General features: G+C 41.2%; 2 protein-coding genes and 2 long non-coding RNA genes across 8 annotated transcripts; 2 read left to right on the plus strand and 2 right to left on the minus strand.

The window, feature by feature from the left end:
- Window positions 1–22,260: 22,260 nt before the first annotated feature.
- nicn1 (nicolin 1) lies at window positions 22,261–28,103 on the minus strand. The gene is made up of 7 exons (XM_044122291.1): window positions 27,946–28,103; window positions 27,228–27,376; window positions 26,515–26,694; window positions 23,308–23,421; window positions 23,140–23,208; window positions 22,934–23,038; window positions 22,261–22,667 (listed from the first exon to the last, which is right to left on the minus strand). Exons 2-7 carry the CDS (start codon window positions 27,372–27,374, stop codon window positions 22,626–22,628), a joined length of 657 nt encoding a protein of 218 aa, XP_043978226.1. The 5' UTR covers window positions 27,375–27,376; window positions 27,946–28,103; the 3' UTR covers window positions 22,261–22,625.
- Window positions 23,445–26,508, plus strand: LOC122834139 (E3 ubiquitin-protein ligase TRIM35-like). The gene has a single exon (XM_044122290.1). The coding sequence runs from the start codon at window positions 23,974–23,976 to the stop codon at window positions 25,330–25,332; it is 1,359 nt and encodes a 452-aa protein (XP_043978225.1). The 5' UTR covers window positions 23,445–23,973; the 3' UTR covers window positions 25,333–26,508.
- Window positions 28,104–28,366: 263 nt separating the features above from the next.
- Window positions 28,367–34,938, minus strand: LOC122834141. 5 transcript variants are annotated; one of them, XR_006371140.1, is made up of 5 exons: window positions 34,268–34,938; window positions 32,814–32,983; window positions 32,549–32,612; window positions 31,291–31,399; window positions 28,367–28,604 (listed from the first exon to the last, which is right to left on the minus strand). It is a non-coding gene; the product is annotated as an uncharacterized LOC122834141 (long non-coding RNA). The 5 variants fall into 5 exon arrangements; XR_006371142.1 differs by lacking the exon at window positions 28,367–28,604 and adding an exon at window positions 28,775–28,812; XR_006371141.1 differs by lacking the exons at window positions 28,367–28,604; window positions 31,291–31,399 and adding an exon at window positions 31,432–31,592 and having other exon boundaries at window positions 34,268–34,935.
- Window positions 34,939–62,628: 27,690 nt separating this feature from the next.
- LOC122834195 lies at window positions 62,629–64,863 on the plus strand. Its single transcript, XR_006371150.1, has 3 exons — window positions 62,629–62,667; window positions 64,438–64,509; window positions 64,824–64,863. It is a non-coding gene; the product is annotated as an uncharacterized LOC122834195 (long non-coding RNA).
- Window positions 64,864–72,089: the final 7,226 nt, after the last annotated feature.

The raw sequence follows: 72,089 nt of genomic DNA on the forward strand, positions 1-72,089 counted from the left end.
TCCTGCTGTAAACAACGCAAGGAGGCTAAGCTATCGGAGCTAAGCTAACGGAGCTAAGCTAACAGAGCTAACAAAAAGGAGATGAATGTCCTGTGTATCAGCGGTGAGACGTCCTGATGTCACGTTCTCCAACATCCCAAGTTATCTACCAGTTTGCTCCAGACTTGTTCATTCTGCTGAGTGTTTAAATTCACTTTGTTGGTGTTGGTCATAATGTTTTGCTATGATTTTGTCCAGGTGTTACGTTGAGTTCATTTCAGTGGTTGAACTTTGTTCAGGTCAGATTTATTTTTATGTAGTTTAGTCTGAGTTTTGTCAGCAGACATCGAGGTTATTCCATTATTGTGAATTAACTATTTTACTAATGTTATCAAATTTACAGTATTAATATTAAATATTAATTAAAGAGGCGATGCAGCGAAACCACGATGGAGCAACAAGTTACAGAGACTGTTGTCATGACAACACAGTGGAGGCTGGAGAAGAGGAGGAAACCCCAGGAGAAGAGCTCAGCAAGGCTGCAGAGGAACAGGAACCATTTGGGTTGAAATAAATGTGTTCAGTTGGAAGTGATTAGCTGTTTTCTCTCATTTAATCATTTAATGTGCTAAAAATTCATCAAACTTTTGATTCAAGATCTTCAAGTTGCTGTAAATAGGTGATGAAATGAATCACATTTCAAGTAAAAATTTGATATTTAAAATATTTCAGGTAATAAACATACCTGTAATGAAAGATTATGTTTTTAAATAAACATTTTATGCGATTAAAGTATGTGATTAACAAAAACTTCACTGCTGTCGGTAACAAAACGCCAGAATAAAGTTTGTTTTGGTCTGTGGCCTGTAAAGCGTGATACGCAGTGGCTCCAAAGCTCCAACAGGTTTACTGTCTTTTATTTTCTCTGTTTGAGATGTCACACAGAAACGGCAGAGCACTCCGCAGTCTTAATTCTCCATCTGCATGTCACCTCGTTAGTGATCCTCATGGCTCTGAATATCACCCACAATACAGAAACCACAATAAAATCATTGAAAATTACAGTGACTGCATAGTGGATTTGGTTTACATTAAAGGAACAACCAGTGAGTTTCCTTTTCAAAGAAAGTAAAGCAATTAATTAAAATGCTGACATTTTATTTACTGGATGCCATTTTTATATTTTAGTTTCTACAAACTTGCATCTTGGAACGATGCAAAAACATAAATGAACCGTATCTTTATATAAAACTGTTAATATAAAACTGTGTCTTATATTAACCATTTGCTACAAGAGGTTTAGTAAAACCTGCATTTCACACAATGGGCATCGAGGTAAAGTCTGTCTGGTGTAAAACGGGCTCCTGCAAGGAGGAGCCATAATGTTGGGAATTCCAGCCACACTTTCTCACAAACTAAACATTTCTAAACCGCAACAAAAACGATACGATAGCAGAACTAGCGTAACCTGGATTAAACATATTTTAACAATATGCAAAACCGAAAACCAAAAACATATTTTATAAAAGGCATAATTAATATTTCTTTATCACATCGTAGAGACACGTTAGCTGTTAGCGATCCTCGTGGCTCTGAGGATTACCCATAATACCCCGCTCTTTCTAGGGTGAATGCAATACACCGTTTTACCAGCAGATGGTGCATTTTAGCAGGATTTAACCTGAACCATTTTAACTGTTACATTAGCTTGCTCTACATTTAAACAAAATCTCATTTCGGCTCACATCAACCATATGACAAGAAACGGTCAAATAACAGACATTTCTCTTCAAACACAGATATAAATATATAACTTATACAAAGTGAGTTAACCCAGAAAAACGTTTTAGCACGTCTTACCTCCTACTAGCCCAACGCAGCATTTAGCCTCCACCTGCAGGCATCAGGCTGCGTGACCACGCTGCGTCAGGTGCGTTCAAGTGCAATAGAAAATACTCACTTCAAACAGGTCCTAATAAAAAATAACTAACTTACGAAACAAATAATGACCTGCTACATACTGCATTCATTTTAATCTGGACTTTATGTTGCTTTTAAACTATAATAAATGAAACATTGACCAACATATTAGATTTACTACCTGCCTGTTTGTAAATAGATTTATGAACTGTCCTATTGGTCCGTGACTCTGGCTGGTTTAGGGCCGGTCGGAACCATCTGGACCACTCAGCTCTTACTGCTAGCGTCGCCGGTCGGCATCCAGCTGTCACTGCGTCGTTAAGTGAAGTAAAGCGGTTTGTGGAGACGTTTGGGTGTGGAAGAGAAGCAGAGAGGAAACCGACATCCTACGTGAAACCGACCGGAAGCTGCGGCGCTCATCAGGAATGCCGTGTGAGGCGTGACGTCAGCGGCTGTCACGGCGGGAAACGCCTCAGCAGGAGGAAGACCAGAAGAAAACAAACAGTGTAAATAAAACACACACCATGAATAATTCAGCATCTGTAGAAATAAAAAGATGTTTGTGTTTGAGGTCGTAGCGGCTGGTGGGTCGGATCTCCAGGTGTTCCAGGTTACCTGGAGTCCCTGATGGTCGATGGAGGTATGGGCAGCCATTTTCACAGCTTTCTGCCTCACCAACAGAGAGAAATCCGTTTTTAAAACCAAAATAAAAACCTACGAAGCTGTTTGTGTTGAAGAACAGATCCTGTTACAGCTCATGATTAAATACTTCATATATCTGACAGAAACCGTGCATTATTCAGGAGGCCACACACACACACACACACACACACACACACACCCACCCACACACACACACACACACACGCACACACCCACCCACACACACACGCACACACCCACCCACACACACACACACCCACACACACACACACACTGCGTGTCCCTGGAGACCTCTCCTGCTCCTGCTGCGTATCTCTGCTGGTTTTCTCTAATCTTGTTCATCCGCAGCGACAGGGTCAGATATCCGTTATCTCTGGGTCCAAACGGACCCAAACGGACCTGCCTGGGCTCTGAGAGGCAACAGAAACGCGGAGGGGACGGGGCGGGATGCTGCAAATTAGATAGTGGCAGGTATTATCCATTTCCGAGACGTATGGAGGTCCAAGGACAGCGCCAGCAGGGTAAACAATGCTTACAGGAGGCGGCCGGATAAACAAAGGCAGCAAATAAAGAGCGGTGATGACGGTGGACAGAGTGAGGGATGGCGGCGGCTGCAGGCCTCGGGTGGAGCCGCGTTAATGATGGAGCTGCTTTATGAAACAATGCAGGTCCTGGCGCCAGCTCCCTGGATTCATCTGGGACTCCTGTTGGAGCTTCTGCTTTCATTTCTGCTTTTTCTGACTCTGCTGCTCCACGAAACAGAAAAAAAAACTAGTTTTATTTTTAATTTTTACTCCAGATAAACTCCTAGTTTTGTTAGCGTTTCATGTTTCTGAATGGGGTTGCTTCCTGTATGTGTTAACAGAAACTCGTGGTAAAAAACTGCTGTCATCGTGTTTTAGATTGAAAGTGTCGTTAAAATTTTAGATCTGCTTTTCTAACGGGACGGATGTTCAGTTTGGGCCGGTCGGAACCATCTGGATTTTACTGAACATCCTTCTCATTCATGTGAATGTCGGTTAGACAGAAACATCTCCCTGTGTTCGACCAGAACCAGAACCGGCTGTGCAGGACGGACACGGCTAACACGTTAGCGCCTGAGCTAAGTGGCAGCAAGTAGATGTGAAATAAGAGACATCAGAGATTTTAGATGTTGAATTTTCAAAATAAAACTGAAACTGATTTCTGTCTACTTTCTTTAGATTTATTCTGACCTCTAATTGTTTTAATTCTCATGAATTTGCTGCTAATGTTGTTTGTTCGCTTAAACATGTTGAAAATGAGAGAAAATGTCTGAAAAGAGACAAACTGTCAGAAAGGTAAAATCTGGACACGTGGAGGAGGAAATGCCTTCGGATCAATGAAGCTGGTAATTTGGTCCATGATGTCCTTTGTTCAGTAAAGTGAGGCGTTGAGCCGCGCGGTCATCATTAACCTCTCCTCAAACCGCCGTTTCAGCTGCCAGAGTGGATCTGCAGAGACTGGAGCTCATGAGGGTCTCTGTGAGTCTTTAATCAGACCATTGATCCCTCGCCTCTCTGGCGCTAATGGATATTGAAAAAGACATTGATGGGCTCTAAATGAAAGTGGTTGTCTCCGTAAAGTGGCATTTCAAACTTCCGCTGCAGCCGGGCTGGATGTGGGACTTTCACCCTCAGGGATTTCAGCAGTTTCTTCTTCTCGACTCGTATTGTTCAACTGCTTCCTGCAGGCTGAAGCTCCGTTCTCACCGGATGTGAGCTCATGGTTTTTGTGTTTGGTATGATGAAGACTTTGGATCTTTACTCAGAAATGTGACTTTTCCTGAAACTGTGATCAGAGTCAAACTGCGCTGAGAGTGAACCTTAATGTTAGCATTAGCTGGCAGTATGAATCCTTGGACTGTTGTAATCTGAGTTGGGATTAAATCAGGTTTTCATCGTGGTCTCTGTGGGGATTAACATCTGGACTTCATAACATCCGGACTTCATAACATCCGGACTTCATAACATCTGGACTTGATGACATCCGGACTTCATAACATCTGGACTTCATGACATCCGGACTTCATAACATCTGGACTTCATAACATCTGGACTTCATAACATCTGGGCTTCATAACATCTGGGCTTCATAACATCTGGACTTCATAACATCTGGACTTCATAACATCTGGAGTTCATAACATCTGGGCTTCATAACATCTGGGCTTCATAACATCTGGACTTCATAACATCTGGGCTTCATAACATCTGGACTTCATAACATCTGGACTTCATAACATCTGGGCTTCATAACATCCGGACTTCATAACATCTGGACTTCAATCAGCTGAACGAGGCGTGAAACTCCAGGCAGTTTCTCAACCTCTGGACGATCTGCAGGATTCACTTTTCTGGAACATTTTTAACATTTTTACCAAAACATCATTCAGTTCAACCAGGTTTTCTCCTCATCATCAGGAATCTGTTTGTCCCACCATGAGGAAATATTTCTTCTATAGTTATCAATAATTAGCCGAACGTCAGTTCAGATTGGTTTTCATCTTTTATTCTTCATGAAAAAACATCATTTTCATCAGTTTCTTGTTCAGTTTTAATTAACCTGAAGCAGAACAACTTTAATATTTCTCCTTCTGATCTCATTATATAAGCTGCTACTTTAATATCCAGAGTCGGTGAAACTTTTCCTCCGACTCGCCTGATTAGACAGAAGCAGAACAAAATGTACTTCTGGAACAAACTTAATGGATTTCTGTCTCTCTGTTCTTCTCTGAATATTTGATTTAATAATTATGTTTACTTTGCACCCACTGATTTAAACAAGCTGCTAATCTGATCAATCAAATGTCAGCAGTGAGGAGAGGAGCGTTGGTTCAGAGGACTGAAGTCCGAGTCTAAAGCAGCTCAGCTGCTTCACTGCAGGACAGGCTGAGAACCAAAAGACTTTTAGGACAGAAGGAAACGTCAGCCAGTCTGAAGACGGAACCATGAAACCGGAACAAAGGAACCAGGGAGAGAAAACCGGTTGGACTGATCAGCAGGATGGTCATCAGCTGGAGGAACCAAAGACACCAGAATAAAAACCAGCAGGACTGATGAGATCCAAAACAAAACGCTACAAAGAAACATAGAGAGAAAGAAAAACCTTAACAAAAATATAAAGACAGAACCAGAACCAGAACAGAACCAGAAGCTTCAGGAATATTTAAAACTGAATAATTAGATATGAAAAGCAAAGAGGGAAAAATCTAAAAATAAAAGTTAATGACAGATAGAATGAACCACTTGGAGTCCATTTAGGATGTGAAACATGGAGAAGCAACATTCAGCTTCTATGCACCATAAATCTGGAATAAACTTTCAGAAAACTACAAAACATCCGAAACGCCGAGTTCATTTAACTAAAAACAAGCTGTTGATTCACAACTAATGGATGAATTCTGGTCTGACAATTAGTTTTCTTAAAAACTTCAGAAATATCCAAACTAAATACTGAATAATTCTGACTTGTGTCTCTGGTTCCTCTGTTCTGCTTCATCCACAGGACAGTGAAGGAACGTTCTGCTGTTCCTCTGCTGAGCCTCCAAGTCAAACAGACTGACTGCAGGAGGGAAACAAAAGCAGCTGCACCATTTCTAATTCCTCCTCCAACATCCTCATTTCAGTTTGTGCTGAAAATCAGCGAGAAGAGCGCCGAGCCGATCGATCAACGAGCCGATCGATCAACGAGCCGCTCCATCGATCGATCCATCGTCGATCGATCCATCGCCGAGCCGATCGATCCATCGCCGAGCCGATCGATCCATCGCCGATCGATCCATCGCCGAGCCGATCGATCCATCGTCGATCGATCCATCGCTGAGCCGATCGATCCATCGTCGATCGATCCATCGCCGAGCCGATCGATCCATAGTCGATCGATCCATCGCTGAGCCGATCGATCCATCGCCGAGCCGATCGATCCATCGTCGATCGATCCATCGCTGAGCCGATCGATCCATCGTCGATCGATCGATCCATCGTCGATCGATCCATCGTCGATCGATCGATCCATCGTCGATCGATCCATCGCCTGGCTGCAGAGTCGAGTCGTGTCGATGGGGCAGATTTACAGGATCAACGTTCGTCAGGCTGTGATGGAGGAGGAATCGGAAAACTGCAGGAAATATGGCAGCTGGACTCCTGGAAACACGGAGAGACGAGGGCTTTCACACAGGAAGTTACTGAGCGTCAATCAGCCAATCAGCAGGCCTGATGCAGGACCTGACCTGACCTGACCTTTGACCTGGCTGATTGAGTGTCTGGAGGTTTTTGGAGTTTATTCTGAAGATGTCAGAAACATTTTCCTTCCAAAACGTTTTCTTCATGTGTTTTTATCTCATTTTAATATAAAAACCTGAAGTTACTAAATGTGGAAAACTGCAAACAGCATCATGTGACTTTATGAACAACTCTCTGAAGAAAGTGGAAAAGTCTCCAAAGACTTCCAGATCCAACCTCATGTGCAGATCCTGGAAATAAAGTAAAGAAGCTGCAGGAAAAGAGTTTAATTTTTATAAAAGTAACAACTATAAATTGTATCTAAATGAGTCGAAAACAGATTGGAGGAACTAAAACCTCCAGAGGGTTTAGATTCTGGTTAAAACAAGAAAGTTTCTTATCTATAATAATAACTTTTATTTAACCAGGTTTTCACATTGAAGGCTGAAAAAACAGAAAATCCAAGAAAACGTTTAAAACAGGCGAGTTTGACTTTATATCAGGAAACGGGTTTCTGTGTTTCCACACAACAAGATTTTCTTGTTTTCAGTAAAACATCCATAAAAATCAAAACTTCTCTGAAAAAACAAGTGGAGCTGCACAAACAGGAAACTGATGTTGACATGAATCTGTGGTTTTCAGCTGGTTCTGGTTGATGGTTTCAGTTTGTTCAGTCAAAACATCTAATTTGGCTTTAGAGAAGAGAAAACTGGATTACAGACATCAGCAAAATACAGACATTTGATTTCAGTGAATAATATCGGTTACATAGTTCGCAGATTAATTTACCTTTTTTTTGTTTTTAGTGAAATAATTTGAACCTTTTTTCTGAATATTAAGGGATTCATTTCTGAAAACAAACTGCTGGATGTTGCTGCTGCTTTTACTGAGATATTTGCATCAGAACGCGACAGAAACACTGAATTTCAGTGAGGGAGGAGGAAACGCTCCGTCTGGTCCCTGCAGGGAAACGGGCCGGACCCGTTTGGGTGCAGAACCTCGGGTTGGACACCTGCAACGCTTCGTCTCACAGATTCAGATAAATTTAATTTATTCACCCAGAAAACATCCGACTGAATAAATAGTTAAACAAATCAGTTTAGAATTTACTGATGATCCGTTTCACGTGTTTGGAAGAATCGCAGCAGAGACGCCTTTCTGAAACTCTACCGGGTCCAGGTTCTACTGGGTCCAGATTCTACCCGGGTCCAGATTCTACCCAGGTCCAGGTTCTACTGGGTCCAGGTTCTACCGGGTCCAGGTTCTACTGGGTCCAGGTTCTACTGGGTCCAGATTCTACCCGGGTCCTGGTCGGGTTTTGATAGGAATACACAAAGTTTCTCTGCAGGAAATGAAACGTCTCCTTCAGATTTCTTCTTTGTGGTTTTTACAGGAAGCAGCTCGCCTTCCTAATCTCCACTGATTGTCCAAATGAGGGCCGAGTCCGTCAGAACCATGCAGTGGTTCTGATGGACTCGGCCTGCTGTTCTGCTGTGAATAATTACAGCTCAGATCTGTTTTCCACCTGGAGTCTCAGACACAGAGAAGCTCTTTGAGATTCCACCGTCGTTGCTGCAGGGAAGGTTGAACCAAGTTTAAGGTTTTCAAACGAGTCCAGAACCTGAAGCTCCTGGTGTTCATTTAAATTTTCAGCTGATTTCCTTCACCCCATCCTGCAGGAACCTGCTGCGCCACCCACAGAGCAGACGTCGTTTAAACTCTTCCTGAAAGTGTTTTCTGATTTCCTTTAATAAGAGTCACTTCCTGTGGAGCTAGCCTAGCTGTCCGCTAATAAGGAGGACTGTAAGCTGTAGCTTTGCTGCAGAAGATCCTTCCCGGACTGGATGAGGACAGACAGACTCCAGACGGACTCCAGACGGTCTCCAGACAGACTCCAGACGGACCCTCTTTCTGGACCACGGGACAAAGTGCTGCCCGGTGTTATGCCCAGAGACTCATGCCCCGTCGTGGGAACATTTTAATTTGTGAGCCTGCCAATATCTGCATCCTACAAATATTATCCTATTGAGGTGAAGCTCATTCCAGTAGCTCAGAGAGCAGCACGGATTATGTAGACAACCTTACATCTTTCTTAACTCTCAACTTGGCTGAGTTGGCAGGAGGAGGCATATTTTGGCACAGCAAGTTATTATCTTTCCAATATCTGCATGCCTTTATTTTTCAGCTCCAAATGTGTCAGATGTGAAAGTCAGTCTGGTAGCTCAGAGGAGCCATTATGTAGAAAACCTCATAAAACACACGGTCATCCAGGATCTTCTCACTGCAGGCATTTGGAGGCCCTGATGACCTTCCTCACCCGTCAGTGGTCTATCTGACCTTTGGCATTCGTTATGTCACTACAACGGGTCCGACAGCAACAAGTGGGACCAACAGCTGACAGACTGATGAATGAGATCTGCTGAAGAGCCACATTAGAGCAAAGCAGATTCTTTATGAATAATCAGCATTACTTTGATATCTGGCTCTGAGTGTCTGGACTGCTGAGTGGGTTGGACATCCACAGGCCTGAAGGTCGGCTGTGTCACATGGTTCACTCTGGACATGCAGGTTCATTGTACAGTCGGTGAAGTGCTGTGGGTTTTAGTTTGCCTGAAAACCAAAACCTGCTATTGAATTATTTCATGAATCGTTATTTTGCCTAATCAAAGGCGAGTTACTTTACATGCTGTAGTGTCTGATGCTGATTGACCCAAAAGAATTAGAGCTTAAATTAAATCGAAAACCAAGAACCCAGAGCTACAGAAACAAACTGCTGCAATGCATTGTGGGTGATGTATTCACTCACCCTTGGTGTTTACTTCTTGGCTTCCTGATGCTTCCTCTGCAGTATGAAGCTGGATGATTGTGATGTTCAGGAACCAGAAGCAGATTCCTCTCCTCTTTCATTCCCAACTCAGGAGATTTTTATGGTTTTGGTTTCCTGCAGATTATATTTAGATCTTTGGATATCTGCTGACCCGTTTGTTCCAGCTGTGGGAACCAGTCGGTGCCGGTAAAAACCCGACTCCTCCAGGATGAAAAGACATCAGCAGAGAGCGGAGAAGCAACGGCTGCAGCTCAACAATCAGGGTCAGAGTCGCTGTAAAGGTTTTACAGGCAAAGACATCAGGAGCTTTGAGGTTCTGAACAGAACAAAACATTTAACCTTTCCTACATCAGATTCAACTGTTAAAAACTTTAAAATAATCCCAGATTAACCAGGAGGACGTCCTGCAGCCGGCAGTTTTTCCAGGCTGATTTTACTTTCAGTTTCTCTCCAACCTTTAGGAGCCCAAACTTCACGACTTCAAAGCCTCTTGGATCTGCAGGCCGTTTGAAACAAGCAGGAGGAAACAAGTCCAAGAAGTTCTTGCATCAGCGGCGTGAGAGCGACGCAGGAGGAAATGATGCAGGAAGAGAGGAGAGGAAATCCAGTTGGCACCAGGTCATCCTGACCCAGAGCCGCCAGGTCGGGTTCTGGTTCTGAACGGTCTGGAAAGCTCCTGGACTGTCAGTTTTCTCAAATTCAAACTTTTGAAACAGAAAAGTCAAATGATAAACGATTTATATTATTAGTAAAAGTCAGTAAGAAATGAAGCAGAGTTCTGAAAATTTTTAATTCATTTAGGACGTTTTAATAAAATCTGATACTGATAAGAAAAGTTTGATGATCAGAAACATTTTTATTAGACTGTTTTGTCTCACAAATAACATTTTTCAACAGGCATCAACACAGCCACCTACAATTTAGAAACATCTGCGTGCGCATCGGTTTCAACCAGTTCAATTAGCCACCAGTTGATCTATAACACCGTCAGGAAGATCGTTTGGATTTCTGTCATAATATATATTTCTGTTCTGTAAGGTAAAAATGGTAAAAAGGGCAAAGAAGACAGAGAAATCCCCACTTCATGCAGTGAAGCTAACTAGCATGTTGCTCAGATTTTTCACTGGGAGGAGGAATTATTATGCAGCTGACTGAATCAATTATAAGTTTAAGTGTTTTAAAAGCTACAGGGGGAAGACACCGTTATGAATATCTTGCTAAACATTTCCCTTCACTGACCAAATGCAGGAGAAACGGAGGATAATAGCATTCTGTAGCTAAGCTAACAGATAATCACACAGTTAAACATCACTGACTAAAACGGCCAGACTTACTGATACATTCAGCTTCAACGGCAAACCACCGGACAGAGGAGGGATGATGCTGGGATGCTGAACACACATTACCCCCATCAAAAACCAAAAAGAAAAAACAACAAAAAGGCAGTAAGCTAGCCATGTTTTTCAAAATATAAGGTCGTCTGAGGGACGTTAATTTCGTCCAATCAGGAGTGGCGCTTCAGAAACGCCTGCCTTTGGAAACGTGAACGTTTGTCTTCAGACGACTATTCACTTGATTTATGGTTGACCAGAAAGACTAAATCTGTCACAAATATTAATGTAATATATCAGACAGACTGTGGCATGTCAACATTTATAAAACATAAGAATTCTTCTTCTTCTTCTTCTTTTCTATTATGGCGGGTCGCAATCAACTTTAAGGTGCATACCGCCACCTACTGTACACGAGTGTGTAGCAACAGTATTCTACATCAGTCATATTCTATTTTTTAATTTTGTGTTTTGAAGAAAAATAAATAACGCTTTTCTTATCATACAAATATCCATTATATTTCCATCATTTCCCAATATTCCTTTCAAACTCCATTCTTGATCTGTCTTTCCAACTATTCTTCTCAATTTCTCCCTTTCACGTTCATATGTTTTACAGTTCAGTAGTATATGTTCTACATTTTCTTTCTCTCCACATTTTTCGCATTTATCATTATTTTTCTTCCCTATTAAATATAAAGTATCATTTAAACATGTGTGCCCTACTCTCAATCTAATCATTATTATTTCTTCCCTTCTATTTCTCTCCTTAACATTTCTACTAAATATTGACTTCTGTATTTTATATAATTTCCTTCCTTTCTTATCTTCATTCCATCTTTTTTGCCATATTTCCATTTCTTTATTCTTAATAATTGATTTCCTTCCCTTTGCCAATAGGTATTTTAATCGTTATTGCCTGATCTAAAGCCCTTTTTGCTCATTTATCTGCCCTTTCATTGCCTTTTACACCTTGATGTGCTGGTACCCAACAGAACCAAACATCAATGCCACCTCTGTATAATCTAAATAAGCTATGTTGAATTTCTAGTACTAGATCTTTCCTATTGTTTCCTTCTCCTTGAATACTTTCTATGACTGCTCTGGAATCTGTGCAAATTACTACTCTGTCTGGACGCACCTCCTCTACCCACTGCAAACTGATGATAACTGCCACCATTTCTGCCGTGAATACAGATAGTTGATCAGATAATCTTTTAGATATGTCAATTTTAAACTCAGATATATAAATTCCTATTCCACACATCCTTTTGAATTCTTAGAACCATCTGAATATATTTTAGCATAATTATAATATGAGTTTCTTAAGTATATATCGGTTTTTACCCCTATATCTTTTAAATTCCAATCGTTTTTCATTTTAAGAAGTTTTATGTCTACATTTACTGCCGGAAATATCCATGAAGGGCTAACGTTAATTGGATTAAATTGAGCTATTTCTTTATCTTCTAATTCATATATTTTAATCAATTTGTTTATGATCCATCCAAATCCATTACTATGGAACTTTGAGTATTCCCAACAATATTTTAATATTGTTGAATTTACATTTTCATCTGTTTTACTTTTTATTTTCATCCAGTATGTCAGAGCTAATTTTATTCTTCTTATTTCTAGTGGAATCTCTCCAGTCTCTACTAGAAGGGCATTAATAGGTGTCGCTTTCACTGCTCCTGTACATATAATGTAAAGCCCTATTCTGTAAAGTATCTATTTTTTGTAATGTTGTTTTAGCTGCTACTCCATATATAAAACTACCGTAGTCTATTGTTGATCTCATGAGAGCCCTATATATGTTTAATAATGACTGTCTATCTGCACCCCAGTTATTTCCAGCCACAGCCTTAAGTAGATTTATCACTTTCTTACATTTAGTTTCCAGATTCTTTGTATGCGTTTTCCATGTATATGATTGATCCAACCATATTCCCAGATATTTAAATTCTGCTACCCTTTCCAATGGTTGTTCATATAATGTTATTGTACCTATGTCTATGTTTTTCTTATTTGTAAAAATCATATAACAAGATTTACTTGTTGTTAATTTAAAACCCCATTCAAAGGACCATTTTTCTACTTTATTAATCGCTTTCTTAATTTTACCTATAACAAATCTTGTATTCTTTCCTCTCATCCATAAAACTCCATCATCAGCATATAATGCAGATTTTATACATTCTTCTGTTTCAGAAAAGATATCATTTATCATAATATTAAATAGTATTGGGCTAATTGCACTACCTTGTGGAATTCCATTTTCAATATTCAATTCTTTTGAGTAATCATTTCCAATCTTAACTTTTATTTTTCTATCCTTCAAAAAATTTGCTATCCAATTAAACATTTTCCTCCTATTCCCATCTGCTTCATTTTATAAGTAATCCTTCTCCATAATGAATCATAAGCTTTTTCTATGTCCAAAAATACTACAATCATAATTTCTTTCATTTTTTAAAGCTTTCTCTATATCATTACTAATTCTAGTTATTGCGTCCATTGTTGATCTTCCTTTCCTAAATCCGCACTGATTTTCATTGATTAATTTCTTATGATCAAGAATAAATTCTAGTCTATTAATCACTATTTTCTCCATCCATTTACTTAAGTGTGAAGTTAATGCTATTGGTCTGTAATTATTTGGATTTGCAGGATCTTTCCCTGGTTTGTTAAACGGCAGGATTATTGCTCTCTTCCATCTATTTGGTATTAAACCTTCTTTCCATATTTTATTAAACAGTTTTAATATTAAAAACATAAGAATTAAACCAGAATATTGACAATATAGAGACAGCAATGGGCATGCGCCAACGGTGACACAGCGCCCCCAGAGGTGAGCACAGGAATCGTCCTAAAATCCCAGCTCTGTTTCTCTGGCAGTCACTTTGATCAAATAAACGGCCATTAAACTGCGCAGAATGTCGCACAGTCCAAGCTGCTCATGAGAAGCCTCCCTGTTGGCTTTTAGACTTTTATTTATGACATTATTTGAGTCGTTCTGCAGATTTGTGCTGCCAGAAGAGGGAAATCTGCGCCCGGCGTGTTGGCGTTTCCCCATCCTCGGTGGGATCTGAGTGATCCTGCAGCATCAAACACTCAGACATGCCGTCCTGCCTGTAGCCCCAGCAGCAGTGACTGATTACATCTCTTTCCCTGGAGGTTTGGATCACTTTGCTGCTCCTCACAGCAGCAAACATGGAGCTTCTCATCTCCTTCCCTTCATGCTGCTGCATTTTAATGCGCTGGAAGTGTGAGGCGCTGCGCTCTGACCTCAGAATCTCTAAGCAGGGAATTGATGGATTATGCATCTGAAGTACTCCAACCAGATCTGACCACATGCAGATCTGAAGCACTTCTCCTCTGACCGTCCGACCTTCACTGATATGCATCTAAAGTGGCTGCAGACGAGCCTGCAGCTCCATGCCAGGCTCCATTTTGCTTCCTTAAATCACAGCTGCTCCGCCAGTCAAAGTCCTCTTTCAAGTCAGACATGAACGTGTTGTTCATGTGCAGCAGGCGTTACATCACAGAGCAGAGGGTCAGAGTTCATCCTGGAACAGATTCATTACCGGTTTGGTGATGCTGCTGAGGATCTGGACGACTTTACAGCAAATAACCTGCATTATTTACAATTTACAGCTGAATAAACCTTAGTTAGCTAATAGAAAAGGTTTGAACTGATGCAAACCTGAACTCTAACCCAGCTGGAGTTGGTGGAAACGCCGCCGCCTCTCCTGACCTCTGAGCCGTTACCGCCTGTCCTACCGCCTGCTGGCAGACGAACGTCACAGAGACGTCTCACAAATAAAACTTACTCTGAACAGTTTCTAACCCATTTGTCTGTTGGAGCCGTTGTCAGTAACATGGTTCTCTCTTTCTCTGACTGTTTAAGTAAAACGTCCCTTTTAAACTCAACATATTTCGTTTGGTGAGTTCAGAGCTCTGTCACTGCTGGAAGCCTAGAGGATAACTTTCATCAGGAGTTTAAATCTGATAAACAAATAAACTCTGTGGTGAAATCGTGACGACGTTGGTGTCCATCAGAGACTCCAGAACATGGCTGTCTGTCTTTAAGCCAACAGACTTGAGCAGATCACACAAGTTTTATCTCCTTTAAACTGGGTTTTTCTCCATTTTAGAGTAAATTTTAAAGTGTTGTTTATATTTGAGGCTCTTAAAGGGCCAGTCTTATGTGTTTTCCAGCCACAAGTAACTATGTTACCTTATAAAAATTATATATATATATACATCAAATATGACTTAAAATAATGTAACTTCCTGATTGAAATTGGGCCTCTGTCTCTTTAAGAAGCTCCTGCTTTCTGAAGCTCCGCCTCCAGGAAGTCGTTCCAACATGGCTCCTCTATTAACCCTTTAACGTTTTTACCAGCGTTGCTCTGAGCAGCAGCTCCTTTAATGAGCTCAGCAGTTCCACCAGGTGTTGCTAATTGTTGCTGGCTAGTCTGAAGGAGCTGGGTGGCGTTTTGCACAACTGAATGGTTGCTATGGAGATTAAAGGATTTCTGAAACATGCATGCCTGTGATGTGGTTTTTATGGTGAAGCTTCGGTCACTTTAGTTGTTAAGCTCAATCAATGAGTCAGGAGAACTTCCTGCTTTCTGTCCAATCAGAGAGCAGAGTGGACAGACGTTGACTCTGCTGGTCGTCTGCCTGCAGCTGGACTTTAATCCACTTTGTGACCCACCGGTACCAGACCGCTGAAGAGCTCCAGCTCCTGTGGGACGCTCAGAGGCTGCAGCCGCTCAGACATCAACCCCCCCCCGTTCTCCAACAACAACTTAGTCAATTAGGAGCTCAATCTGCTGCTGATCCCAGAGGACAGCAGAGAAAACACAGTCAATCAAGTGAATGATCACGCCTCTGAAGAGGAGTGAAGCAGAGCAGTGGAGGCAGACATCAGGAGGCCCCTGGGGGCCGCGGCGTTACAGACGAGTCCCAGCCAGAGACGGCGGCTCCCTGCTGACCGACGCTGAGCCGCAGCGGCTGCAGGATGGAAAAGCCCTGCCGACTTTTAATCACGCTTTAATTTGCTTGGTGAAGATGAATCAGATTAAACATTATTGAAAAGAGATTTTAATCCCAATCTGCTCCGGATCAGGACCAGGCAGGGCGGAGCCTCCGAGGAGTTCAAAGGATCTCCGCTTTGAAAGCCAGGAAATCTCTGAACTAATTAAAAACCATCCAGGCCGATACGGATGTCAGAGTTTTATCGTGACATCACGCGGTTCCATCTTCAGAACATTAAAAGTGACAACGATTGTTTATTCCATCTTTCTGTAAGGAACTGTCTGGACGGTATCAGGCCTCTGCTCTGCATCCAGAACCAGAACCAAACATGGAGAAGCATTCAGCATCTATGCAGCATAAATCTGGAACAAACTTCCAGAAAACAGTAAAGCAGCCGAAACCCTGAGTTCCTCTAAAGCCAGCTGACCCTCATACATCATAAATGAAACATTAACATGTTTAATAACAATAACTTTCATGGCATCAAAACGTTTCCTCAGATTTTGACTGGTTTCTTTTTTGATTTTGTGTTTTTCTGATGTAAAACTTTGATCTGCCTCAGTAACTACATCCACAAACACAAACCCTGCTCCAACATTCAAGTTCATCTGCAGCACAAAGATCATAAAGAAGTGTGATTTATATCTGCAGACAGTAACCGTATTTTCAAATTTATTGGTATTTATTGATGTTTTCCTCAAATAAACATAAACATTAGGAAAACTGTCAGTCCCACCAGGTTTGGGTTGTTTTAATCATCATCAATTGGAATTTATTGTGTGACAACAATAAATCAAAATTCTTAATTAAATTTATCACGATAAACGATACGATAAATGCTCACAACGGTTTTCAGTGCCGGTTACTTCATGACGTTGTTTTTACAAAATTTAATCCCAATCCCAAACATTTTAATCCTGGTAATCAGAGGATTCATCTCAGTTAATTGTTCCAATGAGTTTTAAAAGTTTCTAATGAAACCCAGCAGAACGTTCACTCCTCCTGACCAGCAGGGGGCGACAGCAGACACTCACTGACTTTACAGCAACCGCTCCTACTGAGCATGCATGGAGCGACAGCGGAGAGGAAAAACTGCCCTTTAACATGCAGAACCAGAACCAGAACCAGTACCAGTACCAGTACCAGTACCAGAACCAGAACCAGAACCAGAACCAGTACCAGTACCAGAACCAGAACCAGAACCAGTACCAGTACCAGTACCAGAACCAGTACCAGTACCAGTACCAGAACCAGTACCAGTACCAGTACCAGAACCAGAACCAGAACCAGAACCAGTACCAGAACCAGTACCAGAACCAGTACCAAACCCTGGTTCAGAACTTTCCATGTTAGCGAGAAGCAAAACGTCAGCAGGAGAGATTTGATGATGGCAGCTTCATGTCAACCAATCAGAAGGTCAGAATAATTCTGGAGCGGTTCTGATGGAGTCAGAACCAGATGTTTAAACTCTGCAGCGGTTTGTTCTTTTCACTGCTGCAATTGAATCCGCCTGACAGCCGGGAGGAGTCCTCCACACTTTTAAGAGTCTTTCTCACACACACACACCCACACACACACACACACACCCACACACACACACACACACAGCCTGACCACCGTGTCTCAGAATCTGGATTGTAATCCAGATATTTCCTCAGCTGGATTACGTACCGTCGGGCCTCTCAGCTCTTCATCACCACATCGTATTAAAACTGGAAGCTGCAGCTTTTATGGAGCATCAGAAGGAGAACGTTAAAAATATCCAGGTTAAATTCACAACAATCAGAATCTGAAGTCGCATTAATCCAAGTTTTGGTGTTGAGTTTACAGGCAGCCAATCAGAAACGGCCAAACTAAACAATCAGCAGCGATAAAAATTTGATTAAATTCAGATTTTTTCCATCAGATAAACATCAGACTGGAAAATCTCATTTCTGAGGAAATCTGATTTTATTTTCATAGTTTCAGACACAAACTGAAGAGCCTGGAGGAATAAAAGTTGAAAAATCAAACCGTTTATTCATGTTCACATTAAATCTGCACACATCTCAGCTGTCGCTCGTAAAGACGCCGTCAGTTCTGATCCACCGCGCCAGCAGCTGCGGAGGAAATGCTAACAGGAGGAAATCGTCATCAGGATGCAGAAACATCCCAACAAAGAGCTGATTGTGACGAGGAGCAGCTGTTCAGGGACAAACGGGATTCAAATGAGCAGAAATAAGTCAGGAAGCATCAATTACACCGAAAGACAGAAGATTCCTCTGAAACCAGCGGACCGGCGTGTTCATGTGTTTATCAGGATGACCGGATGAAGAGAACAGATTCATCTAAAGCAGTCTGACAAACTTAGACACATTTCACTAAAGTGGGCGGAGCCAGGAACCAGGAGGGGCGTGGTGACGTGGGGATGGGCGGGACTAATAACTGAGTTTAATTGATCCACTCTGCAGTAATATTTAATGACTTTTCAGAATCTAGAAACTGTATTTCTGTGTTTTTTTTGCGTCCAGAGCGATCAGCACCATTAGCCCCGCCCACTTCCTGCGCTCTGCAGTCAAACGCTGTTCATCAATGCTAGCTACTCCTGACTCACCACCAGGGGGCGTGGCTCTGAGTGACATGGTGTGAAACCTGAACCAGGCGTTGGCCAAAGCCTGGAACCAGCAGGACGATTCGGCTGCAGCAGTTCCCAGTTCCACCTGGGAACTGGGAACTGAGGGAACTCAGGGCAGCACTGAAAGTTACACAGAAGTAAAAAAAACGTACAAAAATGTCAAAATTCACAGAAACATAAAATTAGGATCCTAAACAACCCATTTAGACAGTTTAACAGTAAAACGCTGAATTGGGATGTTTTTCTGTTTCTGTTGCAGAAAGTTTATTCTGAGCACAATGCTGCAGATGCTGCAGATGCTGCAGACATGATGGCAGGAGCTGCAGCTGAAGAAAATACTCCTCCATGTTGCTCTGTGTGGGCAGCGGGCCCCCTGTGCTCCCCGGTGTTTCCGGCCCTGGGCTCCTCCTGCCTTTTCTGCCACCTGGAGGAAACGTGAGAATAATGTTGCATCTGGACTCAGGTGTGTTTGTGGTTTGGCTGACGCAGCAGAATCTGCAGCTTCATGTTTTCCTCCTCTTGTGCTTCCAGGGGAAACTGATCTGCTCTTCCTGACTCAGAGCTCAAACTGCTCATGTGGGATTAGATTCCTGAAACGTCTCATTCGTTGTTTTCTGCCTTTTCGTGCTCAGCAGCCCAGCAGTTTCATCCTGATGCTTTGGGTCGAGTTTCCTCCTGACTAACAGCTCACAGCGTTTCTGCTCAGTGGCGACTCTTCAAGAAGCAAAAAATAAAATAAAAGCAGCAGATGAAGCTAATGAGAGCAGCTCTGATTGGCCGCCTTTGTTCTGCATCTCACTAGAGGCATTTTGATTGGCTGAGACAGATCCTCCATCTGAGGCCGAGTGCTGATGGCTGCTGGACTCCAGGTCCATCACCACCAGTCCAGATGTTCCCATGTGTTCCCAGATGTTCCCAGATGTTCCCAGATGTTCCCATGTGTTCCCAGATGTTCCCAGATGTTCCCAGATGTTCCCATGTGTTCCCAGATGTTCCCATGTGTTCCCATGTGTTCCCAGATGTTCCCATGTGTTCCCAGATGTTCCCATGTGTTCCCAGATGTTCCCATGTGTTCCCAGATGTTCCCAGATGTCTTCAGGTTCTGCGTTTTCACCAATCTGGACATAAAAAGCAGAACTGATTCTCTGAATCTCAGAATGAAGCTGGTTGGTGAAATGTGGAGGAATGTTGGAGCGCAGGTCTGATGTGAGGAGCAGCAGCGCCACCGTGTGGTGACCCCCGGAAATCAGCTTCATCTGCAGCAACAGAAGAGAATCAGAACCAGTTCTTACTCTGTAACCAATACCTGGAAGAATGAAATAATATAAACCAGTGTCTCATGAATATTTCATTAAAAAATAAACAGTCTGAACTGATTCGGTTCTGGAGGTTCTTCTGCATCCGAGTCACTGAGCGGGTTTACCGGCCCAGTCCGGTCCATTTCACAGATTCCATCATCTTCATCATTATCATCTTCACTGAGCCGTCAGACAGAATCATCAACACCAAAGGTTTCACTCACATTGCTTGTTATCTGACATATTTGATCAAATAATAATGATAATAATAAATTAATAATAATAATAATAATAATAATAATAATAATAATAATAATAATAATAATAATAATAATAATAATAATAATAATGTCCTCTGCAGAATAAATTCACATTAAATTCGTGTTTAGAAGATGAAAACCTTTGCAGATTTCGGCGCCCTCTGCTGGCGGCATGTGGAACAGCAGTCCTGTTGCTGAGGTTGTACTGATGGAGCTCACCTGTTTCAGAAAACACCTGTTGGTGTCCGTCACCTCCAAACAGCAGCTGGTTTAAATCCGGTGGTTTCTGCAGAGATTCAGGATTACCAGGATTATTCTGATTGGTCCGGTTCCGATCGGCTGCTTCAAGGTCCGTTTTAGGGTCAGAATCTGTTTTATTCACAGCAGCTCACACAGATGGTGCTGGTGGTTCTGAAATGGTCATAACTACAAATGAAAACCAGAGAGAAGTTCTTTCGGTTTTAAACTGGACCTTCACCCCATGTGAAAGTTGAACTGCAGTCATTTGTTCCTGGTCCGTAGTTTGTTGGACAATTCCAGAAAATGTTTGGAAGCTTCACGTCTAAATGTTGTGAACTCAGAGACTGTGGGACAAACCGGCAAGCACAAAATTCAATGTTGCAGTAAAATGTGTATAAATATACGCTACATAAAGTCTTTCAGTTGACAATAAAAACCTGGAATCACCAAAACTCGAGCGAACAGAAATCTGATCCGTTCAGTTTTCAACGCTCTGAATCCAGGAAATACATGAAGCTGGTTAAAGTCAGACGAGACAAAATGTGTTGCTGAGGATCAATGGATGGATGGAAAGTCGTTGCTTCCTGCTTTTGTTGACAACAATAACTGCTTAAAAATGAAACATCTGGTCACTTCGTCCAGAAATCTTCCAAACCTGTAAAGTTCAGTCCTGTGCAGAGAGAAACTCGTCTCTTCCATTTCATTGTTGGTCACAGCGTGAAGCTGCTGTTTTCTTCCTGTCGGTGTTGGAGCGGCCGGTGACACGGCTGTCTCAGACTCATCTGAATAAATGATTCATGACTCTGAGGTGAGGAGCCGCAGCGCTCAGAGTGATGAGATGTTAGAAAGATCAGGTCAATGAGGAACCAGGAGAAACGACTGCAGGACGAGATGACAAAGAGACGGAGCTTCAACACACCAAAACCAATTCAGCTTCAGACGGAGAGCGGCTCGTCATCCTGACACGTCAAGAGGAACCAACACCACGTCCAAACTGCTGACATGTTGATCGTCTCATGAGAGCATCCATCAGCAGAACTCAGAAAAATCCTGTCAGAAACCTGAACCTGCCTGCGACTGCTGGACCTCCAGCCAGGATGGACGGGAAGATGAGAACAGAAACTCTGCAGTGACCCGGCTCGGTTCGAGCAGCAGGAAGCAAACTGTGATGTCACGGTGACCTTTCAACTCAGAACAAGTCCAACTCCCCAACACCTTCTGTTACTGCTGGCAAAGCAAATCGCATGGATCTGCTTACTTTGGTGAGTCCAGTTACTGTTTTGGCTAAAAGAAAAAATAAAACCTTTATTCTGGTTTTATTCAGAATTCTGCAAAATTAATCATCGAGTTTCAGATTCCAGCAGATCGACAGACCAACAGAGAAAACAGGAGGAAATGAGCCAATCTGTGTTTCAGAGAGAGACAGAGAGACACACACAGTCAGAGACACACACATACGTGGTTATCTTTGTGGGGACTTTCCATTGACTTCCTTTCATTTTCACAGTAATAGAAAAGGTTTGATGTTAGAAACTCTTAACTTTCAGAAGTGAGTAAAACAAAGAATTTGTGATCATAATCTGAGAGTAAAAATGTTCAAAAGATGAAAAGTTTCTTCTTTTTCTTCATCTGCAGCTCATTTGGTCTCAGATTAAACAGGTGTGGCTCCGCCCACATCATGACATCATCAGACTGTCTGGAGGTCAGTCCTCAGTTTGATTTACTGTTAAATATTGATAAAGTGGTCATTACATGGAGGATTTTAATGTTCATGTTGACCCTGAAAGTGAAAACATAAATATCTAAGATTCAACTGGATTTGATCAAAAAGAGCAACATTAGATATTTAAAATCTTTTATTATGTAAATGAGTGAATCATTTCAGCTTTTCCTCATTTAGGATCTAAATGTTAATCTGTGAAAATGGATTTAACTTCATCAGTTTTATGATTTTTATTTGTCTTTAAGTCTGAATTATTAGCAAAAACCAGCAAAGAAGAAAAGATCATTTATATTTAAGAGAAAAAATGAGAGAAACGTCCAAATAAAAGCAGAAGTGGATCAGGATGAGGATCAGGAGTTATTCTGCTAAAGGTTTGGTGTTGTGATGTGATCTCCATGACGACGACACAAAGCCATAAACCAGCAGGCGGCTCTCTGGGCTCCTGCCTCCACACAGGAAGTGTGTGTTGCTCTGAAAGCCGCGTTACGTCAGCGCCAGCAGGTTGATGTCGTAACATCCGTCCACCTGCAGGAACACAAAACACACGACCTGTGGTTTATCTCCAGAGTTCCTGCCAGGCTGTAAACCAGCCGAGTTCCTCAGGGAACCTCTTATTTTCATGAGGTCTGTTTTCACAGGAACTCTGGAAAATCCAGTGATGTTCTTAAAACAGTCCTCTCAAAAACTTCCTGATTTCATGAGGCTGTTTGGTTCCTTTACCAAAGTGAAACATTTTCAGTTTGTTTTCCAGGGACCGATACTTGGAGCTGAACCGCAGACGAAGGACTCACGTCGAAGCGTCCGATGGAGGCTGTGGTCTGGTTGGTCTGCATGATCTCGGTCAGAGCCCACATCTGCTGGATGCTGGAGGAAACGGTGTGCGGGTCCGGCAGGCCCTGCAGGACGTCCAGCAGAACACAGAGCGGATGAAAACCCTCCAGAGTTTTCCATCATTAGTCTCCTCATGAACTCAAACCGTTTGGGACGGAGCGCGTACCTCCACTTCAGGAAGCTGGTCCACCAGAATCAGGTCAGACAGCCAATCAGAAACCTCCTTCTGGGGCTCCTGAACCAGACAAGAGGAATTATAACAGTAACACATCTGGTGTCTGTTCTCAACATCTTATTTATAACTCATACAGAGACGAAAAGGTAAAAGACTGACCGGCTCCGTGTGGGGGAATATTTTGATCTCCTCCAAGCTGAAGGTCAGCCAGGCGGACGACGGCTGCCTCAGGATCAGCCTGACAGAAACCACCTGGTCTGCCTCCACCAGCATCTGGAGGAGCACAGAGTCAGCAGGGAGTCAGTCTGGGAGTTGGTCCGTTGTCCTGCAGGAAGCATTCCTTCCTCAGAGTTATAACTCAGAGTTTATCAGAACTGGAAGAAAAAAGCTAAACAGGGAAACTGTGGACCTGAACTCCTCTGAACAATGAGTCACACTGAGCTTCACCAGATATTAATGCTGCTCACAGTGGATGACAACTCTCCGTCATCATGGCACAACGATTGAAACATTCATCTGAGTTTCTACATGGTTACAAAGCTCAGCTGTCTGAATGGACTTTCAGACAGACTTACAAGGAGAGGAAGGAAAAACCTCAGCTACAGGTTTAAACAAAGCTTCTCAACAGGTTTTAGCTCCGCCCCTTCTCTGACTCACCTGAGGGGAAACAGGAAGCAGCTTGTAAAACAGAGATGATCAGATTCACCGTCAGAACAAACTGACTGCTTCATCTGAGTAAATCCAGCTGCAAGACGGAAATAAGAACAGAGGGAGGGAACCTGACTGACTGGACCTGCTGCTGTTTCAGCTTCACTCAGAGACAAAATGGCTTCCAGATCAGAGGATCTCTGCTGTCCGGTCTGTCAGGACGTCTTTAAGGATCCGCTTGTTCTGTCATGTAGCCACAGCTTCTGTAAGGAGTGTTTGATGAACTGGTGGAGAGAGAAACCAGCAACAGAGTGTCCAGTTTGTAAGACCGTATCGTTGACCAAAGATCCTCCAGTTAGTCTGACTCTGAAGAGACTCTGTGAATCTTTCCTACTGCAGAGAGAGCAGAAAGTTTCAGAGGGTCTCTGCAGTCTGCACTCTGAGAAACTCAAACTCTTCTGTCTGGACCATCAGCAGCCAGTTTGTCTCGTCTGCAGAGATTCAGAAAAACACTCCAAGCACAGATTCAGACCCATCGATGAAGCTGCTCAGGATCACAGAGAGAATCTGAAAACATTTCTGGAGCCTTTAAAGGAGAAACTGGAGCTGAAGAAGGAAGTTAAAGAGAAGTTTGATCAGACAGCAGAACACATGAAGGTCCAGGCCCGACACACAGAGAGGCAGATTGTTGAGCAGTTTAAGAAGCTTCGTCAGTTTCTAGCAGAGGAAGAGGAGGCCAGGCTGGCTGCACTGAGGGAGGAAGAGGAGCAGAAGAGAGGGATGATGAAGGAGAAGATGGAGGCTCTGAGCAGAGAGATAGCAGCTCTTTCAGACACAGTCAGAGCCACAGAGGAGGAGCTGAGAGCTGAAGACGTCTCATTCCTGCACAACTACAAGGCTGCAGTGGAAAGAGTCCAGCGCTGCCCCCTGCTGGAGGATCCACAGCTGCCCTCAGGAGCTCTGATAGACCAGGCCAAACATCTGGGCAACCTGGCCTTCAACATCTGGAGCAACATGAAGGACATGGTGACCTACACTCCTCTGGTTCTGGACCCAAACACGGCTCATCCAAAGCTCCTGCTGTCTGACGATCTGAGCGTTGTGACAGTAGGACAGAGGCAGCAGCTGCCTGATAATCCGGAGCGGTTGGACGTTTGGTGGTCCGTTCTCGGCTCTCAGGGTTTTAACTCCGGGATCCACAGCTGGGACGTCGATGTTGGAGGCAGTGAGGTTTGGACTCTGGGTGTGTTAGCAGAATCTGTCCACAGGAGGCGAAACATACTGTCTGGTTTATGGGGATTGACGTTAACAGAAGATGGATTATCAGTTTGTTCTCCAGGATCCTCCTCAGATCTATCAGCCCAGAAGAAGATCCAGAGGATCCGAGTGGATCTGGACTGGGACGGAGGGAATCTGTCCTTCTCTGATCTGGACACTAACACACACATACACACCTTCACACACACCTTCACTGACCGGATGTTTCCTTACATTCACACTCTGGATGAAGTAAAAATCTCACAGATGAAGATCTGAGTGAGGATGGAGAAAACAAACTCAGAGATTTAAAATCTGATCATCTGCTTGTTTCTGGTTTAATGGTTCACTAATCTCAGTGTTTTAAATGACAAACTTATCAGATAAATTTGGTTAAATTCATTTACATACGATGTAGTTTATGTCTGTCTGGTCTACATATTCAGAATAATATCTTCACTTGAGTTAAATAACTGGGCAGTTATCAAATAAACAACATAAAAAATAATCTGGTTTATTGTATTGAGCTGAAATAATGGAGGGAATTAAATAAACTTATTAATGTTGATAACTCAGAAATCTGATGTTTTAAACAGAAACAAACTCCTGGTTATAAACAAACTAATATGACATATTTTAATAAAAAATTGAATAACCAACAATCTGTGAGTGAGAAAATTGTTTTATAATCTTTATGAAGTTTAGTTTGACCGGTCCAAACTAAACGGGTCGTGAAGGACAGAGGAGCCATTTTCATTTTACACCTTAAATATCATCGGGCTGTTTCCCAAAACCAAACATGAAAAATAAACGGTGCTTAAGGTTTACTGACTTCCATAGAAACTCCAACTGAGTTCTGTATAATATCAAGTTAATGGGAAGTTTCTGTCTTTATTTGTGTTAAAAAAGAGTAAAATAATTTTAAGCCTGGTCCTGGAGTCGTTCAGGTCGGACACGGCGGACTTCTGCTCCGACACGAGAACCACACAGCTCATGCTAACGTCACATGACCTGAGGATGTACAGGCCTCAACACGACTGAATCACTACTAATATGAGCTCAACATCAAATAAATTTAGAGTTTTTAATCTGTTCTTCAACCATCAAAGTGTTTTTCCAGAGTTTTAGGAAGCTCTTTAGCTTAGCATTAGCGGATACATCTTTAGCATTGAAGTGTTATTTTAAGCTAGCATAGTTTCACTGATAGGCTAACTCCTTTTAGCTGAACTTGAACACAACAGTAGTGTTTTCCAGCATCCAATCAGATTGATTAGAAGCAGAAATTAAAGCCCAGTGGACCCAGAGACGACTCTTCATCGCTGCTGTCTGAGGAAGACGCCTGTGCCACTCGTCTGTTCTCAGTCATTTTGGTCTCGTTTCTAATCAGACTTTGGTTCAGTGATAGATAAACCTGGACTGAGCCAGAAGCTTCTGGTTAGCAGACCCGTTTATCTGACCCACCTGCTTCCTGTGGACGGAGAAGTAATCCTGGGAGCCTCTCTCTGTGTGCGGGTTGTCCATCAGCGGCAGGTCTCTGAGAGCCGTGACCCACTTGGTCGGCCCATCCTGTCCAGAAGCCCTCCTCAGCAAACGCACAGTAACGTAGGCAGTGTAGTAGTTCTTAAAGGTGATTTCCTCAACCTGCAGACAGACGGTGGAAAACAAACACTGAAGCAGGATCCTCTGAAGCTCTGAGGCAGAGAGGAGCCGCTCTGCATTGAAAACGGTTTCTAATCACAGCTAAATGCAGAAAGTAGATCAGAGACCCAAACGACCAGAACTACCGAGTCCAACAGAAACATGGACCAGGTTCTGTCTCTGACAGCCAAAGTGTCATCTGCCAAAAAACTCAGTGAAATCAAACGGATTGATTTTAGAAACTTTGGACAAATGTTCCTTTCTTTCAGCGCTCTGAACTTTTTAAACTTAATGCTGTAAAAACTTTGTAGAGGTGAACATGTAACCCCCGTCCAGCTGAGGGAACCTCTGGTTTCCTGTTTTAACTGTTCAGAAATGAACAGTTCATTCACATCCATCAATCAGCAGCTTGTTTCTCTGGAGGAAGTAAAGAACCAAAAGGTTTAGTTTGACTGATTCCTCAGTCCGAAGCAGAGCAGAGTGAGGTTGTGGGAGGATAATACATGTTTTTATTGTTTCTGTTGTGTCTGACTTACACTGACTGGTTTTCCAAAGGGGAGGGGGACATCGACCACACAGACCCCGGACTGAACCGGTTCTGCTTTGGACTCTCCGATCTGCAGGTAGACCGGAGGTTTGACTGTGCAGGAGACCGGCTGTCTGCTGCCATCCACCCCGTTCATCTCTGAAAACAAAACCCTGGTTGTTAATGTTTCCCCTCTGTCCAAAAACACCACAAACAAAAAAAAAAAACCTCTGGATGACATCATGAGTTACGACATTTCATTTCCCTTTGAAATGAACAGAACTGAACTGAATATTGACTTCGTTCAGTTCAACTCAATTCAAATTTACTTTATTGATCCCAGAGGGAAGTTAAATACTTTAACCAAAACCTTCATAAATGGAGCCGAATGTTTACTGATGAAATATTGTGTTAAAAATAGTTTTCAGTGTTTACAGAAGCACCGAGCTGTGTGAGCTGAAGCTGATTTCATCTTAATGAAGCGATCTTCTGACTGATGTCCGGTTGCCTCGGTCAGCACCACGGACAGCGACTCGATGAACTAAAACATGAGGTTTAAAGCAGCTCTGAGAAAAGAACCGATTCATTTTAATGAGCCGTTTTAGCTTCGGGTGAACTCTGTTCAGAAATACAGCTTCAACGCGGAGACCTACAAGGTTAGCATGGCGGCTAACGGAAGCTAACGGAGGCCGGGAAGCCGGGATGCACGGAGCCGGTTCTCTGCTCACCTTCTTCCGGTGGAGAGGTCAAAGGTCAGAGTTGAAGGTAAGATCTGGGCAGTGAGAGGAAAAAGCACAGACTCCAGCCACCTCCGTTCACATCCTAAAGATATTTGATGTTACTTTCCGATTGGCACGGTAACCAAGGCGACAGAGTTTCTTAAAGGGCCAGCATCTCTGAAATAATCAAAAAGCATCAGGTTCAGACATGGACTTTATCTGCAAGAGCAAACCTGGAGTTCATCATACAAAGATCAGTTTTATTGTTTAAGATATTTTTATGAGAAAATATGAATAAATTCCACAGAAAAGATTTATTTATATGTTTACATATTTCATCCCCAGGAAGAGATTATTCGATCTGAACAATGAAATAGATTCTTTAGTACTGCTACCCTCAATAAGTTCATATACGTTTTAATATTTCCAGGAAGTTCAGGTCTTTTTCTCTTTGGAAAACATTAAATATGTTTATTTCACTAATATGTTGTGTCCAAAGTTAACCTGAATCCAGATATAGAAAGCATGTCATCTGTAAAGTCAGCAGCAGGTGGCAGCATCGCTGCACCAATCAAACCCGTTTCCACATTCCGTCCTCTGCCTCCTCTGAGCTCCGGGACTTTAACTATACCACCACAGCCTGGCCGGCCTCCTGCTGAGATCCAGCTCTGGTGGCAGGAAGCAGAAAACTGCAGAGATTTATCTGGAATAAAAACTGCATTCAATTTCACAACAGAATGACACGAGCATGACTAATACTCACCATTATGTTGGTAAATAAGTATTTTTTTGTTTACATCATTTTAAACAAACAGAAGAAGAAAATGTATCAATCCTCATTTTGGAAATGTTTGATGTTTTTCTTTGTTTTAAAACCTGAAAACAGAAAAAGTTGTTTTTAAAAATGACCACAGATTTCCTGATGTAGATATTCACACACACACACACACACACCCCCACACACACACACGCCCACGCACACACACACACACACACACACACACACACACACACACACACACACACACACACACACACACACACACACAGGAACAGAAATCATCCCAGTGATGGTGAGTGAGCTGACAGGAGGAAGAGGAGGAGGATGAAGAGGACTCTCATGGTGTTTTAAAGCTTCCTGCTTCTGCTTCCTCTCCTCCTGAAAACGTTTCCTTCCCTCAGCTGCTCCAGATTCTGTCTACATGTGTTTTCTGATAAATCAGATCAGAAACCGGTTCAGCTGTGAGACAAGCCCACTGGATGTGGGAGGAGCTTCGTGTTTCAGGGAGTTTTCTGGCTGATCAGAGGAATGTTCCAGAGAGAACAAGGAGACAAAATGTTTCTCCATGAAAACACGACGACCCTACAGACTGAAAATGGTTTCGTTTTTAAATCTGGTTCTTTGAGCCGTTCAGAGTCTGAATCATTCAGGAAGTGAAGCAGGAACAGGAATAAATCTGGAGCCTCCATTATCACCAAACCGATGAGTTTCTAATAAAACGATGGGTCGTCACTTCAGCTGGGATTATTATAAAAACTGGCATGAAGAAAGTCCAGGATAAACTCAGACTCCAGATTAAAACAAAGTCTGGAGAGAAAAGAAACTGGAATCGTGGTTGGATCAGTGAAAGTTGTTTAAAAGCAGTGATGTGAGATTCATTCAGAAACAGCAGAGCTTTGATGCAGCTGCACTTTATCAGCAGAGGAGAACCTGACAGACGGAGAGGCAGCAAATATTTGTCACGGTGAAATTAGAAGGAGCTTCTTTTTAAAGTGCCAAAACAATTTTAACTAAGCGCAAAACGGAGCCTGGAGCCACCCGCGGATCCAATTACCGTACGGGAGCTTAGAGCCTGATAGTGCCGCCACGTTAAGGCTGTTTCTGGAGAAACAAACTCAATTCCAAAGTTTAGAGTTTCTGTAATTAAAAACGCCAAAGCAGCAACGCAAAGGAAGGAGAGACGATACAAGATGGAGAGAAACGAGGGAGGGGGAGAGGAAGAGAGGAGGAGGAGCAGGAAGCAGGAGGTGAAGGTGGGGAGGAATAATGAGGATCCACCAGAACCAGAACCAGAACCAGAATAATCCAAACCAAACACAGTGAGACTCAGATGCAGAATAAACTGCAGGTTTGATAAAATCAATGTTTCCTATTGGTGTATTAATAACTGATTATAACTGATGATCAATCATAACATTGAGTTCCTCAGATTCTTAAACATCTGGATCAGTTTTATAGATTTAACTTTTGGACGTTCCTCTGTTTGAATCTTTTTAAATCAAACTTGATCAGTTTCAAAAATTTTAAAAGATTCAAACATAGAATAGAAATGATGCTAATTTTAGGCTTTGGTGTCTGATATTAGAAATAAAATGATAAAGATCTAGTAAATATTTACAGTTCATTATTTTATATATTTTCCATTTAAAAGGAAATTAATTTACATAAAGAGCTAAAAGTTGATGAAAAGTGAACAAATTGTCTTTCCTCAGCTTCCTGTCCAACATCTTTGCTGTGACCTGTTAATATTATTAATATTATTATTATTATTATTATTATTATTATTATTAATACTTTTATTATTATTATTATTATTATTATTATTATTATTATTATTATTATTATTATTATTATTATTATTATTATTATTATTATTATTATTATTATTATTATTATTATTATTATTATTATTAATACTTTTATTATTATTATTATTATTATTATTATTATTATTATTACTATTATTATTATTATTATTATTATTATTATTATTATTATTATTATTATTATTATTAATACTTTTATTATTATTATATTATTATTATTATTATTATTATTATTATTATTATTATTATTATTATATTATTATTAATATTATTATATTATTATTATTATTATTATTAATACTTTTCTTCTTATTCTTATTATTATTATTACTATTATTATTATTTTATTATTATTATTATTATTACTATTATTATTATTATTATTATTATTATTATTATTATTATGGAAGCGTCATGACGGCCAGCTGGGCTCTGACCTGCTGCAGATGATTCCAAGTTGGAAAAATCTGGAGGAAAAAGTTAATTTCACGTCTCTCTGAGTAACGCTGACATAAAAGTTCCCGTTCATGAGGACGTTGTGAGATTAAATGTGTTCAGCAGGTTTCTGTAAAGCTGCAAAGTTAATGGATGTCAAAAGTTTAATTATGTTAAATCAAGCAGGAAGTTACAGACTGCGGTGGATGTGAGAAGAACCACGACTGTTTCTGCAGGAGCCGCGGAAAAAAACACAATAAATCCTGAAAACACAGAATCCCAAAGGCTGCAGATTTTTAAAGAGATTTTCACCTGAGTGATGTCATCTGGACAGGTGAGACCTGTTGGACCATGATGCACTGCGCCAGGAGGGACAGCCGGTCCAGCTGGAGCACGGTAGTGGAGGTATGATGAAGAAGAACTGGAACAGAAACGTGGATCAAAGTTCATCCATGTCAGTTTTATTTTGTTAATTAGTGAGTTTGGTAAACACACTGGATGACCTTCCAGAGTTCATCCAGAGTTCATCCAGAGTTCATCCAGAGTTCATCCAGAGTTCATCCAGAGTTCATCCAGAGTTCATCCCCGACTCCAGCATCCCTCCGATCCACTTCCTGAGATTTAAAGAGGAGCAGCAAAAGCAAAGGAGGAGGATTAGCAGCTCATGTTACTGTAGAGCATCGTCTCTGCTGCCTGACGCTGAGCTGTTAGCATGTTAGCATGGAGTCACAGCAGCAGTCTTCAGTCAGAGGCTTTTCCACAGTCACTGTGTGACTGACTGCTACTGGAGCTGCTTCCAGCCCACAGCATCACTATTCAGAGACTCTATAAAGATGAGTTATGACGACATTTAGATTCCCTTCAGGACAAATAAAGTCTCTCTGTTAGATGTTCCTAAAGCTGGAAACTAATTATTTTATAAACTGTAAAACATTTCAGACATTTAGAATCAAAGGAGTAAAAAACTAAAAGTTTGTAAGATTTTCAATATGAAGGTTGAAGGGAATACAAACTCTCCTTCCTCCTCTCTGTTTTCAGATGTGGACTCTCCCTTCGGCCTGCAGGGATCTGTCCGTCTGTCCGTCTGTCCTGCTCAGGTTTTCTGTGGGTTTGCTCTGAATTTCCATCTTTGGCTCGTCTGAAAGTGTTTTAATGATCAGGAGGAGCCGCCGTCTTTCACTCTGAAAAATGTAAATTAATTCCAGAGGACTTCATTTGCTTGGCTCTCCTCTCCCGTTCGCCTCAGGCGCAGTCGAGCTGCAGTCTTGGAAAACTTTGGAAGTTGTTTTCCAGATCTGGAGTTTCAGTCTTTGTTCGTCTCTGGGGGGAAAAGTTTTCAGGAACTTTTTAACTTTGATCAGAGGAAAAACTGATGAGAAAACGAAACGTTTCTCTGGAGTTAAAACCCGTCGATGGTGTGAAAGGAACATGGCTGCTTGGACGTTTGGTTCCTTTGGATCGGCAGATGGAGCAGCTGAAACGGTGCAGCAGTTTCTGATTTCTGGAGGAACGAGAAGCAGCAAAAACACAGACAGACGGTAAAACTGAACGATCGACAGGATTTAGTCACCTTTTTATTCTGCTCCTTTAAACACGTTTCACTGAAGGTTGGTGGCCTTTATCTTGCAGTGCAGCTGCACACACACAGACACACACGCACACACACACACACACACACACACACACGCACACACACACGCACACACACACACACACATACACGTTGTTTTCTGTGTTCAGAGATGAAGACCTGAAACATCTGATCAGCTTCCTGTCTGCTGGAAACGCATCGTTTCTCTTTTCACTGTCAGTCAGACAATCGCAGCTAAACTCACAGCTGACACTCCGTGTTTCTCTGCCAACTCTTCGTCGCTCTTTTCTCTGCTCCTCTTCATCCCCGGAGAGCCATCTTTCATTTCCGGCTTCATCTTCCTCCCGTCTGGCTGAGCGGCGTGGAGAGACGCTGAAGCTGAAACATACATGAGGAGACGTGGAGCTCTGCCCTCTGCAGACATCAGAACATCATATTTGTTCAATCACATCATAAATCATAAACTGTAATGTTTGTATCAGACGTCAGCCGATCTGAAGAAAAGACAAGACAGATTTCAGAACCTTAAAGTTTCAACAAAACTGACGAGAAAAAGATTTCAATCTGCAGGGAAACAGGAACTCATTAAAGTTTGTGGATGTGAGGTCACTCATGACTGAAAGGGTTTTTTGGCCGTTTCTAAATCAGTTTATCTCACAAAACTACAACGAAAACATTTTTTCACATCAGGATCAACAACCGGATGTTACTACTGGCGAAAACCACGAAGAAGAAGACGACAGGAAGTGGTTGGAGGAGGAAGCGCTGCGTGTTTTTCTAAATAACTTATCATGTGAACAAACTTATGCATTATGATTTTAATGGTTTCTTTCTTAATGAAAATGTTGCAATTGCAAATTTGTTTTTTATCAATATTGATGGGATATTGACAAAGTTTTGGTAAATATTTGTACTTGATCATTTCTTTCAAAAATGAATTTTGTAATTACAGAAATACACCAATAAAAATATTTCAATACGGCTGAAAAAAATCCTCATTTTAGACCAACTATCTGTTTCTGTTGACTATGAAGTTATGTTGGAATTATGAAAATTAGATGGTGGTTAAAGAAGAAAGAACTTTTACGCTACGATAAGAGAAATTTACAAAGTTAAAGAAAGTAATAAAATGATTTGTGTCGTGATTCTGCCACTTAACGGACAGAAACAAATATTTTCACGGTAACGGACCTAAAGAAGGAAAAGTTTAGTCTGATTACTGCAGATAATGAAAATCAAAGTGTTGGATAGAATTTGCAAACATTTGGTTTGTCATTGATAAAACGTTTTTCTACAAATTATTTCCTTTTTTCCAATTAGGAAAGATTATATTAAGATGAGCACATTAAAAACTTCACTCCTGTATTTTTAACTGTTAACAAGCAGGAAGTGATATTTGAAGTTTTGTTGTATTTTTTTCACTTCCAGATGTTTAGGATCAGTTTTTGTTCTGATTGTATTTTTCTGACAGACGTTCTCATTTTATCGGCTGGTCTGGATTTAGAAACGACCTTGGAGGTCTTCTCTGAAAGTCACCTGTTCTGTGTGTGTGTGTGTGTGTGTGTGTGTGTGTGTGTGTGTGTGTGTGTGTGTGTGTGTGTGTGTGTGTGTGTGTGTGTGTGTGTGTGTGTGTGTGTGTGTGTGTGTGTGTGTGTGTGTGTGTGTGTGTGTGTGTGTGTGTGTGTGAGAGTGTTGCACCTGCAGGTCTTTCACGCGGCTCGGCTTGCAGCTGCTGAGGTTTCGGGAGGCAGTGATTACCGGCCTCATTTTCTCTGCTGTATATAAACTGGTTTTACTGCTGCGGCGACGGAACATTTGGTGTTATTAACTTTTTTAACCCCGTTAAAATGAGCCAAGATGGAGCAGAGAGGATATTTCGTGCAGGCGGAGGCTGCAGGGCGTCAGGACGGGATGCCGGATGCCATCGGGTCACCTGCTGTATCTCAGCCCTTTTTCTCTTTTCATGTCGGTTTCAGGAGATTCGTGGCGTTAAAGTCGGAGCGGAAACGGATTTTATTTCCAGCCCAGTTTCTGTTCTGCTTGGCCTGCAAGCGATGTCTTGAAGTATGAATTATTATACAAACATGTTCAGACGTTAATCTGCTTGAGGATCTCAGATCGAACCGGACCAGTCAGTCCCTCTGATGTTCTGTCCACACTCGTCCCAGCAGAAGATGGAAACAGTTGAAGCTCTCTGAATAAAATCATGAAATACTTCTGAAAGTTTTCTGTCTGGAGAAACTGTTCACATTGTCCCGGTTCTGGAGGTTCTTTCTCCTCTCCGATCTGCTCTGACGTTCCTCCCGCTGCCGCGTGGAGTCTGATGGTTGCCATGGAGACGGGGTGACGCTGCTCGGTGAACTCTCAGATGCTTCGCCTCCCTCCTGGTTTGTCCCAGGCTGTAGGTTTCTGTAAAGCAGAAGCTTTTTGGGAGGAATTTCTTGACTTATGAAGATTATTGCACACCGTCAGGAGAAAACGTACGGAGAGAAAATAGAGACTACAATCTGAACTTCACCGTTTACAGACGAGCTGCAAGCGCATGAATGATGTAAACTCCACAACACACAAACGCTAAAAACTAATGCAACAAAAATGATGCAACCAGGAAGGAGAAGCAAAGGGGAAAATGTCACAAACACCAAGTCCTCCAGACCACTAGGGGGAGTCTGGAGTCGGTATAATATCTAAATATGCTGCAGTTCTCTAATACGGTGAAAGTGTAATACTCTTTTTCTTTCTTCTAGTCATCCCGTCTCTACTGAGGGTCTGATCCGATACGATCTGTTGGTCGACTCCCCCTGGTGGCCAGGAGGTCATTTTTTCTGCTTCTCTTTCCTGCGGTTTCAGTATTTCTCCTTTAAATCGTTTTTCTGTTGCATTTGTTGTTTTCCGTTTGTGAAACACGTGAATGTTTGCATCATTCATGTGTTTGCAAAACAAATCGTCATTTGCATTTAGCTTGGAGCTAAACATTTAACTTTACTCATTTAAATTAGAATAAATTTATATGGTCCAGTAAAATTTAGCTCACTAATTAAATAGTTTTGTTGTTTTATTTATAAATGAATGAATATCATGGAAACTGAAAAATGAGACCCATTTGTTTCTTATGACTGGATAAAAAACCAAATTATTGCTGTTAATGTTTAACTGTTTGGTGTGAGCTTTCAGGTAAATGATGCTCTGTCATTTATAATGAGCTTTTTAGATGCTATTTCAGAGTAATTTGTCCTAATTTATGCTAATTCACTTTTTTAATAGTCTCACCTGGTTAATAAATTCCGTTTACTTCACAGGCTCTGTGTTCAGATCCAGGTTTCTGTTTTGCATTATAAATGTAGATTTATCTGCAGATGGAACAATGGTGTCGATGGAGAGATGGAGAAAGAGGATAAAGAAGTTAAATGTGGCTCCTGCGCATCCGCTGTGATTGTTAATACATCTGAACTGCTGACTGGCCTCTTCCTGCCAGCGGGGTTAAGCTCCCTTTTGGCCCGGCCTTGTTAAGATTGAGGCTGAAGTCGTAAATTATTGAGTGAGATGTTGCGGGCTGAAATGTAAGCGCGGAGTCAGCGCGTTTCAGGTGCGCTGAGATGAGACCTGAATGGAGAAGGAAGGATGGGAGGAAATTTACTTCCGTGATTGATGGAGGAGATTGTTGAGCACAGAAACGGAGGATGAGCCTGCTGGGCCGGATCCTCCACCCTGAGGTTCAGCTGAGTCCCACCCGGTCGGACCGCCGCGCCGCAACGCGCCTGCGCATCAGCACCAGAGGCTGAGACTCATGACCGGATGTACGCTTTGCTTTCGACTCTCTCATGAACTCTGTTCCCTTGATGTGAGGTTCATCAGCCAGACTCGCATCTGGTGGAGTGAAAAATGTGCACATAACCCCCGACGTGCTCATCTCCTGCACTGAGCCACTTTCTATTAGTCCTCATCAGAACCAAATCCATTAACATCCGCTGGGCTTGTTTCTGTCATTACTGTAAAAGTGACGCTACATTAGAGCTCGCTGAGCTTTTCCCTCTGCCTCGTCATTAACAACACGGAAACCAATTAATATGCTTGTAAGGTTGCAATCCTCCAGACTCCGGCCTCTCTGAGGAGAGCTCTGCAGAAAAACAAATTAAAGCTGCGGGCCTGACAGCAGCAGGCAGCAAACTCAGAAAATACAAACTTGCTCATGATTTCTCTCAAACTCTACTTTTAAGCTTCACTCCTACCACTTATTTCTGTCACTTTTTTGCTAATTCTGTAATTGATCTACTTAACTCTGAACAAGTTGTTGGATTTCAAGTCCTTCTCTCCAGATTCCCTCTGCATGTTTTCCTTTCTCATCCCAGCTCTGCTCAGTCCGCTTTAACCCGAATCCAGCCTGGTTCGGTTGGGCTGGATGCTAATTGACCTCTGACCTCTGGTCCTCCAAACCTCGGTCTGGGCATGCCCTGTGCTGTGACTACAGGTAAATCACACCAAAGCTAACATGCTAGCCTAGCGCTAGCAGCAGAAATGTCTCCTGGTCTTCAGCCAAAGACTAAAGAGAAATCCTCCAACACTAAAATCTGACGCCTCCATCTTGTTTCCATCTGGTGAAGAAGGAAGTTGCTCTCAGTGTCTTCAGAGGTTTTTGTGTTGTTTCCTTCAGTGGTTGTTGGTGCAGCGCCCCCACAGGCCAGGAGGGGAACAGGTTGGTGTGACTCAGAACCACAGCAGCTGCAGGTGGAGCAGATGTTCTGGTTCCAGTAGAACCGGGTCGACGGACTGAAGGAGGGAAATATCCAGAGTTTGTAGTTCTTCTGGTCCAGAGGGAGAGTTTAAACCTCAGCTCCTTTTCTCTCTTTCTTAGTCAGCAAATACTTTATTGTGTTTGTTGAAGGAAGTTCATCAGGCTTTGATTTAGCCGTGTCCCACATGCAGAGGTCGTTAGGTGGAAATACTCGTTAATATTCATGTGCTGGATCTGAACGCTCTGAATTTTTTCTTGGTTGAGTCTCACAGGATGCTGGAAATGAAAAGCGGCGGAGGATAACGAGAGGTTGGAGAAAGTGAGTCAGAGAGAACAAAAAGAATTGACAGAGAACGGAGACTGGGAGAGCGACAGAGGAGAAGGTGGAGAGAATGAAAGAGATTACAAAAAGTGACAAGAAAGTCGAAGCTGCATGAAGGAAAAGGAGAAAGGAGAGACATGAGGAAGCATACGGAAAGACAAATGAAGCTTAAAAAGCGGATGAGGCTGAAAGTGAGCAGACTGTCAAGGCCACGTTTAAAGCAGAAACTTCCAGAAGAAAGCAAACAGCAAATAAAATGAGGAGAGTGAAGAAAAGTAGGCGGGATGATGAGGGAGAGATCATCATGTGGAAAACAGTGAAGGGTAAAGCAGACGTGAGCAGATCAGGGAGAGGAGAACCGACGAGTCTGAGGAAGGACAAGAAGTGGAGAGGAAACGACCGACAGCTGATAACGAGGAGAAACACGAAGCAGCAGAGAGTAAACCAGTCCAGCACCAAGAATCACCACAAACCTTTAAAACGCGCTGCGTCAGTTTGGGAAGGCCTGCAGAGAAAAGTTTAATTTGAAAAGTTTTTGCAGTTTGTGGATCAGTCCGGTTTCAGAACCAGAGAGACGGTTCTGATGCTTTCTGGACCCTCTAAACATCTTCATGGTCCGGCTCTGGCTGCTAATTAAAATTAAAATATGTCTCCATACGTTACCCGATTCAGTAAATATCACTGACAGCTGAGTTATTATTATCCATAACTGTGATGCACTTTGATAAAACCAGGAAGAGAAATGAAGAATAAAGTTAAAAAACATCAATTTCAGAGAAAATACAGATTTTATTACTGGGATCAAGCAGCTGACCGGGTCTGGACTCGGTTCTCACTGACCCCGTTGGTCCCAACATGTAAAGAGGAACTTTACATGTTTCCCTTTTCTAATGACATCATTAGAAAGTTTGTAGTTGAACTCCAGAGGAAACTCTGACAGCCGGTCCTAATGATCTGCAGCAGCAGAGGATGTTTCTGTGTTTTGTGAGAAAATAATTCACAGCAAAGATGAAGATGAGTAAGAACACGACAAACGGAGGAACAATGTTATAAATCCATGTTTTATTCATATTTAGTAAATGTTTAACTGGTTCCTGCCGTCGTCTCTGTCCTCTCAGAAAATATCAAACTGGTTTACAAAGTCCCAGAGAAGCTGAGCTGCCAGCGCTGCTGCTTCCTCCTCCTGTCGTCCCGCAGCATCGCCTGCCTCTCCCGATTGGGCATCAATTATTCAGCGGGGCGTCAGGTGGCCCACGTACCCCAGCCTGATGCGCAGCGGGGTCACGGGGAGGTCAGCGGACATATAAACGTTCACACCAGGAAAAACATACAGCAAGTTTCTAAAAACACAAAAAGAGTTCAGGAAATGATCTTCAAGCTGAAATCAGTTTGATTAAAAATAAATGTCCAGAAGGGAAATGAAATGTCGTCATAACTCAGATCATCTGCTCTGGTTCTGATGCTGTGGGCTGGAAGGAAGAAAACTTGTTTCTGCAAAACGCTGCAGTGGGACTCAGGCTGTGTTCCAGCTGCTGGAGTGAAACTGGAACAACGCTCTGGCTTGTCGCGCTGCCCTTTAGTGAACACAAGGCCTCTGTCGCCTCCGCCTGGACTGGAATGTGGCCGGTTCAAATGAAGACACAGAAACGGAGAAAGACGGAGGCGCCAAACGCTGGCAGAGAGCAGAGCAGATATGAGAGGCGGCTGGAAAGAATCTGACAAAAACAGCAGCATGGAAAAAACAGCAGCAGAGCCGAGGCTGGAAGTCACAATTAATCACGTTTTCCTTCATCAGGAGGAGAATTGTGAAGATTAGAGGCTGTTTGTGGTGCAGAGCAGCAAACAGGAGGATAAAACATCCAGCAGCAGAGAAAATAAAACCACCTGATGGAGAAATCTGAACTTCCAGATGAGGTCAGCTGCTTATTTCACTGCTGTGCCTTGAAGACATAAAGTCCATTATGACTTATGAATGACGGGGATTTAGGAAGGATGGAGAAAGAGCGCAGAAAGAGGGAGTGAGATGGATGGCGGCCGATGCGCCCGCTGGACCATTAAACTGGGTGTCAGAGAGCGAGGCGGGCCGCCAGGCGGGTCGCCAGGCCGGTCAGCGCCTCTGGATTTACAGCCGGCCGGGCCGAACCATAAAGCGGCTGCATGTTGAACAGCAATCCGTCCACTCAGGCTGCAGGACGCCATGATGGAAGATCACAGAGAGGACAACCGGGAACAATGATCCCTAAATGTTCAGTCAGGTCATTTCTGCTACTATCCTGTCCGATAATAATGAATTTATCAAACCTATGAATGCTGAAAATCTGAGCCTGAGTTCAGACTCAGTCTTACAGGAACATCTCTCCTGGTTGGACGTCGTTTTCAGAACCGACCGTCTCAACGCTGCGGCTCAAATCCAGATTCATCGAACCAGGAAACATTTTCCAGCCTGTTCTGGTCCAGTTCTGGTGAATCCGTCTGAATTACACACTTCAAGGGTTTTCACACCAGGCCTGTTCTGTCCACTTTAACCCAACTCCAGTCCGTTGGTCCAGAAAGTCCGGTTCAGTTGTTTGATGTGAATGCTAAGCTAACCTGGTTCTGGGTTCGGTTGAAGTGAACTCTGGTTCGGTTTGAATGCATGAGGATCCACTGCGACAGGAGGCTAACAGCTAGCGGTGACGTCATGCCGAATGTCCTGCTCTGGTCGGAACCTTTCCTCTCCGGGTCTCTGGGACGAAGTTCCACTGTTTCACCACCAGGATCCGCAGATCAGAACCGATGGAGCATCTTTAGCAGCTTCGCCACACAAACAGCTAAATATTCACAGCTCAGCTTCTTGTTTACTCAGCCAGATAAATAAATGATGCAACTCAGGAAACAACGTGATGCAACCCAAACAGTTCCTGCGACCTGCAAGGCAGGTGTTATGCCGAGAAACTTGTCCCCTGTCACAGGAGCGCGCATCGCTCTGAACTCTCATATTGATGAGAAAACGGACTGAAATGACCAAAGAGGAAACTTTTAAAGATATTCGTGACATTATCACGTTTCTTAACCATGTACGCCATAAAACGGTGGGTTGTACATAAGTACGGTTTTAATTTTTATTGAGACAAATGAGTCAAACGTTTTTCAGTGTCTGATAAAAATGTTCTCCACAGATAGTTTGAAATTCCCAGATTTTTCTTTTAACACCATAATAGCTTAAAACATTACAAAACAGAAGCTCATTATGTAGAACATTTTATATAGGACACCTGCAAACAGGGAGGGGCGGGTTCAGGAGGAAACACATGACCACGATGAAGAGGAAACTGAGCCGCTGCTTCACCAGGCTGCTGAAAAAATGTGATCAAAATCAGCCAAGGAGAAAAACTCTCCACGTTTTTGTTGGATCCATTTTAAATAATAACGTTAGCATGTTGTGAGTGGAGCGTCAACCTCTGCTTAAAGTTTCAATAATGCAACAACGCAGAACTCAGAACCGACCAGTTCTGCTGCGAGATCCAGCCCCAGTACTGCCACCGTCCTGTACTACAACAACAACCCACCGCAGCATTAGCATTAGCATTGCATGCTACAAACTCTACGACAGGAGAAAATTGTATCATGTTTCAATACTGAAGACGCAGCAGGTCCAGATTTACTGAGGGAATGAAATATTATTTTTGTAAGGTGAAAACTTATAGTGGTGCCAAAACTTCATAATAACCAGAACAGCCGCTGCTGCAGCTACAGCTGCTGCAGCATTATGCAGGAAGAACAAAGACTGACAGGCTGAAGAATTTCAATGGTCATTCACAAGGCCGGAGGCTGTGACAGCACACACACACACACACACACACAGAGTCGTGTTTTCATCACTTGTGTTGACTTCACATTGACTTCCATTAATTTCTACTGCCTAACTCTTACCATAATCCTAATCCTAATCCTAACCATCACATACCTAACCCTTAACCTTTACCCTAAACCTAACCACCAACCCAAAAACAACAATTCCTCTCATGGGGACCACAAAAATGTCCCCACAAGGAGCAATGGTCCCCATAACCCACATTGTAGACAGAAATAGGTTCCCATAAGGATATAAAAACCTGGCACACACACACACACACACACACAGAGATACATTATTCGCCAAAAGAAGCAACAGTCGACAGGGGGGCGCTAGTGTGCAGTAATGGAGTAGACGTGTTTTGCAGAGCTCCGTGTCACTACCTTCATTTAAAACTTATTTACCGCACCAAATATATTAATTTCTTTTTCACAGAGTGAGTAGCTGGCACTCATCTCTTCAGTTTATTTTAGTTTTGGCATTTCTCATCATGCCTAGGAAAGACGAAGCCCAGAAGTCGACTGCTCAGGCGTGCTCTGCTGTTAGCAACGAGACCATACTAGCCGCCGTCAATAGCCACAAAGATGATCTTTCTAAAGTCTACACACTCGTGGATACTCTCAAGAAATCACTGGAAGGACGTCTGGACTCCATTGAAGCTTGTCTAACAACTCTGCAGACAGAGCACGGTGAGGTTCGGCTCCGTTTGGATGATATGGACTCGGCTTTAACCTCTACCGATGCCCGTGTTTCGGCCCTGGAGTCATCATACAGCGAGCTAGCGGCGGCTAACGGCCTTCTCAAGAAAAAGGTTGACGACTTGGAGGGTCGCTCGCGCAGACAAAACATTCGGATAGTTGGCCTCGGGGAAGGTGTAGAGGGGGTTCGTCCTGCGGAATTTGTTTCGAAATTTATCCCTGAGCTGCTGGGACAGGATAACTTTCCCAAGCCCGTTAAAATTGATAGGGCGCATCGTGCCCTGAGACCAAAGCCACTTCCTAATGAACGTCCTCGGATTATCATCGCCAGGGTCCACAATGACCGCGACGTGATGAACATTCTGCGGTTGAGTCGACAGCAATCCCCGCTGATGTACCATGGCGAGAAAGTTTTCATATTTCCAGACTACACAGCAGAGGTTTCAGCGCAGCGCCAGGCTTTTAACTGTAAATTACTTTTCTAATATTTTGTGTCTCCTCATGTCATGTATTTGTTGACATGATAGTCGATGCTTTTATTTTGAAAGGGCTTAGAACGGTAAGGTGACTGACGCCAAACGGTAGAAGTAGCGCGGCCGTTGGGGCAGAGAAAGCTGACATGAACGAGTCGGAGTGAAGGGGAGATAATTGGGGTGTGATTCAGGGTGACAATCGGTTGGTTGGCGCTTGGTTGATGAGGGAACAAGGTGAGTGTGTTGTGTGTATATATGTTTATTTTTCCTGTGAACGTGTATTTCTCTATTGGGTGTGACGGTTGTGTTTTGACACTAGATGGTGCTGATTTTTATGGTCAACCGTCAGCAGTTGAAATACGTTGCATTTTATTTCATAACAGGGATTTTGGATTTTAATAAATACATTTATTGTAAAACATAATTTTAGCACAGAAGATAAAATATTTATATGTTAATGTCAGAACAACACTGTTTGAATACTAATGTTATTTTATTTGTATATTTTGTAGCTCTTACGGTGAGTTCACAATAAAAGGCTGTTCAATAAAGGACTGTGAACCATCAGTTTAAGAGACCATCTCATTCAACCGGGACGCTTCAGTAAGAAGAGCTTGACCCAAGCTGAGAAGAGCTTCACGAGCTAAGAAGAAGTTCAATCATTCTCAGCACCAAGGTCCCAGTGAAAGCCACATTAAGGTTCCAGCTTCACGGCTCCAAGTAAGGTCTTCTGGGATTTGATGGTCAACGGTATAGCCCTGTCCTCAGCATGGAAGCATCTGAAAAGGAAACAGAGTACACAGAGGACCTACCTGTCAACGAGGAAGAGGAGCCTCCATGCTCTGTTCGTCAAAGGAAGCCCACAGAAAAAATGCGAGCATATCAGGAGGAGGAGGCCCACAAAAAGGAAAAACGTCTAATCAAAGTTTATGATCAATGGAAAAGGCAAGTACGTACGGCACGAGAGCAATTAAAAGGAGACATAACAAACAGTCAAATTGCTTCACTCATGGACATCTTAGAAAAAGAAAGAGATGGCGTCATAAACTTATATACAGAAATAAGGGAAATCATTACTCCCTGCAGTGACACAAGGCGACTTATAGATGCATGCGAAGCAGTCACCAATGACATTATCAGAGTTGCATATGAAAGACTCTCAGGCATAGATGACTATGACAGTGGGAAAGTGAAGGCTCGTTTACGTGAACTTCTTAATCCAGACTATGCTCAATCCATTTACAGTTCTTCTATCACACACTTAAGTAAACGCTCAGCCAACAGTAACTCTGCAAGGTCAGTAGTAGCTGTAAAGAGAGCAGAGGCTGCAGCAGAGTTGGCAGCCAAGGAGGCAGAGTATGAAGTGTTATTAGAAGAAGAAAAACAAAGAGAAAGGATTCAACTTTTGGAGGAAAGACAGAGAAAGGAGCTAGAATCTCAAAAACGTGAGTTAGAGAGATTAAAAGCTGAAAAAGAGTTAAAGGCTGCTCGAGCTAGATTAATAACTTATGACCAGGAGATAAAGAGTGAGAGCAGTGTTCATGTTGACAGTACCAGAGCAGCTCAGAAGGCTTCCATAGTTTCTCCTCCCATTCAAGTCCCTAAAAGCAACATTGTGTCCACCTCACCTCCACAAGCAGATGTTTTTTATTTAGCCCAAGCATTACAGGACAGTGTCACCATGAACAGACTGCCAATGCCTGAGCCCTCCACTTTCACAGGTGACCCAATAGAGTTCATCGAGTGGAAAGCTTCATTTGCTGCACTCATTGATAAAAGGAACATATCACCTGCAGACAAGCTGTACTACTTAAAGAAATATGTAGGGGGTTCAGCTCGACAAACACTTGATGGCATCTTCTACAGAAATGACAGTGATGCTTACCATGATGCATGGGAACGCCTCAACCAAAGGTATGGACATCCATTTATTGTACAAAAAGCGTAGAGAAAGACTGGCAAAATGGCCAAAGATACAAACAAATGACTCTGCAGGATTTAGAGCATTTGCTGACTTCATTCAAACATGTCATGAAGCTATGCCACACATAGAAGGTTTAAGCATTCTCAATGATTGTGAGGAGAACCAAAAACTTGTTCAAAAATTACCTAACTGGGCAGCTGCAAGGTGGAATCGTCAGGCCACTCAGTACATGAAAGAAAATGGGAAGTTTCCAAGTTTAAGGCACTTTACTGAGTTCATGTCTTCTGAAGCTGAGATTGTGTGCAATCCTATCACGTCATTTCAGGCTCTCCACTCAACAGACGTCACCAAAACCACCATTAAAGTTTATCAGAAAGAAAAAGGCCCACCTCCAGTGTTCTCCATACGCAGGTAGTAACAGAAACGGAAAGCACAAAACAAAGGTCAAATATTAAACCACCATGCATGCTCTGTCAAGACAACGGACACAAGCTTCACAGTTGTCCTCAGTTCAAAGGCAAATCACTTGAGGAACGAAGAAAATACATAAAAGATAAAAGACTTTGTTACGGTTGTCTCAAACCCGGACACAGCGCAAAAGACTGTCGTTACCGACTTGCATGTGAAATGTGCAATAAAAAACACCCTACCTGTCTGCACGATTTTAACTATGACAGCAACAAATCACAGACAAACCAAATTCAAACGAATACAGAACAGGCTGCAACAACCCTGTCTCTCAATGCAGAAACCAATGAACAATGTGTAAGCACTTCTATGATTGTACCAGTATGGGTTTCTTCAGAGCAACAACCAGATAAGGAAAGGCTTGTTTATGCACTCTTGGACACCCAAAGTGATACAGTATTCATTGACCAAGACGTATCTAACAGTCTCAAAGCTAAGTCAACCCCAATAAGATTAAGACTCACCACAATGCTTGGTAAAGATGAAGTTGTGCCAAGCGAGCGTGTCTCAGGTCTCAAAGTGAGAGGCTACAACTCCTCAGAAATAATAGAACTCCCTCCTGCTTACACTAAAGACTGTATACCAGTTAACCGCTCTCACATTCCTTCCTGTGAAACGGCAAGGCAATGGGATCATCTAAAGGTAATAGTGAATGAGATTCCACCACAGCTAGAATGTGAAGTTGGGCTTTTAATTGGCTACAACTGTTCCAAGGCTTTAGCACCAAGGCAGGTCATCTTAGGAGGAGAAGGTGAACCCTATGCTGTCTGCACAGCATTGGGCTGGAGTATTGTAGGCCCCACATCATCTCACAATGACTCTTTCAGCATATCTACTGTGTGCCACAGAGTTACAGTCAAAGAACTCCCTTTAATGACTCCCACTGATGCACTCAAGATTCTCGAGTCTGACTTTAAGGATGATAACAAGGATAACAAATCAGTGTCTCAAGATGATATTCTCTTTCTGAATACACTTAAGGAAGGAATTTATAAAAACAATGAAGGACATTATGAAATGCCACTTCCATTTAAGGAGAGACCTCTGTTACCAGACAATAAGCAAATGGCCACTGACTTCAAAGCCTCAAAAACAAACTGTCAAAAGACCAAAGATACAAGGAGCAATATGTAAAGTTTATGGGCGAAGTCATAGAGAAGGGTGATGCAGAGGAAGTTCAAAACGAAGCAAAAGAAGGAGAAAGGTGGTATATTCCCCATCACGGAATATATCATCCCCAAAAACCAGACAAACTCAGAGTAGTCTTTGACGCCTCAGCAAAATATAAAGGTAACAGTCTCAATGATCACTTGCTGTCAGGCCCAGATTTGCTGAACAATCTAAATGGTGTTCTAATCAGATTCAGACGGCATCAAGTTGCATTATTATGTGACATTGAAAAAATGTTCCATCAATTTCATGTGTATGAAGCAGATAGAGACTATTTAAGATTTTGTGGTGGAAAATGGCAACCTGAATACTGAGCCTCAAGAGTTTGAATGAAGGTCCATCTTTTTAGGTGCCACATCCTCACCAGGATGTGCCAATTATGGATTAAAACATCTTGCAAAAGAAAACGAGACACAGTTTCCCCTTGCATCTCAGTTCATAATGAAAGATTTCTATGTCGACGATGGTGTAACAAGTACTGCAAGCGTCAAGGAAGCTATTCAGCTCGCCCAGGAGGCTCAAACACTTTGTGCTTCAGGTGGCCTCAGACTACACAAGTTTGTAAGTAATGACAAAACAGTGTTAGAAAGCATTCCATCATCTGAACGTGCCTCTCCACAGCAAGCATGTGACCTAGCATTTAATGACTCCAAACTTGAAAGCGCTAGGCATTCACTGGCACATTGACTCAGACACACTGAGGTTTCGCTTTCGACCCAATGACCAACCTGCTACAAGGCGTGGCATTCTATCTATGGTTGCATCTTTGTACGACCCATTGGGATTCATCTCCCCCTTTGTACTCACAGGCAAAAGAGTGCTTCAAGAGACATGCAAACAAGGCACAGGCTGGGATGATCCCCTTCCCAGTGAACTAAAGCCAGTATGGGATAACTGGAAAGATGACTTGAAGAACTTGGAGAAAATTACAATGTCACGCTGTTATGTTCCTAAAGACTTTGGCCAAATAGTAAAAACCGAGCTTCATCATTTTTCTGATGCAAGTTCATATGGTTATGGTCAGTGTTCGTATTTAAGATATGTAAACAAAGATGATAAGGTGTATTGTGCTTTAGTTACAGCAAAGACCAGAGTTGCTCCTATTAAGGTAACAACAATACCAAGACTTGAACTAACGGCTGCTGTTGTTTCCATTATTGTAAGCAACATGTTAAAGGATGAGCTTGGATTGACACAGATTGATGAGTATTTCTGGACGGACTCTAAGGTAGTTTTAGGCTACATTAATAATGAAGCGCGCCGTTTTCACACATTTGTCTCCAATCGAGTTCAAAAGATAAGGCTCAACAGCACCCCCCAGCAATGGAGATACATTTCTTCTGAGCAAAATCCAGCAGATATTGCCTCCAGAGGTTCAAGCGCAGGTGAACTCATCTCATCAGACTGGTTCAAAGGGCCACAGTTTCTGTGGGACAAAGAAATCCCTCCTGCTGCAAAGATCAACATGGACTTACCACTCGGAGATCCAGAAGTTAAAAGGGCACATGCGCTGAACACTTTCAAAACAGAGAAGAAAGGTTTGACAGACAAGTTAACAAAGTTTTCTTCTTGGTACAAATCCACTCAAGCTATTAGCTGATTCGCTGTGCCAAGAGAGATAAAACGACAGGTCATAGCACAGCACAAGAAAGACGAAATGCTGAATGTGTTATTCTAAAAGATGTACAAGCAAATGAATATCCAGAGGAGATAAAGATGCTTAAACATGGAAAGGCACTTCCTCACAAAAGCAAGCTGTTTCAGATGGACACTTTTCTTGATAGTGATGGACTCCTTAAGGTGGGAGGAAGGCTAAAGGATGCTTCTTTCTCTTCCTCACTGAAACATCCAGTATTAGTTCCAAAGGGTCACCATGTCACTCAGCTATTAATTGCTCATTTCCACAGTAAGGTGCAACACCAAGGGAAAGGAATGACAATCAATGAGATCAGGTCAAATGGAATTTGGATTCCTGGCATCAACAGAGCTGTAACAAAATTTATACACCAATGTGTAAAGTGTCGCAGACTCAGAAGAGGAACAGAGGAACAAAGAATGTCTGATCTACCAAAGGTGCGCTTAGAGCCATCGCCACCATTCACATTTTGTGGAATGGACTGTTTTGGTCCCTTTCTAACCAAACAAGCTCGAAAGGTGCACAAGCGTTATGGACTTCTTTTCACTTGTCTTTGTTGCAGAGCAGTGCACATAGAAATGTTAGACGATATGACTACAGACGCATTTATCAATGCGCTCCGTTGTTTTATAGCCATAAGAGGAGCAGTCAGCGAGATAAGGTGTGATCAAGGAAGCAACTTTGTCGGAGCTAAAAATGAGCTGCAGGAAGCTTTACAACAAGTGGACACTAACCGCATTATCACATTTCTGGCCGAGAAGCAGTGTGACTTCAACATGCACACGCCTCATTCAAGCCATACAGGAGGTGTGTGGGAAAGGCAAATCAGGACGGTTCGAAACATCCTGCGCTCGACGGCTTCACTTTCATCAGTCAGGATGGATGATTCATCTTTAAGGACATTCTTTTATGAGGCAATGTCGATCGTGAACAGCAGACCTCTTACAGTGGATAACCTCAGTGACCCAAACAGTCCAGAGCCATTGACCCCAAATCATCTGCTCACCATGAAATCAAAGGCAGCCTTGCCCCCTCCAGGTAACTTCATCAAGGAAGACATTTATGCACGGAAAAGATGGCGGCAAGTGCAGTACCTATCAGAGCAGTTTTGGTCACGTTGGAAAAGGGAGTATCTATCCAACATCGCAACAAGGCAGAAATGGCATACTCCGAAGAGAAATCTGAAGGTTGGAGATGTTGTCATGGAGAAGATGGATGATTTACCTCGCAATGAATGGAGATTAGCACGTGTAATGGACGTAGTAACAGATAAAGATGGACTTGTAAGAAAAGTAAAGATTCGTTTTGGAGAACGGAAGATGGAGAATGGACAGTGTTCCCGTAAAGTTTCTATAGTGGAACGCCCAGTGCAGAAACTGATTCTATTATTAGAAACTGTTTAACTATAGTCTTAAGTTTAAGTTGCATTCTTTCCTATGTCTCGTGTTTTCATAGAGGTTAAAGGTTACAGGTCATTTTTTCTGAAGGAAATCATTATCGCCCTATTTGTTTAGTTAAGCTCTAATGATTTGGTGGGAGTGTAAATTACTTTTCTAATATTTTGTGTCTCCTCATGTCATGTATTTGTTGACATGATAGTCGATGCTTTTATTTTGAAAGGGCTTAGAACGGTAAGGTGACTGACGCCAAACGGTAGAAGTAAGCGGCCGTTGGGGCAGAAAGCTGACATGAACGAGTCGGAGTGAAGGGGAGATAATTGGGGTGTGATTCAGGGTGACAATCGGTTGGTTGGCGCTTGGTTGATGAGGGAACAAGGTGAGTGTGTTGTGTGTATATATGTTTATTTTTCCTGTGAACGTGTATTTCTCTATTGGGTGTGACGGTTGTGTTTTGACACTAGATGGTGCTGATTTTTATGGTCAACCGTCAGCAGTTGAAATACGTTGCATTTTATTTCATAACAGGGATTTTGGATTTTAATAAATACATTTATTGTAAAACATAATTTTAGCACAGAAGATAAAATATTTATATGTTAATGTCAGAACAACACTGTTTGAATACTAATGTTATTTTATTTGTATATTTTGTAGCTCTTACGGTGAGTTCACAATAAAAGGCTGTTCAATAAAGGACTGTGAACCATCAGTTTAAGAGACCATCTCATTCAACCGGGACGCTACATTAACACCGTGAGGAAGAGGCTGGTGGAGGCCGGAGCCACTTGTTCCCTGCGTTTTCCTGCCAAGCTGCAAGTGTCTTTAAATGGCACTGTGAAATCCTTCACTTCACCGGCTGATGCAGAGCGGTTTGCCAATTCTTTGTCTCATAATAAATGACTTTGTTAATCATTCTATGCTAGTTAGTTTGCTAGTTCGATTAAGCTTTGGTGCACACTAAATACTTTATACAATTTCTGGAGGTAAACACGGGGTGTTGGGTTTAGATTGCCCACTTGTGATTCTTTTTTTTGCTCTGTTACCCGGCAGCCTCCACTCTAGATTCTGGGATATGCCGCTTTGTTCATGTTGCGGCAAGGGTGAGTTTTGGGGTTTTTGTTTTTACCTTGTTGCTGTTAAGTTGCCTGTGTTTTGTTTTGTTTACCCTGTCAGCTGTTTTTTTTACGTTGTGATAAATGCAGGATAATAGTACTTTTAAGTCGAGCATGAGTCCTATTAATTTTGTTTCCTGGAACTGTAGAGGCCTTGGTAAGGCTCTTAAAAGAGCGAAGGTGTTTTCACACCTAAAATCACTTTCATCTGATATTGTCTTTCTGCAGGAGACTCATATTCATCCAACTGAGCAGAGACGATTGAGATCTTCTTGGGTGTCTCAGGTTTACCAAGCTAATTTTTCTTCCAAGGCTAGAGGGGTTGCAATCCTTATTCGCAAGTCTATCCCATTTATTTTTAACTCAATGACTGCAGATCCAGGGGGGAGGTATGTGCTTGTCACTGGCGAAATTAATTCCATCCCTGTTGCCCTTTTGAATATTTATGCCCCAAATTGTGACTGTCCCGACTTTTCTGCAAGATATTTGATATTATTGCACAATTTAATAATAGGGACTTGATTATAGGAGGTGACTTCAACTGTTATCTCGACCCAGTGTTGGATAGGTCCTCCAATAAGGTTGCTTCTTCTTTGAAATCAGTGTCTGTTATAAATAATCTAATTAAGTCACTAAACTTAGTTGATATCTGGAGGCTTCAGCATCCTTCCGATCGCAAATACTCTTTTTTTTCCCCTTCCCATGGTAGTTTTACCAGAATTGACCACTTTTTAATTGATTCTAAATTGATTTCACGTACAGTCAGTTCTCTCTATCACGGGATCTTAATTTCAGATCACGCCCCTCTCTTACTTCAGATCCACTTTAATCTTCATGCTCCATCGTTTAACTGGAGGTTTATCCCCCCCATCAATTCGGATCAAGCACTTAAGGACTTCATTTCAGCTAAAATTTCAGATTTTCTTCTTTTTAATGACAAAGGTGATGTGTCTGATTCAGTCTTGTGGGAGTCATTTAAGGTGGTTCTGAGGGGCAACATTATTTCCTATCAGTCTTCTGCCAAAAGGGCCAGATCACAGCGTTTTGCAGATATTCAGGCTGAATTGTCTGCTTTGGAGGACAGGTACCAGAATACAAATGATGAAAATATACTTAATGCCATTCTGAAGATAAAATCTGAATATAACCACATGCTTGGTGAACAAGTTGGTAATTGCATTCGCAAACTTAAACAAAAGCATTTTGAACTGGCGGATAAACCTGATAGATTGCTTTCTAGACAAATAAAAGGCACTCTGGCAGATAGAGCTATTCATAAAATCACTTCTCCTTCTGGCCAACTGTTAACTGATCCTAAACTCATTAATGATGCCTTTTTCAATTATTACAGTGATTTATACACCTCCAAGAGTAGTGCTACCAGCACGGATATTAAAGACTTTCTAAACAATTTAAATGTGCCTGTCCTGGATGAATCCGCCAGGGCATACCTGGACTCCAGTTTTACTATTGAAGAAATTAAATCCGCGATACGTTCTTTATCTCCTGGTAGGGCTTGTGGTCCGGATGGGTTTGGAATTGATTTCTATAAATGTTATTTGGACCAGGTTGCCCCTCTTCTTCTGCGTATGTTGAACTCTTCTTTGGTGGAGGGAGTGTTTCCCCAGAGTTTGTATGATGCTCATATCTGTCTTCTCCCTAAGAAGGGCAGGGATTGCTCTAATGTTGCCTCATACCGTCCTTTAAGCTTACTAAATGGTGACCAAAAAATTATAGCCAAAGTACTAGCTACTCGTTTAAATAAGCATATAGCTCATCTTATCCATCCCGACCAGACTGGCTTTATCCCCAATAGGTATTCCTTTTCAAACACACGTCGACTCTTAAGTGTTATGTACCAGACCAACCTTCCTGCCTCCGCAGTTATTTCACTAGATGCTCAACAGGCATTCGACCAAATTGAATGGGACTATTTGTTTATGGTTCTCCGAAAATTTGGCTTTGGCGATAATTTTATGACTTTATTAAAAATGCTTTACGCTCAGCCAAGATCCTCAGTTCTGACTAATCACGACAGGTCTGCTTCTTTTTTATTGCATCGCGGAACCAGACAGGGGTGTTGTCTTTCTCCATTACTATTTGCACTGGCCATGGAACCCCTTGCTATTTCCATCAGGACTCATCCATTGATCTCTGGCATTGCAGACTATGCTACAGATAGTCCCATTGGTCTGTATGCGGACGATGTTATCCTGACCCTTTCAGACATCACAGTCTCTCTTTCTCCACTTCTTACTCTTATAAATAAATTTGGTAAGCTTTCCGGTTTCACCATTAATTGGGATAAAAGTCTTTTTATGCCTCTTTCAGACGGTCTAAACGCTGCTTTTCTTAGCAATCTGCCATTCAAAGTTTCCACTAGTCATTTTGAGTATCTGGGGATAAATATCACAAAAGACCCTAAACTCCTTTTTAAACATAATTTTTTGGATTTAATCAACAAAATTAAATCCATGGCTGACATGTGGAGGCACCTTCCTCTTTCATTGATTGGTCGCATTAATGCTGTCAAGATGGTGCTCCTTCCGAAATTTATCTATCTTTTTCAGAATATACCCATTTATCTCACTGCTTCCTTTTTTAAGATGATAGACTCTATTATAATCCCTTTTGTCTGGGCTGGTAAACACCCTCGAATATCAAAATCTCACCTACAGAAACCTACTTCGGAGGGGGGCCTAGGCCTTCCTGTTTTTCGATACTATTACTGGGCATGTAATGCCAGATCCTGGGTTTTCTGGACTCAGCTCTGTCCGAGGGGTGAATTGGTTGACTCGCTACTACCCAAATGGCCATTGAATGAAAACCTTGCGTTATTGGAGCTGACTTCTTCTTCCTCAGCTGCAGTATTGTTTTCCAATCCGTCTCTGTCCTTTCAGTTGCTGAAGGATAACTTTATACTAAGAAATTCACTCAGGATTCTGAAGCAGTTAAAGAATGTACTGAATCTCCCTGGCTTGTCCATCTATGCCCCGATCTGTCAGAATTCAACATTTAAGCCAGGTAATATGGATGTAGTTTTTAAGCACTGGTTAAATAAGGGGATAGTTGCTGTTAAGGATTTATACATTAATAATCACTTTGCTTCCTTCACGCTACAATCTAAATTTGGTCTTCCGTCTAGTCATTTTTTAGGTACTTGCAAGCTCGGAACTTTGTAAAACAGCACCTCCCCACTATGAAACCTTACAGCATTGTTTCTTCGAGCTTATAAAAAAGCCCCCTACCTCTAAAAATCTAATTTCTCAGTTTGTTAATCTTTTCAGTTCATCCCCGTCTACTTGGCATATAAAAGAGGCCTGGGCTTCTGATTTACTTGGTGAGATTTCGGACGAGCAATGGGATTTGTCTCTTTCGAGAATTAAGACCTGTTCCATTAACTCTAGACTGCAACTTATTCAATTCAAAGTTATCCATCGGCTGCACTTTTCTAAAACTAAACTCAACAGGCTATTCCCCTGCGTCTCACCAAAATGCGACAAATGTAAATTAGATGATGGGACCCTGGGTCACATGTTTTGCTCCTGTCCTAAACTAATGGACTTCTGGTGCAAGATTTTTGAATTTTATAGCAACGCTTATGACAAGCCTCTCTGTCCGGATAGGCATTTGATCATTTTGGGTTGCTCTAAATCCTCTCTTGCTCTTCCCATGTCCCTACAACAGTCTCTAATGTTTGGTTTAGTGGTAGCAAAGCGGGTTATTCTACGGGAATGGAAATCCTCTACCCTGCCTTGTTTTAAGAAATGGCTTAATGATATGGTGTCCTGTATCTATCTTGAGGAGATTCGATATTCTTTGTCTGACAATCATCATAAGTTCCTGGATGTTTGGGGTCCTTTCAATAGATACATAAAAAATAATAGGCTAAAATAACTGTCGTTTACATCTGGACCTGTTTTTTCTAATAATTTATTTTATTCATTTACCGTTTCGTCATGTTTATTGTGTTTATAACTTGTTTTCATCTTTTCTTGTTATTCCATATTCCATGGTGGGCTGTTTGATTCAATGTCCTCAGATATGTCTCTTACTTGCTTGGTCTCATGCTCGATAACATTCTACAATCTGATGTACATTTATTTTATCCTCTTATCAGACCCTTTGTTAGCTGACAGTGTTTTGATTGTTCTGTTCTGTGAACTTTTATTTTGATGACTCTGGTTAGTTTTTTTTTTTTTTTTTTTTTTATTGTTTTTTTTATTTTTATACTTGTTGTTTTGTCCTCTAATTTGCCTGTTTATTCTTGAAAATCATAAATAAATAAAAAAAAAAAAGAATAAAAAAAAAAATAAAAAAAAGAAGCAACAGTCATGCAGAGAGTACATGTGTTAAACTTTCAGCCCTCACCTTCATGGAAACCTGCTTCATGTTAACCTTGATCCCTTCTGCTGCTGTGTGTGTGTGTGTGTGTCTGTGTGTGTCTGCTGTGTGTCCGCGTGTGTGTGTGTGTCTGCTGTGTGTCCGTATGTGTGTGTGTGTCTGCTGTGTGTGTGTGTGTGTGTCTGCTGTGTGTCCGTGTGTGTGTGTGTGTGCGTTGGTATATGTGATTTAGCAGGACATTTCGTCAGAATACACACCACACTAGAAGGACATTTTGAATTAGCAGGACAGGAGCGGTGTCCTGCTAAAACAGAGAAAAATCTAAAAACGTAGAAAGGTTTCTATTGGTCTATTAACCCCAAAAATGCAAAAAAAACGAGATGTCCGCTTAATACACATAAACCTGATTTTGTGTATAATCTGTGTATCACCACAGTGCCCCCTATGGCAGGTTTGTGTAATAGCAGGACCTCATGAATATTCACACAAGGTCTTAATCTGATTGGTTGTTTACCGGAAGGTCCTGCTAATTATTACAGTGTCCTTCTAATTCACGTCTTGCAATTTACACTGGGGATGAGTTGGCAATATGATTATTCTGTGCTATAAGATACAGAAATGAATATATATTTTGGTCAAATATTGTTTATTTAAAATATTATGACTAATAAATGTGTGACATAAGTGCATGGATTAAAAGAAATATAAACCATAAGAGAGCCATTTTTCACCAAACTATTTATACACTCCACTGCTAACATTTTGTTGATTCTGGCTTGCTCTGCATCCATAGAACCAGAACCAAGCATTTTGAAGCAGAATTTAGCTTCAATGCACCACAAATCTTGAATAAAGCTTGAAAACAGCTGAAACAATGAATTCCTTTAAATCAAGGCAAAAACACAACTATTTACAATTGTTTCTGAATCTTAATCAAAGGTACATGTATCATTATATTTGATGTATATGATTTTAATTTTGATTTTACTTTGAATTTAATTTCTTTGTTTTTCTTTCTTAAGGTGAATGCACACCATGTTCTAAATTATTATGCAAATTGGATTTAACTGTTATAAAGATTACATTTTTGTTGTGCTATTAAATTTATAGATGGTATTGTGTGTCAGGGCTCTTTTAATCACTATAATTAATTTCGGATTAGTTTGTCTGGTGAGCTTAATTAAAGGAAATCTACTTAAGAAGGATGTTCCACATTATTAAGCAGGCCACAGCTTTCAAGCAATATGGGAAGAGAAAGGATCTCTTTGCTGACCAAAATCATCAGATAGTGTAGTGCTATATGACAAGATATGAAAACATCAAATATTTTAACTGAAACTGAAGCATTATTGTACTGTGAAGAGATTTGTGGCTGATTTAGAACAAAGATGGGTTTGTATAGATAAAGGCAGAATGAGGAAGGTTTCTATTAGACAAATTCATCAAATTAAGAGAGCAGCTGTTAAAATGCCCTTACATAGCAGCAAGCAGTTACTTGAAGCTGGAACCACAAGGTGAAGGGTCCTCCAGAGGCTTGCAGTTATGAACTCACTATTTGGCAGCCCCAACCAGAGCTCACAAGCAGAACCAGTCGCAGGGCCCAACTGTACATGAAGATTGATTTTCAAACAGATTAGTTCACTGATGACTGATGTGCAACCCTGGATAGTCCAGATGTTCGCAGTAGTAGATTGATGATGGATGGCCACCAAATTCCAAAACAGCTGTGACATCAACAAGGAGGTAGTGGAGGCTGAAATCATGTGGAGAGAGCTGGTCAGCCCCTTCAGAGTCCCTGAAGGCTTGAAAATGACCTCAGCAAAGTATATGGACTTTCTGACTGATCACTTTCTTTCATGGTTCAGAAAGAAGAGCCATACCTTCCATACCAAAATCATCTCCATGCATGACAATGCATCATCTTATGCTGCAAGGCCACTGTGTATAGGCATGAAAGGGGAAAAACTCATGGTGAGGTCACCATCCTCCTCTGATCTCTGACCTCAACCCTACTGAGAACCTTTGGAGTTTCCTCAAACAGAAGATCCAAGGGTGGGATGCAGTTGATATCAAAACAGCAACTCTGGGAAGGTATTCTGACATCCTGCAATGAAATTCAAGCAGAAACTATCCACAAGCTCACAAGTTCAATGAATGCAAGAATTGTGATGGTGATATCAAAGAAGGGGTCCTATGTGAACACGTAACTCAGTCTATTAAGAGGTTTTTGATTGAATTAGGTTTTGATTTTAGTACTTGTGATGCTGCACATTCAAATATTGATTAGTTCAGAGAACTGTTTGCAGTTCTTTATAATCCATAAAATGTTTAGAAAATCTGCTGTGCATATTAATTTGGAACAGTGCATTTTGAGTTTCTTTTGAAAAATACTGTTCTCCTTGGGAGCTTTGTTCAGTAAAATTTTATTTATACTGTAGTAGTTCTTGACTTGACAATCATACTGACCATCATTTCCATTGACCATTTAATAAAATCTGAGAAGATATCAATTACATAATAATTTGGAACACAGTGTATGTTACTTGTATGACTTCTTAGTTCTGTGTTTCGTTGATGTAAAGCACTTTCAACTGCCTTCCAGCTGAAATGTGCTATACAAATAAACTTGACTTGACAGCAGTTTTCAGATCTTGCCAAAGATTCTCTGTTGAATTTATGTCTAGACTTTGACCTTGCCACTCTAACATGAATGTTTTTTAAACCATTCCATTGTAGATCTGGCTTAATGTTTAGGGTCATTGTCTTGCTGGAAAGTGAACCTCCGCCCCAGCCTCAAGTCGTTTGCAGACTCCGGCAGGTTTTCTTCCAAGATTGACCTGTATTTGGCTCAATCCATCTTACAATCAAGAATGAAGAAAAGAAATGTTTGTCAGTGGGGAAGGTGTGTTCAGAGTGATGTGCAGTGTCCATTCTCCACCACAAGTAATGCTTTGCATTTTTGCCAAAAAGTTAAATTTTGGTCTCGTCTTATTGTTTTTGCTGTATCCCAACATGGCTTCTGGCAAATTGCAAATGGGACTTTTTTATGTTTAGGTGGATGGCCTTGTCTTGGTAGGTTCACAGCTGTGCCATTCTCTTTCCATTTCCAGATGATTCGTGGAACCTGTTTATAACCTAAGCCTGCTTTAAGCTTCTCCACAACTTTGTCCCTGAGTTGTCTGGTGTGTCCCTTGGACTTTGTGATGCTGTTTGCTTCCCAATATTCTCTTAACTAACCTTTGAGGCAGTCTTAGAGGAGTTGAACTTATACTGAGATTAGATTACACACAGGTGGACTATTTAGTCATTAGCAGTCATCAGGCAACTTCTGAAGGCAATTGGTCGCACTTAGGGAAAGGGGGCTGAAGATTTTGTACACTGCACTTTTCAGCTTTTATTTGCAGAAAATGTTTTGAATCATGTATAGTTTTGTTTCTACTCCACAACTATATGCCACTTTGTGTTTGTCTTTCCCATAAAATTCTGTAAAAATATGTTTGCGGTTGTAATGTCAGAAAATATGGAAAAGTTCAAGGGCTATGGATACTTTTGCAAACTACTGTACCTACAATAAGTAAGGCAAGTCCAATGAGAGAAACAAGGTCCAGCAATCAACAGCTATGCATTGACAGTTATCAAATACCATGCTGGAATGATAAGATGGAAAAGGGAGGAAACTCAGTCCACTGATATAAGAATTCAAATGCTACTGATGATGAATGGAAAATTGTGCCTCTCAAGGTTGTAGCACATTGAGTAGCCCTGTTCTTTCATTGAGAATTTAACTTTTAAACTTTCATTCCTGCCTTTCTGGGGAAATATAGCTTTTGTTTGGACAAAAGTTCCTTCTTGTTTTGATACTGTGTATTTGGACTGATTTTTGTAAATATTTTTATACTTTTGCTATTTTGTTATGATGCATAATCATAACAACAGGGTGTTTTACAATAGCGAGCAAACAATACTACCAATGGACAAAAAGGCTTAGACTGAAACACAGCACAGAGGTGGTATTTATGGTGGCACACAAGCAGGTGCCTAGTACCGTAGCAATAGAGGCCAATCCACATAAGTGGATGACTTATTTTAGGCTGTCTAGCCCACAATAATAAATTTAGCTCTACATGGGATTGGGTGTCCATATGTTAGGTCATTATTTTATGACTTAGTGGTAGTGGAAGATTATTACATATTACAGGCTAGACCCAAGATGTTCAGTGTTTATTGTTGTGGTGTAAGTTTACAAAAGTTGGCAACTGTAGAGATTTACCATGGTGCTAAACATGGTGATTTAATAGGAATAAATATTTTTCTGAGAAGAATTATGTCCACATATCATGTAAAAAGATAACTCTTTGTTTTTGGAATCATTAGGGCCCAATCAGCCCCAATGTTAAAGATGAATTAATAATGCATGCCATGCAAAAGGCTAAAAAGAGTGTGGAAGGTGTGGGCAACAGTAGTGCCTGTGGTCACTGAAACCCTTGGGGTAATGACCCCTAAACTGGAAGAGTGGCTCAAACAATACATCATCAGACCTCTTGATACAGAGAAGCACACCTTTGGGAACTGTTAATATACTGTGAAGACCACTCACACTCCAAGGCCTGTGGTAGAGGACCCAAGCTATTTTTAAATTTAATTTCCTTTTTAGGATCAATAAAGTATTTTTGAATTTGAAAGAAGGGATAACCACTCATGGAGTAATACAGAATTACAAATATAAATATAAAAAGCATTTATTTAAAAATATTTAAAGTGCCAAAAATATTATGATTACTTATGTTACTGTTAGCACAAAACTTTAGATTGATATTTTGTCATTATCTCAATGTCACTACTCTGCATACATGCAGATTGTCTAGGTAGTCTAATTTGTCTGTAGGCAGGTACATAAGACAACCTTTTTCTGCTGGTGTTGTCTGCCATTAGACAACAGTTTTGTTTTTATGATTTAAAGTGTTTTGAACACTTTATATCATAAAGTGATCTAGTGTGTATATATATATACATATATATATATATATGTATATATATGTGTTGAAATGTGCTATAGAAGTAAACTTAAATAATTGATTGAACAGAAATGATTAAAAGAAGTGACCTTCCTGATAAAAGATTGAACATTGCGGGTGAGAGATACCATCTTACTGTTGTTTCCTAATTAAAGAAAGATGTATGATAAACTATTTAACTTTGAAATATTGAATGAAAGTTACAAAATATAACTCAAATAAATTTGTTTTCTTGTTTCTGAAAAAAAATCTGACCTTGTGTGCTTCAGAAACAAAATGGATTTCTCCTTTTGTTGTACCCCTCCTACTCTATCAACATGGTACAGTCCATCAAGGCCAGGTGCAAGCCATTAGTATTAATTGAACTTCTTTTGCGTGGAAGAAGAGGTAAGACTCATACAGAATCTCTTAAGACATTTAAGTACATATTGATTTGTAATTCTGAAGAATGTTGTAGGTTACTTGATGTTTGGATGCACCAAAGCATCTGATTTGCTTCAGTTTAGCTAGTTATCACCAACCATCTTAGTCAGTGTACCAGAGTTTAAAGGGAAGGTGGCTCACTCCAGAATTAGACAAAACTGTATTTGGACATTTTCTGTGCATCAGTGAGTGATATTCTTTCACAGGCACAAATTATCCTTTGTAATAATCATTACTATTAAGATAATGTTTTAATATTTGAAGGTTTTGAGAACCTGTCAATAGAAAGTCAATTATGTAATACTGTGTACTTCAGTACAGGTTTTTCGTGATACAATAAAATCAAATCATATTGTGTACAGCAGAGGTGTCAAACTCAAGGTCTTGAGGGCTTGTATACAATAACTTTTAGATGTGTCTGTGATGCCACATGGCTGGATCAAATGAGGTGGTCATCAGCAGGTCATCAACTTGACTGCCCTTAGAAGCTAATTCAGTCATATAATTCAGGTGTTTTGGACCAGAGGAACATCTAAAAGTTGCAGTACACTGCCCTCGATGCCTGGAGTTTGACACTCCTGATGTACAGCATCATGTTGTTACTCAACAACAAATTACTCTGATCTTTGCAGGAGATGTCAGCAACAAGGTCTCAGAGAGCAAAAAGAAATCCCAAACATGATGCCAGCTATTATTCTCCTTGGGTGAAGATAAAGAGGGATTTGATGTAAAATACATCAATTCATTTAAAGGTGAGTTGTGACTTTTTTACGTACAGGATTCCAGAGTTTATTAAAGGATTGTTTTTGTTTACTTTTGTCTTGCTTTTGACTTTTAAACTATTTTTATACTGCACACTAGCATAGATCATATATATATATATGTATAAAGGAGGACTGTGTTTTGAAATTCCAAGTATAAAAGAATGAGTGACATTTAGAAGCACCACTCAGCTGACAAACAAATGTTCAAGTAACACAGAAAGACCTCAAATTAGATCAATTAACTGATTTTGAAAAATTTTAATAATCTCATTTGCTACTATTTGAAAGATATGCATTGTTTAAAGTTTATTCAACCTTACTCATTATGTTTACCTGCAGGTCGGGTGTGTTCAGCTGCCAGTGCTTTCAAAAGGAGATTTCCTTATTGAGTGCAGAGGAAGTCATAAGTAGGAAGGAACAAGAAAACCGATTGAAAATTTACCATGATGCACTCCAGGCTTTTATGTTTGATTTCAAGTTCAATGGACAACAGCTTTGGTATGTGACTGTTTTAATGTTGTTTTTTATTTTATATTTAATCAAAGTGATGTAAACATTTTCAGCTTCATCAGTAAAAGTAGTTTTAGTTGGAGGAGGAATATTCTTCTGACATGCAAACACCAAATATGCAAAATCATTTCCGTTGCATGGTATAATTATTCTTATAGCATACTTAATATTTTAGTGTTGATGCTGTCAGAGAACATGGATCATTGGGGAGGCTGGTAAATGATGAAGAGATGAACACAAACAACAAAATGAAAGTTACAAGGGTGGATGGAAGACGTCATCTCTGTTTGTTTGCACTCAAAGATATTGGTCCAGGGGAAGAAATGACTTATAATTGTAGTGATTCTGACTGGCTATGGAGAAGAAGGGTGAGTAAGTGTGAAAATACTATCACAAGTCATTCTACTAGCATTGAAAATATTTTTGAAGGAAATGTCAAGTTGTAGTACAGAGTTTCATTATAGTTGAAAACAAGAAGTGATTAGCAGAGTGCCTAAAACCAGATTTTGGAGAAAGACTTAACCAGACCACCATTTCAACTTGTTCAGCGCTATCCAAAATGCTAGAAACTGTCATATGTAAATTAGTATATTTTGACCTTATATTAATGAACATTTTATAGCAGGAGACATATTTTGCAGTGTCAATACATAAAATGTCTGTTTAACAATCAGCTGGACAGGTTCATTAAATAGGTGGATTTTATTTTTCTATGGACTCATTCAGTATACATCTCTTCATTTCAGATTTCCAAAGATGAATTGTGTCAGGCTGGTGATGTGGAAACATGCGGATCCTGTTCAACCAACCCTCCACAGGTAATTTTGGTGTCCAACGACCAACATATTATCTAAAACTAAGTCATTGAAATGATATTAAGTACTGTTCAAACACACAGGTATTGTCTAGTACTTGATATGTAAAGCTGCATTAAAAGGGAGGACAGAGGTTTGAAATTACAAGTACAAAAGAATGAAAGTTACATGTAGAAACGCCCATACACAGAGGTCCTGTGTAATACTCATCATGTAAGGTGCCAGAATAAGGAGGACATAGTTTTGAAAGAATGAAAGTGACATGTAGAAATGCCTATACACGCAGGTCCTGTGTAATACTCAAAATGTAAGGTCCCTGAATAAGGAGGACTGTTTTCTACATTGGGAACAAACTCGCATTCAATGAGTGTTCTTTACATTTCAGATTTCCAAAGATGAATTGTGTCAGGCTGGTGATGTGGAAACATGCAGATCCTGTTCAACCAACCCTCCAGAGGTAATTTTGGTGTCCAACAACCAACATATTTTCTAAAACTAAGTCATTGAAATGTTATTAAGTACTGTTCAAACACACAGGTATTGTCTAGAACTTGATATGTAAAGCTGCATTAAAAGGGAGGACAGAGGTTTGAAATTACAAGTACAAAAGAATGAAAGTTACATGTAAAAACGCCCATACACAAAGGTCCTGTGTAATACTCATCATGTAAGGTGCCAGAATAAGGAGGACATAGCTTTAAAATTACAAATACAGACGAATGAAAGTGACATGTAGAAACGCCTATACACACAGGTCCTGTGTAGTACTAAAAATGTAAGGTCCCTGAATAAGGAGGACTGTTTTCTACATTGGGAACAAACTCACATTCAATGAGTGTTCTTTACATTTCAGATTTCCAAAGATGAATTGTGTCAGGCTGGTGATGTGGAAACATGCAGATCCTGTTCAACCAACCTCCAGAGGTAATTTTGGTGTCCAACAACCAACATATTTTCTAAAACTAAGTCATTGAAATGTTATTAAGTACTGTTCAAACACACAGGTATTGTCTAGAACTTGATATGTAAAGCTGCATTAAAAGGGAGGACAGAGGTTTGAAATTACAAGTACAAAAGAATGAAAGTTACATGTAACACGCCCATACACAAAGGTCCTGTGTAATACTCATCATGTAAGGTGCCAGAATAAGGAGGACATAGCTTTAAAATTACAAATACAGACGAATGAAAGTGACATGTAGAAACGCCTATACACACAGGTCCTGTGTAGTACTAAAAATGTAAGGTCCCTGAATAAGGAGGACTGTTTTCTACATTGGGAACAAACTCACATTCAATGAGTGTTCTTTACATTTCAGATTTCCAAAGATGAATTGTGTCAGGCTGGTGATGTGGAAACATGCGGATCCTGTTCAACCAACCCTCCAGAGGTAATTTTGGTGTCCAACAACCAACATATTTTCTAAAACTAAGTCATTGAAATGTTATTAAGTACTGTTCAAACACACAGGTATTGTCTAGAACTTGATATGTAAAGCTGCATTAAAAGGGAGGACAGAGGTTTGAAATTACAAGTACAAAAGAATGAAAGTTACATGTAAAAACGCCCATACACAAAGGTCCTGTGTAATACTCATCATGTAAGGTGCCAGAATAAGGAGGACATAGTTTTGAAAGAATGAAAGTGACATGTAGAAAAGCCAATACACGCAGGTCCTGTGTAATACTCAAAATGTAAGGTCCCTGAATAAGGAGGACTGTTTTCTACATTGGGAACAAACTTGGATTCAATGAGTGTTCTTTACATTTCAGATTTCCAAAGATGAATTGTGTCAGGCTGGTGATGTGGAAACATGCGGATCCTGTTCAACCAACCCTCCAGAGGTAATTTTGGTGTCCAACAACCAACATATTTTCTAAAACTAAGTAATTGAAATGATATTAAGTACTGTTCAAACACACAGGTATTGTCTAGAACTTGATATGTAAAGCTGCATTAAAAGGGAGGACAGAGGTTTGAAATTACAAGTACAAAAGAATGAAAGTTACATGTAGAAACGCCCATACACAAAGGTCCTGTGTAATACTCATCATGTAAGGTGCCAGAATAAGGAGGACATAGTTTTGAAAGAATGAAAGTGACATGTAGAAATGCCTATACACGCAGGTCCTGTGTAATACTCAAAATGTAAGGTCCCTGAATAAGGAGGACTGTTTTCTACATTGGGAACAAACTCGCATTCAATGAGTGTTCTTTACATTTCAGATTTCCAAAAAGGAACCGTATCAGGCTGGTGACGTGGATGCATGGGGATCCTTTTTAACCAACCCTCCTGAGGTACTATTGGTCTCCATAGACCAACTTATTTTCTAAATGAAGTCATTAAAATGGTATTAACTACTGTTCAAACAAACAGGTCTTGTGTAATATTCATCATGTAAGATGCAGGTATATAGAGGACTGAGTTTTGAAGTTACAAAATTGAAAGTTACATGTAGAAGTGCACAGACACACAGGTCTTGTGTAATATTCAACATGTAATGTGCAGGAATATGGAGAACTGTTTTCTACATTGGGAAGAGACTCACCTTAAGCAAGTGTTCTTTACTTTTCAGTTGATTAACCCCATATTTTTTATATGTTCTTTTCAGCACAAAGTAAACACAGATGGTAAGGGGAAAGAGCTCAACAGAAAACTAAAACAGAAGGACATAGAGCCCCAGAGAAAAGGAACACAAATAAAAATTCTGGTAAATCACCACACCTACACAAGTCTTGAAACACCAAGCTAGTTAAGCTCAAAAGCACAACTGAAGCATGGTCAAAAGTAATGATCTACACCACTGAAAGGCAATAGGGTGACCATGTTCTTCTTTATGCATGATATTTTGAGCAGACATTATCCAATATGTCATCTGGCTTAAATTACCACACACATACCATTTAACTGTGCCTTGTATTAAAATGATAAACTTTCACACAGCCAATGTTCAGATGCTAGAAAATCTAATTTGGTGATCAGTAATGGGACTGTTTATACTACTTTCTCTATCCCAATCTTAATCTGAAATACATTCACATATTTATATTTTTTTCAAAATATCAAAGCACCACAAAACTAATAAGCAAAGTAATCAGAGTATATCTTTAAATTTGGTTAATTTTAAGATATTAACCAAATTTAACATCTTAATTTGATTAATCTCTGGTTTTAGGAAACCAGAGATCTCAATAAACGCCCTTTGCTGATGCTGCACCTGTACAGAACCTGTATTTTGGTGGAGTCAGTGAGATGGTTCAGAGTGGATCTCCTTCACTGGAAAAAAGACTAGGCACCAGCATTAGAAGGAGGAACAAGTCTTTTGGCTTTGGATGGTTCTTCACCAGCTGCTGAGGCCTGTTTGTCAAACAAATGCAATTTTAAATTATGAAAAAAAAAATTTTTTTTCTAGAATTCCCTCAAATAATTAATCATACATACCAAGCAACCATACCAAGTGTTAACCTGTTTGGCATTTGCAGAAATTAATTTTCATCGATGCAACCTACATGCTCATTTCTGTAGCTTCTCCCACTAATGTATGTTCTTTATGAATGCTTATTTGAAAACAGGCATTACATAATTTATAACCAAGAAAAATTAACAATTGGAGTTGGTTTTCACTAATGAATTATTTTTTTTCTAGCATCTATGGAAAGTGCTAGGAGAGCAAAAAGCATCCATGATCTCCTGGAGATTGCTGCGGTCATGAGGCACTTTGGCGAACACATCAAGAAAGGACAACTGGCCACTATAATAGAATGCCAGCATTATCTTTTTGATTTAACAATAGACCCATAATTCATTTAACTTTGCCATTCACAGATTTTCCTTTATGTTCACAAACAGAATTGTTGCTCTAGTTCTTAGTGAAGGTGCTGTAAATAAAGTCCACTTTCTGTGTAGCCATATTCCATATTTCCATGTTTGGACTTAATACATATATATTTCATGTTTGTGTATGCTGTGGTCCTGATAAATAAAATTGGCCCTGACAATTACTGTTGGTATCATGGGCGGAGCCAAGCACCTCATTATCGTCTGTCCTTCTAATACAGCATTGCATCAGGTTCTTGTATTTTGAGTTCTGATGTGTGTATTGAAGTTTTCAAGTGAGATCTATGTTGTGTAGCTCAAACAAGATTTTTGACAACTTACTACGTCTTTCTAGCACAAGTGGAAAGGGGTGACTGTTTAGTGTTGCAAAAAACTGGTTTGAAAAAATTGTCCCTCTAAACCACCAAAACCCGTATGTGTGTGTCTGCTGTGTGTCCGTGTGTGTGTGTGTGTGTGTCTGCTGTGTGTCCGTGTGTGTGTGTGTCTGTGTCTGCTGTGTGTCCGTGTGTGTGTGTGTGTGTGTCTGCTGTGTGTCCGTGTGTGTGTGTGTGTGTGTCTGCTGTGTGTCCGTGTGTGTGTGTGTGTGTGTCTGCTGTGTGTCCGCGTGTGTGTGTGTGTCTGCTGTGTGTCCGTATGTGTGTGTGTGTCTGCTGTGTGTCCGTGTGTGTGTGTGTCTGTGTCTGCTGTGTGTCCGTGTGTGTGTGTGTGTGTCTGCTGTGTGTCCGTGTGTGTGTGTGTGTCTGTGTGTGTCCGTGTGTGTGCGTGTCCGTATGTGTGTGTGTCTGCTGTGTGTCCGTGTGTGTGTGTCTGTGTGTGTGTGTCTGTGTGTGTCCGCTGAGTGTCCGTGTGTGTGTGTGTCTGTCTGCTGTGTGTGTCTGTGTCTGCTGTGTGTCCGTGTGTGTGTGTGTGTGTCCGCTGAGTGTGTGTGTGTGTGTGTCTGTCTGCTGTGTGTGTCTGTGTCTGCTGTGTGTCCGTGTGTGTGTGTGTTTGTGCGTGGGCTGAACAGAGAAACCTTGAATCGAATCCTCAGAAGCAACTTTTTGATCTGTTCTGATATAAACAAACATGCAGAGTTGTTTTCAAATCAATAACTCCCTAAAATATGAAATCACTGAGACAAGATGAAGGTTTTTCAACAACTTTAATCACAAGAAGAAATTGGATAAATTCCTGATTAGAGACTGAATGCAGTAAAAACTACCAGCGAAATCTGTTGACAGATCTGCTTAATAATCTGAAAATGCTCATATTAGTTCCTGTAAAGCTGTTGCATTGTAGTTTCTACAGTTATTATGACATTTGTTTTGCTCTTCCTGAGTTTTTCTGACCCTTAAAGCTCATTTAGTATCAAAGCCCAGAGAAACTACAGTTTCTCTGCAGCTCACATCAAAGATCAGCAATAATTAACACCGTCTTCATTCAGTTTTTCTCCCTGCAGACATTTTTCTATCACTAATAAATTATATTAAACTATCATAGTTTTGATTATTTCATTTTGTTGGAAAATTATCTTTAACTGTTCAGATTTTAGACAGAAACCTACAGGAAAATGTTGGCAGTTTTTTCATATAATTGAACAAAGATGCCAATTTTAGCGTAAAACATTCAGTTGCAGTTAAACTTCAACAGAAGCACCAAAAGTTACGACCAGAAGTTTCCGACTCTCATCACCAGAGAACCAGAATCTCTCGTTGTTTCAGGGATTTAATGATTCCTTTGACCTTTTCAGTTCCGGGGTGGAAAGATTTTATAATGCGCCACTTCAGAGACTGTTGTGAAAATTGTCCAGCTGAACTGGATGAGACTCCCTGTGTCCTCACAGCAGACAGAAACTCAACAGGAAGGATTTACTCTGCATGTTCAGGCGACGTCTGCAGGGAAACATGAGAAACAAACCGACAGGAAGAGATTCAAAGGTCGAGTCGATTTCTTCCCGTCTCCTCTAATTTCCTTTAACTAAATGTTGGACGGACAAACAAAACAATGCCACGGCCCAGACGACCACAAAACACATTTACTGCTAATTTCTCACCTTGGCTGTAATTTTAGAGGCAGGAGCTGCTTCAGAGAAACAGATAAAAACAGTTTCTGGATGTTTCTGCAGCAGAAAGGCTGAAGGAAGTTTATAAAATCTGCACAAACAGCAGGAGAGAAAAAATATTTAGTAAACAAAAGCAGGAGAAAAGGCTCTGACGCCTCCATCTTGTTTCCATCTGGTGAAGAAGGAAGTTGCTCTCAGTGTCTTCAGAGGTTTTTGTGTGGTTTCCTTCAGTGGTTGTTGGTGCAGCGCCCCCACAGGCCAGGAGGGGAACAGATGATGGAGTTCTGGTTCCAATAGAACCGGGTCGACTAGGGGGAAACATCCGGGTCGCATCTCCAAAGCTTTGGGTTCTTTGATGGAACAAATTCAAAATGCACCAAAGCCCGGAAGCCAAAGTTTGTTAATTCATTACGACAAATGATGCTTTAAAAAAACCAGCCGCTGAAAGAAAAGGCGGAAAATATCCAACCAATCAGAGCATTTTCATCAAAGCCACGCCCCCTGCAGACCCAAGGTAGAACTGCTTCCCAGTCAGAGTTAAATTCATCGGTAAATTTCTGCAAATATTGGATAAAATGTCAGCTAAGCATTTGAAATGAGTGAAACAGAATACAAAAGACAGAAAACAATTTCACTAAAACAAAGATGTCTGCTGTGGCGAGGCAGCAGCGATAACTTCATCCTGGGTTTGTTCCCAACAGCAGCAGAGCCAGAGGAGCAGAGCTGATGACTGATGGATGAGTGCAGCAGGACAGACAGATGCAGAAATGACAAAAAGATGAATGGGCGTCACAAACTGCCATAGATTAATGACAGAGGGAGGCGAGGGAGGACAGGTGGACAAGGACGGCCGTCGCCACACAAACACATCGCCGCTTCCGCTTCCCTCCAAAACAAAAGGACGCCTTCGAAGTGTTGACCTTTTAACTGGATTTCCAGAGAAATCTGAATGCTGGGTGAAAGAGCGCCTTTCAGAGAAGCAGCTTGAGACATCGGTGGGATGTCTGTGTTCGATATGTGGCTGCGCCGCTGACCTTTCCCTAATGGCCGCGCCGCGGACGCAGCTCATTGTTGAACACCGCCGGGATGTTTGGAGGGAGGCGCTCCTCCTGACCGGGTCACTGCAGCTGAAAACCACTTTAAAACTCATCTTTCACTTTTATTTTCACTCAGGCTGGATCTGTGGACAGCTAACGCCGACAGGTCGCCTGTAGACCAGATCGGTTCTGATGAGTCCAAGTCCGGCCTGAACTCTGCATCTTAATCCGACTTTTACAGAGATTTCCTTATCTTTGCTGCTGCCTCAGGATTTCTAATCTCCAGAGTGTGTGTGTGTGTGTGTGTGTGTGTGTTGCTACATTACGTTGGAGTATTTCTGCAATCTGAAAATCTGCATCTTGGTGGTAAATTGGTCCTTGGTGCAGCTTTTAAATCTCTGGTTTGTGGGTTGAGGTGAGAAAGTGCAGTAAATTCTGCCTACAACATAAAATATGACTGATTTATTCTATTTTGTCAAATCGATTTGCATCCGCCCTGCAGCCCTGACCCCCCCTGCAGCCAGAGGAGCAGCTGGAAATGGAAACGGCCAGAGGAGCCAGATTTAAATTATGTGTGAAATCTCCCATCAGCCACCTGACAGGAAACTCCTGGGGAATAAAAACGTAAAGCAATCCATGGTGTTAAATGACTTTTTAAACTTTTACTCTTTTTTAAAAACATTTCTGAGCTTAAAGCCCAGATTTTCTGACTGAGTCTAAAAATCAAGGTAAAAGTTTGATTTTCCAAACCAAACTGTAAAAATATGAAAACCTTTCAGTTGAGAGCTGAACGGTTCATTAGTTCCCTCTGATGCTTGTTGTTCCAATCATTTCATCGTTTTCTCTTTGAAAAGGAAATGCAGAAAGTTTATTAAACCATAAAACATTCATTTAGTCCGTTGAGAACTTCATTACTAATGAATCTTAATATTTTCTGCTCCATCTCTTATGGAGACTCAACATGTCTAACCTCCATTTTCCCCTGCAGGTCTTTGTTGTCCCGGTAGTTTGTCCTACAGAACCGGTTCTGATCCTGAACGTTCCCAGCCGGCCTGGTAGCTCGTTATTTGTTCCGATCGATGTTCTTTCATTCCTCTGACCTTTTCCTGTTGTCTCTGTTTCCGCAGAGCTGCTCTGACTCACCTCGCCGCTTCCTTGTGGGTCCAATTAGGATTTGACCGTCGGAACCGGTTCCGAGCTGAATGCCAGGCCGCCTGTTCGCTCAAACCCGAGAGACTAACAGAGTTAAAGAGTGTTTAATTTTAATCAGAGTGAGACCTCTTCAGCTGCAGAGACGATCTTCTGTTTCACTGTTCTGACAGGAAATATCAAACTGGACTGTGAACAGGGGCGAGATCTGACCTTCCGGGGGCCTGAGCCCCCAGCATGGAGAAGACCCGGGAGAAGTTACTCGTTAGTGCATTTTTCTAAACGTCACTACTTATTTTTGCTTCTAAGGACTTGGAATCGGGTCGAGGACGTTTTAACAAGACGCCGGTTGCTAGCGGTTCACCGCGGCTGCGCAGTGTCCGTTTCTAGGCAACGGTGACGTTCAGCGTCGTCCGCAGCGTTCTGGGGTCCTTTAGCTCCCGCCACCACAATTTAGCTGATCTTAATACTTTCTGTGTTTTATTTTGGTCATTTTTGTTAAACTTAGTGTTGATGTGTGTTATAGGCGTTTCTATCGGACAGTTATGTATCGGTTCAATACGTGACGAACATTTAACGGCCAAATATAGGATGACTCCGTATTTTATGGGGAGGGTGGCGACCTGATTCAGGGCTGCTGAGAAACAGTTTTAGGGTGCTAAAGGTAAAGCTAAAGCTAAAGCTAAAGCTAAAGCTAAAGCTCCACTAAAACAGGCCTGGATACGCAACTGAACGTGAATGAAATAATTACACATAAACGGTAATTAAAACAAAAATAAAGATGAAAACAGACTTAAAGATATCTGTCTGGAAAATGATTTAAACATTAAAGTCTATTGCAGTTGAATTAAAAACGGACTTTTAGCCGTTTGATCTACACATATGATTAAATAATAAATGATGCTCCACTTTATGTGTTTGTGTCTGTTTTTAAAAATCAATCTTTGTGTTTATAACAGTGAAATAAAGAGATTTCATTTATTTAAAGTCAGCAGAGGGACAGGTTTAATATCTGTTGTTTTTGATGTTTTCCTTACATAATTTCCATAATAAACATTTTTCTCAATATCGTCTGCTGACTTAACACTTCAAACTAGAAAAATGATACATTTTAATTATTTAAAGTTATTTGGGAGTTTCGGCTTTAACGTTTAAATCCTTTTAGAACTGACTAAAGACCAGATTATTTCATTTCTACACATCAGAGCAATAACACACTTTTGTTATTGATGAGTTACAGATACTGCTGCTTTATGTTTAACTTTGATATATTAACAAATTTCTTAAAGGTGTTTTTGTACATTTTCCTTTGAAAAACCTCTAAAATTTGAACAAAGTTTTAGGTGTCTACAAAAATACTTTCATAAAAAATTGACTAACAATAAATAAGCAAAACAAATTTCTGTGCATTTTTCCTAAATAAAGTGCAAAAATTATAATTTCAGAGCAAATCAAATTTAGATTCGAGTAACTAAAACAGTATAAATGATCAAAATTAAATCCATCCATCCATTTTCTATACACCATTTGTCCCTAATGTGGTCAGGAGGGTTGCTGGTTCCAATCCCCAGCTAACGTTCCGGGTGAGAGGCGGGGTCACGGGGTCACCCTGGACAGGTCGCCAGTCTGTTGGAGGGCAACACAGAGACACACAACCATTCACACACACACCTAGGGAGAATTTAGAGACCAGTTAACCTGACAGTCATGTTTTTGGACTGTGGGAGGAAGCCGGAGAACCCGGAGAGAACCCACCATGCACAGGGAGAACATGCAAACTCCATGCAGAAAGACCCCGGGCCGGGAATCGAAC

The sequence above is a fragment of the Gambusia affinis genome, linkage group LG07 (genome assembly GCF_019740435.1).
Source record: "Gambusia affinis linkage group LG07, SWU_Gaff_1.0, whole genome shotgun sequence".
In the NCBI taxonomy this organism is placed as follows: Eukaryota; Metazoa; Chordata; class Actinopteri; order Cyprinodontiformes; family Poeciliidae; genus Gambusia; species Gambusia affinis.

What these genes read in the sequence shown, in the direction of transcription:
- LOC122834139 (XM_044122290.1), top strand. Translation starts at nt 23,974, where the DNA reads ATGGCTTCCAGATCAGAGGATCTCTGCTGTCCGGTCTGTCAGGACGTC.
- nicn1 (XM_044122291.1), bottom strand. Translation starts at nt 27,374, where the DNA reads ATGAACGGGGTGGATGGCAGCAGACAGCCGGTCTCCTGCACAGTCAAA. An exon ending in CCTTTGGAAAACCAGTCAGT is followed by an intron (nt 26,695 to 27,227) that starts GTAAGTCAGACA and finishes GTCTGTCTGCAG; the next exon opens with GTTGAGGAAATCACCTTTAA. An exon ending in TATTCCCCCACACGGAGCCG is followed by an intron (nt 23,209 to 23,307) that starts GTCAGTCTTTTA and finishes TGTCTGGTTCAG; the next exon opens with GAGCCCCAGAAGGAGGTTTC.